The sequence below is a fragment of the Silene latifolia genome, chromosome Y (assembly GCF_048544455.1).
Source record: "Silene latifolia isolate original U9 population chromosome Y, ASM4854445v1, whole genome shotgun sequence".
NCBI classification, from domain to species: domain Eukaryota; kingdom Viridiplantae; phylum Streptophyta; class Magnoliopsida; order Caryophyllales; family Caryophyllaceae; genus Silene; species Silene latifolia.
Window position 1 is genome coordinate 202,511,838 of NC_133538.1, and position 72,089 is coordinate 202,583,926.

General features: G+C 36.1%; 2 protein-coding genes and 1 long non-coding RNA gene across 6 annotated transcripts; 1 reads left to right on the forward strand and 2 right to left on the reverse strand.

Annotated features, from left to right (window-relative positions):
- Positions 1-3,288: 3,288 nt before the first annotated feature.
- On the forward strand, positions 3,289-9,902 carry LOC141633780 (F-box protein SKP2A-like). Of its 4 annotated transcripts, XM_074446188.1 has the most exons (8): positions 3,293-3,784; positions 3,916-4,053; positions 4,218-4,449; positions 5,824-5,921; positions 6,507-6,632; positions 6,773-6,862; positions 8,400-8,748; positions 9,087-9,902. In XM_074446188.1, the coding sequence occupies exons 6-8, from the start codon at positions 6,792-6,794 to the stop codon at positions 9,207-9,209; spliced, it is 543 nt and encodes a 180-aa protein (XP_074302289.1). In that variant the 5' UTR covers positions 3,293-3,784; positions 3,916-4,053; positions 4,218-4,449; positions 5,824-5,921; positions 6,507-6,632; positions 6,773-6,791; the 3' UTR covers positions 9,210-9,902. The 4 variants fall into 4 exon arrangements, with proteins under 4 accessions (XP_074302291.1, XP_074302289.1, XP_074302290.1 ...); XM_074446190.1 differs by having other exon boundaries at positions 3,289-4,053; positions 4,218-4,336; XM_074446189.1 differs by lacking the exon at positions 3,916-4,053 and having other exon boundaries at positions 3,295-3,784.
- LOC141633781 (uncharacterized) lies at positions 7,037-13,063 on the reverse strand. The gene is made up of 3 exons (XR_012538548.1): positions 12,970-13,063; positions 12,662-12,702; positions 7,037-7,217 (listed from the first exon to the last, which is right to left on the reverse strand). It is a non-coding gene; the product is annotated as an uncharacterized LOC141633781 (long non-coding RNA).
- Positions 13,064-41,462: 28,399 nt separating this feature from the next.
- Positions 41,463-58,293, reverse strand: LOC141633291 (protein transport protein SEC23 D-like). The gene is made up of 14 exons (XM_074445787.1): positions 57,758-58,293; positions 56,997-57,062; positions 56,039-56,092; positions 55,793-55,965; positions 55,463-55,649; positions 55,202-55,347; positions 54,974-55,128; positions 54,785-54,866; positions 54,565-54,680; positions 51,818-51,916; positions 49,879-50,002; positions 49,488-49,768; positions 48,567-48,778; positions 41,463-42,058 (listed from the first exon to the last, which is right to left on the reverse strand). Exons 1-14 carry the CDS (start codon positions 58,083-58,085, stop codon positions 41,826-41,828), a joined length of 2,256 nt encoding a protein of 751 aa, XP_074301888.1. The 5' UTR covers positions 58,086-58,293; the 3' UTR covers positions 41,463-41,825.
- Between the last annotated feature and the right edge of the window lie 13,796 nt (positions 58,294-72,089).

A 72,089-nucleotide genomic window follows, 5' to 3' on the forward strand; every position in this document is an offset into this window, starting at 1 on the left:
TTGATGTCAATATGTGGCTACAAATTAATCCCTCCACCTTTTCTCTAATTAACTCATCAATTCAATAAAATAACCTCATTAATCATTCATCGTCTCATTATCACAACTCCTCCTTCTCTCTCTACATCTCACTTTTCTCTCCTCTCTAAAAAAACCCCAAAATCCCAAAAAACCAAAACCCAAATAAATCACCCACTCCTCTCATCTTCATTCACCACCACCCACCACCACCCACCCGACACCAACTAACCACCCACCACCCCGCCGCCGCCACCTCGGGTTTTTTTTTTTTTTCACCTCGATTTTTTTTTTCGTTTGGTGTTAATTTTTATGTTTTGAGTTGTTTTTTCCATTCATTTTTTTGTTGTCTTTTATTTTCTTTTAATTGTCTTTTATTTTGTTAGTTCTCATTTTTTTATTCATTTTCTCAAATCTCTTCTTGTTATACGTTTTTTTTTAAGATTTCGAGTTTTAAATCTCGTTTTTTTTTTGAGATACTTTTTTTTTTCATCTAAGATCTACTAAAATATTTTTCATAAAATTTTTTGTTTTAATCTCAGCTATATAAAAATTCTTATAATTTGTTGATTTTAATCTTATATTTGACATTTTTATATAAAAATGATATAAAATGACTAAAGTTACACAGTTATGGGCAAAAGTTATACGGTTATAGACTAAAGTTATACAAAAATTGACTAAAGTTATACAAAAATTGACTAAAGTTATACAGAAAAGGACTAAAGTTATACAAAACTTGACTAAAATTATACAAATATGGACTAAAGTTATACAAATAAGGACTAAAGTTATACAAAAATGGACTAAAGTTATACAAATATGGACTAAAGTTATACAAATAAGGACTAAAGTTATACAAAAATGGACTAAAGTTATACAAAAATGGACTAAAGTTATACAAATATGGACTAAAGTTATACAAAAATTGGACTAAAGTTATACAAAAAATTGTATAAAGTTATACAAAAATTACACACATTCCTACTGGAGTATAAGTTTAGTCCATATTTGTATAACTTTAGTCCATTTTTGTATAACTTTAGTCCATTTTTGTATAACTTTAGTCAGTTTTTGTATAATTTTAGTCCTTATTTGTATAACTTTAGTCCATATTTGTATAACTTTAGTCCTTATTTGTATAACTTTAATCCTTATTTGTATAACTTCAGTCCTTGTTTGTATAACTTTAATCCTTATTTGTATAACTTCAGTCCAAAATTGTATAACTTTATTACATAAGAGTATAACTTCAATCATTTTTTGTATAATTGTATTCCAAATTTGTATAGCTTTAGTCCAAAATTGTATAACTTTAGTCCTTATTTGTATAACTTTAGTCCTTATTTGTATAACTTCAGTCCAAATTTGTGTAATTTTAGTCCAAAATTGTATAACTTTATTCCATAAGAGTATAACTTCAGTCATTTTTTGTATAACTTTAGTCCAAATTTGTATAAATTTAGGAATATAAATTCAGATTTAAAACCAACACAATATAACTTTAGTCATAATTAGTGCAACTTTCATCACAAGTAGTGTAACTAGTCATGTAGTCCAAGTTCGCGTAACTTTAATGTTTGAAGTGTATAACTTTAGTCGTAAGTAGTGTAACTTTATTAGTAGTTAGTATAACTTTAGTTATATTTACATATAGTTTTGAAAATTCAAAATAAAAAAAGTGAGGAAAATTGAGAAGAAGAAAATTAGATCTGAAAACTAATAATAAAAAAATAACCAAATAACAATAACAAAAAAAAACCATAATAACAAAAACCAAAAAAACCCATAATAACAAAAACCCGTTAATCTAACAAAAAAACTCGTAAATCTAACAAAAATACCAAATATAAAAAAAAAAACAAATAACAATAACAAAAAAAAATAACAAAATCATGATTTATCAAAAAAAAAAATTAACAATGAATTTTTGGTACAACTTTAGTCGTAAGTTGTATAACATTAATGTTTTAAGGGTACAACTTTAGTCGTAAATATTGTAACTTTAATGTTAAAATGGTACAACTTTAGTCGTAAATATTGTAACTTTAATGAAATTCAAAACAACAAAGATCAAAAATTAGAAAATACAATACAATAACAAATAAACAAAAGTAAATATGAAAAAATGACAAAAAAACAAAAGTAAATCTGAAAAAATTTTGAAATATAACAAAAACAAAATCAACAATAAAACTAGAAACCCAACTTGGAAATTTAGAATTTTGACTATCCGATATCTCAGCAATCAACAACAGTTCTGATTCTCACAAAATCAAACAAATTATTCAATAATAAAAAAATCAAATAATAAAAACCAAATAACCAAACAATGAAAAGTGCTGGGATCTGATGGCGTAACTTCAATTCACGGAACCAACATAAACAAAACAACATAAACAAAGACACATAAACACACAAAAAAATGAACGACGACAGCAACGAGGGGAGACGGCGGCTGCGACCAGGGGAAAGGCGGATCTCGTTAGTATGTGGCGGCGGAGAAGAGATCTGATGGTGACGACGATAGGAGGGAGGTCGTGTTGGTTGGGGTGGTGTTGCGGTGGTTGTTGTCAGTCGGGTCGGGGTTGGGCGTTTTTGGTAAGGGTGGAGTAAAGGAGGGAGGACGGTGGTGGTCGGGTGGAGTAAAGAAGGGAGGGCGGTTTTGGTAAGGGCGGAGAGAGGTCAACTTTAGTTTGTTTTTTTTTTTTTTGTGGTGGTGGTGGCTGCGGTGGTGTCGGTTCGAATGGAGGGAGACGGAGGGGGTGCTGGTGGGGTTCGAATGGAGGGAGGTGGCAGTGGAGATCGAATGGAGCGAGGCGGAAGTGGTGGGGGAGGTTGGGTGTTTTTGGGTTTTTTTTTTGGTTTTTTTTTTTTTTGGTTTACTGATGAGAGGAATGAGAGAGAATGAGGGTATGAGAGAAGTATGAAAGAATGAATAATGAGGAAGTGAGTTGGGAGATTAGAATGGTGGAAGAGTTATACAAAATTAGGAGGAGTTATACAGAATTAGGGAGGGAGATTAGGGAGGTTCATTTCATGACCCCTTGAATGAGATGTAATCTCATCCCTCCATTACTTCCATCCTAAGGTCCTTATAAGGACTTAGGACTCATAAGATGTAGAAGCGCTTTATGGTAACCCTTCTATATATATATATATATATATATATATATATATATATATATATATATATATATTAAAGTCGAGTGCATAACTAAAAGACGGTGCGAACCGTACGAACTACTCTATAGCGCCGTCAGATTACATTACGCTGTTATTTTAAATCTTAGCCACACACGTGACACACCCCACTCCTTAAACAATCATCCCTATCTAGAGCACCACCACCACCGTTACCCCCAGAGCACCAACGTACAGATCTCGCCGACGTAGCTCCAAGGCCATCATCGCCGGTGCCATTATTATTCATCTCTCCTTTTCCTTCGTCATAGTCATTATCATTGCCCATATCGAGATAGTCAAAGGTGAAGTTGTTGGTGGTTTTGTTGAGCTTTTCCGATCGATTTAATGGTGGAAAGGGAGTGTGATAATGGTTTTGTGAAGGATGAAGCATTGGTTGTCATTGTTCTATTAAGAACTTCACATCATTGATGTTGATAAAATCGATTTGGTCGAATATTGGTCCGAGACACTGCCTCTGACGATGGGCTGCTCGACGGTGATCGAAGGACTGTAGGGGAGGTGCCGACTAGAGAAGTGCAGGGGTGCGAGCTCGGAGACGGAGACGATGCTGATGTTACTGGTTCATTCTTGTTTTATTTATTAATTATCTAATTTCTGATTTTATTAGCTCGAAAAATTGAAAAGAATGCTCTATTTGCTCAATGTAAATGGTACGATTCTTGTTTTATTTTCTGGTTTTGGATGGGTTAGCTCGTGGATGTCGTCGGCGTCATCTGAGGTGTCTGGTGATAGCTTTTGCGCCATGAGAGTTGTTCACTGATGTCTCTGGTGCCGTCTGACGTGGTCGTTGATATTGTCGGTGGGTGGACACACAAAATTATGCTCCAGGTACACATAATTCCACTCTAAGATACACAAATCGACAAGTGTATCTGAATGTATAATATATGTATCTGGATTAAGTAATATGTGTATCTAGGTAATAGTAAAAATTAATGATTCTGATAACGATCTTTAATATTCTGATAATGATCATTGATTAATATTGATAGTGGCTCGTGCGGTGATTCTCTGTGGCTGTTGGAGCTCGGAGATGGAGGCGAGGCTGCTGCTGGTTCGTTCAATTGAGGCGGGAATGAAATTCAATGCTCGAAGCTGGATCAATGATCATGTGTAGATAGTAATTGAAGATTTTTTCGTCGTGTACCATTGATCACGTGGATAAGCTCTTAAGTTAGCAATATCGTATTTGGTTTATCAAATGTTATTGTTGCTGACTCGCTGGTATGTTTTATCTGACCTTACATTCAGAGTTGTTTCTTATTACACTTATTTTTGTTGGCAATTGGCAATTTGCAATTAAGGCAGCTGTTCTGAATCCTGACTTACCTCAAATGCAGGATACATACATCGTATTGGATGCACATGACGAGAATCTAATACACGAGAGTCTAATATATTTTCAACCCGTCCCTAAAAATGACCCAAATATAAGCGATAAATATGTAATTGGACGTGGCGAATTTTGGTGTAACAAGATTTTGTATAGACCGGAAAACTAAACTTAACTTTGCGGTTAAATCAATTTGCAAAATAAAGTTAAAGGGGTGTATATGTATCTAACAAGTTAAAGGGGTGTATCTAGCTAGCTAAATATACGTATCTAGTAGTTTAAAGGAGTGTATGTAGATAGCTAAAGATATATATCTAGTAACTTAAAGAAGTGTATCTAGCTAGCTAAAGTTATGTATCTAGCAGTTTAATGGAGTGTATCTAGCTATCTAAAGATATGTATCTAACTAGCTAAAGGTATATATCAATTAGGACGGGAAAGGAGTGTGTATCTAGCCACCTAATTTAATCCTTAAGTAGAAGTATGTATCTAGAAACATAAATAAGTGTGTCTAGATACTATAGGTATGTGCTCGAAACTTAAAGAAGTGTATATAGCTAGCTAGAGGTATGTATCTAACAATTTATAAGAGTGTATCTAGCTAGCTAAAGATATTTTATCAATTTAAGGTCACTTATGTGAAGAATTCATCTTCCTTGACAATTGCGTCCAAGCCAAAAATATACAAGTGGTGAGATCATGGGGGCATTTCCATTTCAAATGGGGTCAAATGCTCCATATTCTATGATTTTAGAATATTGATCTTCTGTGGAACTAATGCATTTAGCTGTCTCTTGCATTGTTAAATATCAGATTGTGTTGATGCTTTTACTACACACTTTTCATTACGAGTCATCCAAAAACAGCCTCATAGCACAGGGCTAAGGCTGGTTAATTGCGACACTTCTGTTGGTGGAACAGAGGGTGTACCTAGTAATCGTAGAAATTAGATAATTGTTTGGTGAGTCTCCTAGTGATAAAGAGCCATTTTATTTGTATAAGGTAGTGAAAGTGTAGTGATTCAGGGAATTTGTTTTGATTCTTGAAATTTGTGTTTGCCAGTAGGTGTCTTATGAAAATATTGCTATAGTTGTTGTTACTAACTTGGTGAATGCACACGTGTCCTGTTTTTCTGTGTGGAAATGGTTGATATGTCTACATGTAACCAGTTGGTAATTGTTGTTCATATTTAAATCTAAAGGTTTTTCTTCTTGAATTCACAATTCATATGTTCTTATTTATAATACTTGCTTCAAATTTGACAGACGATGAGCCTGAGCAGCCTAGCAGCTCATCATTGAGAAAGTCCGAGGAGGAGGGAGTAGTTGTAGTGCATGAAACCAAATGCAAGCTGTTTATGAAGGTATTGTCTCACATGGAGCTTGATTTATACTTCTCTTTTTCTTCCAAGATAGTTTCTGAATAATTACATACTTTCATAAGCTCCTCAATTTGCATAAGATCGATCACTAATAATTAAGGCTCCTTGAGAGGTAGATATTAAAAGTCCTCGTTGTTAATAACAATGTTACCTTCCTTTTTTTTGTCCCTTTCCAATTGTTCATTTGGTGATGGACAAAATGAGGATCTTTTTTTATTATTATCCTACTTAAATAGAAGTCGTTACAACTATTTTGGGTAACTGAAATGGAAAGGCGCGTAATCTTTTGTGACTGAGCGGAGTAGTGATTCTGGAATACGTTGAATTGGTTCTTGTTCCTGGACAGTTTATTTGTCTATAATGTTTTTTGCGTTAGAGTTGGACGTACTACTTTTCTTTTTCCGTTTTTTGCTTTTAATTTATGATTGGCCTTAGTGATTGCGCATAAAATGCAGAAAAAAGCTGGGATATTTGGATAATTTGATGACTTGATCAGTTTATCACTTTATTACTGTTATTGGCTAGGTCGCTGTTAATAGTGATCTTAATTTGTGTCTCTTTCTTCAGTCGACTTATCCTGCTGATAAAGAGCCATGGAAGGATAAAGGCATTGGCCAGCTCTTTATAAAATGCGAGGAAGGTGCTAATAAGGGTACAAAAGAATCCAAGCCAAGAGTTCTTGTCCGCAATGATGTATGTTTCTAAAGTGTAGTCTTTTTGCCCCCTCCCTGTTTGGGTTAGATCGATAATTTGAGTTCCACTTTTTGGATATTCTGTCTATATATATCTTTTCTGAGGGCGGCTTTGTGCTTCTTGATTATCTTTTGATATAGGTTGGAAGGATAATGCTTAATGTTTCTTTATACTCTGGTATCAAGACAAATTTGCATAATAATGCGATTGTGGCTATATTTCATCCATTGGTACGCATCTCCTTTCTATAAATACGATAATCTGGTTCAGATTTTACTATCTATGGTATATTGTTGGATTGGTAGAATGGTTTTCTTTCCTGTGAAATGTAAATTGATCAATAGTCGTTTCTGCCAGGCCCTTCCAAATCCCAATGTCACCGTTTGATAAAAGAACGCAGAAAATAATAAATTGAGTGTGTTGATTTTGGAAAACCACCACACACGTATATATATTATATTAATATATTGGGAGGTTCATATCATATCAATGTAATATTATGTTATTGTTGTATTACGAAAACCCACTTTTGATGGCACCCCATCATTTTCTTCAAACAAATTGTTCTTCTTCCATGCTACGCTGCTACATCAGTGAAATGAGATATAACGTAAATAAACATGATCTTGTTAACATATAATTGGGGTTCTTGTTAACTTGTTATGTTGCTGCTACTTTATACTGTATGACACATCGTATTGGATGCACATGACGAGAATCTAATACACGTGAGTCTAATATATTTTCAACCCGTCCCAAAAAATGACCCAAATATAAACGATAAATATGTAATTGGACATGGCGAATTTTGGTGTAACAAGATTTTGTATAGACCGGGAAACTGAACTTAACTTTGCGGTTAAATCAATTTGCAAAATAAAGTTAAAGGGGTGTATATCTATCTAGCAAGTTAAAGGGGTGTATCTAGCTAGCTAAAGATACGTATCTAGTAGTTTAAAGGAGTGTATGTAGATAACTAAAGATATATATACGTATTTAGTAGTTTAAAGGAGTGTATGTAGATAGCTAAAGATATATATCTAGTAACTTAAAGAAGTATATCTAGCTAGCTAAAGTTATGTATCTAGCAGTTTAAAGGAGTGTATCTAGCTATCTAAAGATATGTATCTAGTAACTTAAAGAAATGCATCTAACTAGCTAAAGGTATTTATCAATTAGGACGGGAAAGGAGTGTGTATCTAGCCACCTAATTTAATCCTTAAGTAGAAGTATATATCTAGAAATATAAATAAGTGTGTCTAGATATTATAGGTATGTGCTAGAAACTTAAAGAAGTGTATATAGCTAGCAAGAGTTATGTATCTAACAATTTATAAGAGTGTATCTAGCTAGCTAAATATATGTATCTAGAAACTTAAAAGAGTGTATATAACTAGCTAGTGGTAAGTATCTAGCAACTTATAGGAGTGTATCTAGCTAAATAAAGATATGTATATAGAAACTTAAGGGAGTGTATGCTTCTTAACTTTTCTGAATATCCTGAAAAACTTCTAGTCTAAAGTTTCAGATTAAGTTGCATGTTTCAGATTTGGTTTATATTAAAACATCATGGATCGGTTTCAGGTTGTGGAATTTTGAATTTCGGCTGGGTTTAGTTTTGAATCGGTGATTAAGTAGGAGTTTGGGTTCATTTTTGGGTTATTCTGAGATCGATTTAGAGCAGATCCATGGCCATGTATAGGCCCAATTGTAATTTCTGAGATATTTTTATTCATAATGTTAATTAATGTGTAATATGTTTTCTAGGTGCAAAAACAACATGAATGACTTAGTCCTGACTCTTGCACCTAACTTCACAAGATTGCAAACTTTAATACTTCGTCAAGATAAGGCACAACTCGAGGATAATGTTGTTGAGACTATAGCCAATTTCTGCTATGATCTACGGGAACTTGACTTAAGCAAGAGATTCAAACTAACTGATCGCTCTTTGTATGCGTTGGCACATGGTTGCCCAAATCTCACAAAACTGAACATCAGTGGGTGCACAACGTTCAATGATTCTGGAGTTGCATATCTAACGAGCTTTTGTAAGAAGTTGAAGTCACTAAATCTTTGCGGATGTGGGAGGGCAGCCACTGAGCGAGCATTGCAGGTATATTTTACTCACACTTTGCAAATCTATTTACTGTGGCAAATGGGCTATTCTAGTCGGATTCGGGTCATCTTGAGTGTGTTGTTCTCGTGTTTGGGTACTAGTAAGTTTAGTTTCTTTTTAGGTCAGTACGTACGAGTCAAGCAAATCAATTGGGTTGCTTCAGTTCTCGACTAAACTGACTATTAATGTTTTGCCTCAACTTGGTTAATTTGGCGTATTTTCTTTCATTTGTAGTCAACTCACTCTTGGGTCGGTTCAATTTGGGTTTAAGTCTACTCTTGATTGTTCATTATCTAGATTTGATTTTATTATTCATTGTGGGGTTATGTATTCAGGCCATTGCGTATAATTGCAGCGAATTGCAGACTCTGAATTTAGGGTGGTGTGAAAATGTTGGGGTTTTGGGTGTTACTAGTCGGTACCACAGAAGAGTTTCTGAATTTTATTTGTTCATATGATTATATTCTTCTACATGATCTCTCCTTATGAGTTTAACTCGGATGGAATCAAAATGACAGATGAGAGTGTGATAGCGTTGGCAAATAGATGCCCCCATCTCAGATCTCTGGGTCTATACTATTGCCAGAACATCACTGATAGAGCAATGTACTCTTTGGCCTAGAGAGTAAGAAACAAGCATGCTGTGTGGCAATCTATCAAGACCTGTTATGAAGATGACGGGCTCATGAACCTCAACATAAGTCAATGCACTACCTTGACCCCACCTGCTATTCAGGCAGTCTGCGACTCCTTTCCGTCCCTTCATACTTGTCCTGGAAGACATTCTCTAATTATAAGTGGTTGCTTGAATTTAACGTATGTGGTGTTCATGCTCACCGTGCTGTAATACAACCGCTCACTGAAACACGACCATGGGTCATTCACGCTGACTACGGGTAATTTGGATCAGTCATTTGGGTATGTTCTGCATTACTGTTTGAGTTGGCCGTACTCATACCATGCTTATTTCAGGAGTTTCATCACTTTGAAACACATTTGTACATAGGTACTTAGTTTCCAGTCGAAAGATATGGTAGAATGCTCTTGTTAGTCTTGTATTTCTATTCTTCTTAGAAACTTTAGAACTTGGTAGAACTCAGATCAAAGGACTATTGTAAACAAGGAGGAGATGTTTGTTCTCGTGACACCAACCTTGGAGTATCAATATGTTTTTGTGCCTTAGTCGCCCTATCGTGCATATCTCTGCAAAGTACTCTCTCTCTCACCTGGTGCGGGAAGATGATATTTTAGCCTGTTAGTCGAAACTCGAAAAATGCAGAATTCCTCTGTAAACTTGTTCGAAGGATAGATATGAATCCAACTAAGAGTACCTTAAGATTCAACAAGGAATAGAAGGAATACTCACGATCATGTCAACATTATATACCGGTAAATTTCCGGCAAGACCGTACAACAAGATAGGGTGAACTTTGACGTTTTGGGGTAATGGAAATTGGATGTGGTTACACATCCGAGTCTTTGCTATCCAGGGAATGGGAAAAGGGTTAACCATGTTGCTATAAAAGACAACTTATCGAGTAAAAATATCAAGCATACGTTAAGCTTGTGGTTAAAACAAAGGTATTATAGACACATGTAGTATAGGCGATAGGCTGTAGGTTTGAAACAAAAGAGACTAGTGAAAGATGAAGTACCAACTTATGCTCTTATTTCAGGAGTTTCATTACTTTGAAACACATTTGTACAAAAACTCGTCTTTTTCATTAGTTACTCATTAATTACAACATTGTACAATCAACACTTAGAATTTCAGCAAAGACGAAGATATACAGGACGAGTACATGAAGCATGATTGAAGTTCTGCTAGATTCCATGCTTCATATGGTATACATTCCATCAATATTTGAAGTTCTGTGGGGACAAACTACAAATATGAAATCTGAATCACCCAATATTCGACAGTCACATTTTTTGACTCGAAGTGTTCTAATTAGGACATTATTGAGCATCGTTGGTTACGCCCAGCCATCCCCATGATCACCATCACTCACTCCACCACCACATCACCTTTCTTGCTCTTCCCAACCCTCATTTCTCCACAGCCGATATCACCCCTCATGCTCTTGAAACGACGCCACCGATTACGAGTATGAACTACCAAGATACCCATATTACTACTCTCAGATACACATAGTCTTACTACTAGATACACAAATCGATTTGTGTATCCAACAGTAATATCGTGTGTATCCGGGCTTATTAACAAATGTATCTACAATACATGTGTATCTAGTAGTTATACAAAATGGGTATTTTGTGTATCCACTGCCACCATCGCCACTGCCTCCACCACCGCCGTCGTCCCCATCGCCGCCATCATCACCACCACCATTTGAAACGCTGATCCCAAATAACACCACACCACTACCATCACAAACGGTGCCAAAAAATAAACCGGTAATCGCAGTCTTTTCCAGCGACAACATTGTCATTCCAAACTCGTTGCTTCCTTTCTCCTTTCTTTCATCTGCCGTCGTCATCCCTAACTCACCGAATTTAAAATATTGACATCTTCCTACCCTCGAAAGTCGAAAACCACCAATTCCATCGCCCCCTTCGCCGTCGACTACTCACAGGCTGTTCCACCCCACGCCGACAACTACTTATGTTTCGTTCATATACAAATGGCAGATCTAAAAAAGCAATTGTATCATTCACCTAGTAAGAAAATTCCTATAACCAGATCCACCACACCCCACAACCACTAACCCAACTCAGATTTAGGCGAGGTTCGTGGCCGGAGTAACTCGCCGAAGAAGTGAAGAGGTGAATGGAACGTTGGTATCGAGTGATTCACGAATAGAAAGTAATTAATATAAGTACGGAGAGGAAAAGAGAGACGAGACAGGTGGCCGACGGCGGAGCTGCGTCTAGGTGGATGGCGTCGGAGCTACGTCAAGGTTGCGGCGGCAGAAGGGCTATGGCGGCGATCCAGCGTGGTGGAGATGAGATAGATGAGAAAAGGTAACTCCGATCTGATTTCCGTCTAGGCAAGGTTGAAGAAGTTGTCGAAGGGAGAGATGGCATATGATGGTGGTGTACGACGTCTGTTGGTGGTGGCAGGCGGTGGAGCACTGGTGCCAGCAGCTTGTTGGAGTGCGGGAATATGAGGAGATAAAGAAAGTAGTTGGAATATGAGGTCACCCGCGTGACAGCATCCAGTGTAATTAAGTTGTTAATGTGGACCATATATCTATTTGATTTAAGGGTTATTATTCAGTTCGTAAGTTCGCACCGAACTTTAGGTTCGCACAGGATCCTATATATATATATATATATATATATATATATATATATATATATATATATATATATATATATATATATATATATATATATATATACAACTTTATATCCTACTGGTAAATATTGTGTAATTGCGTATACTTCTCTTATTAAAAATAAGACATATATTCTGTTGCTGATCGGAATCACGATTTGCTTTTCAATTTAAAGATCAAAGTTGAGGTAAAATTCATATATTATCCACTATATTAAAATTTTGATTTTAAACTTAGGTTAGTTGTCCCTTCTACTGATTCCACGAATTTTGCTATTATTGCATGTGTATGTCCCTTCTACCATCTAGTGGCTCCATTCCTAATCAACCTATTGAACTAACATGTTAGTAATATGTAGTATAAATATACAACCTATATATAAGTCATCTTTACTTGCTCAACATCAAAATGATTAATTGTATGCATACAAAGGTTTTCCTTGTACAGTTTAAGAATTTAAGAACATTGGATAACAATTATATTCCTTGTACGGACCTTGGTTTATTTGTTTCTGGCTTCATGTCTCCAAGGGACATATAATTTAAGATGGTGGAAAAATTAGCCTTATATAAACTCTAATAAATTACGAATACGAAAAACTTGCTTACCTCTTGTATGCCAAATTCTCTTGAGTATTGACTATATTACACTGCACAAAAAGAAAAAACAAATCACAATCATAGGGTAACAAGTAAGATCGTAAGAAAGTATATTAATAGATCATATATTTAACTTAGTTTGATTCTTGAGAAAAGAAAATCATAAGAAAAACGGAGAAATTGCAAAAGAACGAATCTCATATTTGTAATCCTGACTGCTAAAATTGATATATATACACACGAATAGTTCGAGTCCTATTATAACTAAAATAAAGCATTAGATAGTCTTTAATTTGAGCTCATAGTGAAAAACGTACATTATAAGATATAAATCTTATCATATTAGATGAGAATTTGTATAAGATAGAATTAAAATCTTATCACAATGGGTTTGCTAGTTGTAATTTTTATTCTTTTTTAAAATTTAGTCTTTTGCGAATGTTGGACTCTCTATAATCGCTCGAAAAAAACTAATAATATAGATAGATAGATAGATAGGTAGGTAGATAGGTAGGTAGGTAGGTAGGTAGGTAGGTAGGTAGGTAGGTAGGTAGGTAGGTAGGTAGGTAGGTAGGTAGGTAGATAGATAGATAGATAGATAGATAGATACTAGTTGGAATGTCCGTGCGATGCACGGGACTCTCATTAGGATCATTTTCAACAATATGCATGATGAACATCCTAAGAATTTTGCACTTTTCTTTAAACAAAACCTATACTTGAGTTTTTGTGGTATGAGAAAATGAATTTTTCATGAGATTTTGGGTAAAGGTCTTAATTTCACCTTTTGCGTAATTTATGGGGTTTAATTGCTTCAATCTAAACCTAAGGGGCGTAATCTCACAATTAGCCAAAGTAATGGGGATCAATGGCCACTTTCGCGCTTTATAATTTGCTTAACGATCATTATTGATTGAACATATGATTTTATAAGGTAAACTAATTGACATTTCGATAACACGTTTTTTTTTCTTTTACATAGTAGTTTTGAGGTTCTATTGATAAAACAAAACAAAAATGACAATTCATTTGTGTTTTAATTAATTTAACACTGCGTGTTTTACATACAATATTTACGTAGTACGCGTCTTCTCTCTTTGCATCTTTCTAACTAAAGTATGATAGTATCTAATATATATGTGGTACATTGTATACCCTTGGACTTCTTAGATCCCTTCTTTTTGGACTTCTCCTCCCCCACCTTAAAAACGTGCTTGACGTCCTCCATTATAGTCAATGGCTCTTAGAACGTTTATGACAATGAGTTTTAACTTGTGCTCCTTCAAAAGTTTCTCATTAGGTCTTTCTTATTCCAAAGAGTTCTCTTACCCTCATTATGACTATAGCAAAACTAAATTGACCCCAAACAAACTTGACCTGAACCCGAATTGAGGACCCAAATATGACCAAAACTTAAATTGGCTTGCTTATTTAACTTGGCCCGAATGTTTATTATCACAAATTGATCATTCTCTCCAAATAATTAACTTGAAAACAAGATACCCGAAAATAACTTAATCGCGAAATGACCCGACTCGACATAGTCCGGCCCGAATTCCGCCAAACCCGAACAACACGAACCTGGCCTGTTTGTTAGTCTACTCACCTTACTCTTCTTTTCTTGCCAGCCTTAAATGGTTGTGTTCTACTCGTACCAGCACCATATTTCTCTTTTCTTGTGTCTTTCTTGGTGGGTTGTACTCCTACATAATGTTATCTTCTCCTCTGGGAGTTTGCATATTTCACCTTCTTGCGGCATATGTCACCATCACTATAAGAGCACCATCCACATAATGTGAGACTTTCCTTCGCTTCACAATGTGTAGGGTTCTTGTGAGCTCTCGTTTACCTTCTACTCCTTTAATTTGACTTTTAACTTAGTCTTTTTCTTCAACACTTCAATCACTCCAACTCGTCTTAATTTACTTTCATATCTTCTCCTTATTTATTTGGTGGCTTTGGTTAGCTTAGTGTTAGACCCATTTGACCCGTAGTGGCTTTATTACTCATTTTCATTGCTCTTCATGATCTCTTGCCAACACTCTTGAAATCCGCCCTTAGACACCTCTCAAACAAATTTATTAAGGCCCTCCTAATTCTCCGTGGCACAAAGTCATTGTAGACGCCTCCTTTTGCACTACTTCTATTTTGGTGGGTATTGGTTAGGTTGCTTGTGATCATTTAAGGCAGTGGTTAGAAGGATGAACTTTCAAGTGTACTCCTTTGGAGCGAACTACTTACCATTCAGGTTGGTCTTCTTTCTTATGTAATCGCATAAGTTGTTTCATTATCAACTCTTCTTTCGTCTTTCTTGCTACGTCCTCCATTCAACTTTTATTGTACTCCTTTTTGTAAAATTTATTCCAAATTAATTATTCCTTTTCTAAATTTGATAAGCTAAAATGGTGGACTACCATTATTCCCCTAGTCTTTTAACTATCAGTCGTTCCATCAAAATGACATTGTACCCATTCTTCCCAAATAAAGGGGTAGAGTAGTAGTTTTACATTTATCTCTTAAACCTTCCTAAAATAGAAAGTAGGACACCAAAGTGGAATGGAGGAAATATTATTCAATTAAGTTACAATGTTTTAAAAATGGTGGGATAAACTTCAATCATAAATAACATAACATGAATTCTTGCAGTGTTCTATGTTTTACAAATGGTGGGTGGGTATAATTAGACATTATCTTAAAAATATTATTGTTATTGTATTTGAGCTGATCTTAATAGTATATTCTATAATAGTAATATTAATATTTGATTATTGGTATTTATGATTGGTATGACCTGTTGTATCGACTTATGCCTTAAACACTAAGAAATTCCACTTTGTACATTTAACATGTATGCTTCTAGGATGGTTTGATGTGAATTATAAAAATCTTAATCAGATTGTCATACCTAGATAATTGTCATTGAAGATCTATAACCTACTTCAAGATCATGAAGTAGCCATTAGTTTCCATAAATTTGGTGAAGTGGTAGTATTATTCAAACAAACGTTCTAAAAACGCAAAATTTAAAGGTGTTGTCAATATTATTAATCATACAAATCCTCCCCATATATCGTTGTCTCCTACAAAAGAAATTCACTCGGAAAACACTATGTCAATATCACAAATAGTCATGGAATATAAAGTACTAAACTGCCTCTCATCTGTTATGAAACATCTTTAACATTTTAGTTCATTTTCGACTGGAATATAAAGTACTAAACTGCCTCGCATCTGTTATGAAATATCTTTAACATTTTAGTTCATTTTCAACTTAAGATAGAATGAGAAATTAAAGTTACCATTACTTATAAATTTATACTCACTAAATTATATACATATGCGTGTGATTTAATAAATTTAATCTACTTCTATTACGATAAAATTAAATAAAATTTGTTTTGTTTTTAAGAAATCTACTTTTATTCGGATAATTTTTTTTTAGAAATCGACTATTGTTAGGATACATTTAACAACATTTTAATTCATTTTCAACTTAAGATAGAATGAGAAGTTAACCTTACAATTACTTGGAAATTTATACTCACTACACTCTCTATATATATATATATATATATATATATATATATATATATATATATATATATATATATATATAGAGAGAGAGAGAGAGAGAGAGAGAGAAGAGATCAACTAAGGCCAATATATCATATTAAGTCCATAAGTCCTAATGTGGGCGGTTGGATCAATCAAACCAATGGCCAAGATTTCATGATCAAACCCCACTAAACTAATATTTTTGATTTACCTCTCTCCTCTTACCCACTAACCCATGCATGCTACACTATTTTGTCTATCAGTCCATCATCATTTCCCTCCTCATTTTCTAGACAATTCAAAACAACTTGCGGGTATATTTCCCTCTATTTCCTGTCATTTCGTCTTCCTTTTCTTTCTTCACATTGCTGATAACTTCATTTTGATCACTACCAATTAAATTCCATCTCAACAGACGCCATCTTCATCACTACCAATTAATTCCAACTCTCCTTCAAACTCGCCTGTGTCCATTTTTTTTATAAGGTATTTTTTCCATTCCTTATTTAGTGATTTGGAATTTTTTCTTTGTTAATTATTGCCTTTGTTAAACTATCGTAAAAAGAGTTCATTTGATTTTTCAATTTTCAATGATGGGTTTGCTGATGTTGATTTGTTCAATTGTTAATTATGGTTGTGTAGATCAAATTCGAGTTCATTTGATAATTAACAATGGTTTTTGCCAAGAAAAATGCGAAGAAAACTTCCAAGAAATCTGAATCAAATGTAAAAAATTTCGTCTTGTTGGTATAAATCTTATAAGAATGATGTATAACTTCAATTAAAGATACGCATAATTTTAATCCCAATTGTTTGTCATCTACAGATGGATGTTGTAGAAAGTATTGACAAGGGACTTGATATCCAGGTTAAAAGTTTTGATTTTTGTTTATACGTTACTAGATGTATAACTCTGGTTGCTAAATGTATAACTTTAGTTATCAATCTGTATAACTCTGGTTACTAGATGTATAACTCTGGTTACTATATGTATAGCTCTTCTGATTCTGGGACCAACTCTTCTTTCATAATGTCAAACTCTAATTGTTATATGTATAACTCTACTTCTAATTAGTTTCTATGCCTAGAGTTGTACAATATATGCCTAGAGTTATACATTTTATACCTGGATTTATACAATATATAGCTAGAGTTATACAGTATATGACTAGAGTTATACAATATATACTTTGGAGTTATACATTAGATGCCTGGAGTTATACCTAGAGTTATACCTGGAGTTATTCCTGGAATTGTAGAAAGTATTGACAAGGGACTTGATATCCAGGTTAAATGTTCTGATTTTTTTTTATACGTTACTAGATGTATTACTCTGGTTACTAAATGTATAACTTTAGTACTCAATATGTATAACTCTGGTTACTAGATGTATAACTCTGGTTACTAGAGGTATAGCTCTTCTGATTCTGTGACCAACTGTTCTTTCATAATGTCAAACTCTAATTGTTATATGTATAACTCTACTTCTAATTAGTTTCTATGCCTAGAGTTATACAATATATGCTTAGAGTTATACATTTTATACCTGGATTTATACAATATATAGCTAGAGTTATACAGTATATGACCAGAGTTATACAATATATACTTTGGAGTTGTACATTAGATGCCTGGAGTTATACCTAGAGTTATACATTTTACGGCCAGAGTTATACATTCTATGGCTTACAGTTATACATTTTATGGCCAGAGTTATACATTCTATGGCTAGGGTTATACATTATATGACTTTAGTTTTCAGAATGTCTAACTTTTTTTAATATATGTATAACTGTACTGTTATTCTGTATAGCTAACTTTCCTGATTATCTCTTCTTTTGAATGTTTAAAAGTACCAAGTACTGACAAGGGAGTGATTCAAGGGTAAAAGTTTGACTTTTGTTATAAGCTGCGATCAATTGTTGTATAACTCGATTTCATGTTGAATAACCTCTTTGTCATAATGTATAACTGGAGTTATACAATATTTCTCTAGAGTTGTACATTATATTCCTGGAGTTATACAATATATGCCTAGAGTTATACGGTATATGCCTAGAGTTATACAGTATATACTTGAAGTTATACATTTTAATAATAGAGTTATACATTATATAACTTTAGTTTCAGATTGTCTAACTTTTGTTATTATATGTATAACTCTACTGTTATTCTGTATAACTCTCCTGGTTATCTCTTCTTTTGAATGGTGAAAAGAATTTTGGATTTTATAGAAATTTGATTTAACAAAATTTTGGTTTTACATATTCTGAATGCCTATTTGTTTGTCAGTTACAGATTGATGATGCACCAAGTACTGAGAAAGGAGCTGATACCCAGGTACAAATTTTTTTCTTTTTTATAACTCTTGTCATTTGTTGTATAACTCTGATTACATTTTGAATAAATTTTGCTGTCAGAATGTATAACTCTTGATATTTTCTGATTAACTCTATTATCAGAATGTATAACTTTACTTATATTTTGTATAACTCTGACTATCTATTGTATAACTTTAATTCACAGTATGTCTATTTCTTTGTTCCAAATATCTCTAATTGCAACTACAGTATGTGTAATTTTGTGTATTGTCCTTGCTTTTTGCCCAGATGGTTGAGGCCAAGCCAAGGGTGAAGAGGGCGCATGAAATCACGGTTTCGTGTCGACCTCAAAGGCTTGTCTCTCTCATTGAAAAGCTTAATGAGGATCAGGTGTCCGTTCTTAAGAAAATTGGGTTTGGTGGCCTTTTGGAGCTCAAGATTAGCAGCCTCCCACTTGCACACGTTCGCCTGTTCTTGGAGTTCTTCTTTGACGGGTCATATGTGTTCAGGGCTTCTCGGAAGAAGGAGTTTATGATCAGTAAGCATGACGTGCATGACTGTTTCTTGATACCTTTCGGACCCAACCCTCTCCCTTTGGTGCCTGTGAGCTCGCAGAAGGGGTCCAACGATCCCGAGAATAAGGAGCTGAAGGACAAATGGCGGCAAGCGTACGGGGTGGCCAAAGCAAATAGTGCAATAAGTTTAGGGAAAGTTCACAAGCAACTTATGGAGTAAGAGGAGGCGGACGATCATTTTTGTCGGCTATTTGTTTTGTTCTGTATGTCTTTATTCCTCGCACCCACCCCAAACAACGGGATAGATTTGAAGCTGTTAAGGGCTGTAGAAGATCCTAAAGCCATTCCGCATTTTGACTGGTGCTCTTATATTTTGGAAATGATGGTAAAAGGGATGATTGTAAAAAGGGGTAACGAAGTTGGGTGGATGTATCCCCTTCCTCATGATAAGATACTTTCAGCGATATGATTACAAGGGTAAGCCTTGCCTCCACGATCTACCTTTGATTAAGCATTGGGATGAAACTTCGCTTGTAGATAGGGTAAAATTTGAGGTGGCTCAAGGGGGATTGGGTACTTTAACTTTGTCTAAGATCAGGTATCCGAGGTGCCTTCAAGATCCCTCTTATATTAAGAGTTCGGACGGTATCAGTCTCAGCGACCCGCGTGAACCAAAACTACTGTTGCTATCAGGCCCCCCAACCCCTCTCTCCTGCTCAACTTCTGAGAAGAAGTTCATTCAGATCGAACTACCGAGTGTCGAGGATGACCGGGAATTGAAAACTAGGGCGGTCGATGTAAGTTGAATAATATTATATATTTTTGCGAGATTGATTGATTGTTTCGGTGAACGTACCCATCTATTACAATATAACTAACTTATTGTACTTCTTCAATGCGTACTCACGAGCTTTATCTAGATGCAAAGGAACGCTATTGTGTTCTATTCATGGTACGCAGATGCAACCGCAAGGATCAAAGCTGTAACTAGTGATCCGACGGGCCTAAATTCTAGTCAGGCCTCTCAAGAATTCTTTGAGGGTGAAAAGATTCAAAAGTACGTCATTTGAAGAGCAGTTGCGAAAAGGTGAAGGTTTCTGTTGGTAACGCTCCTGCATTTGGAGAGGTAGTTACTGAGGCTCCCAAAAAATCTGACGGAATCGATGCATCTACGCGTCAAATAAGTGAAGTTCTGTCTAGTCTCGCCAATGATGGGGGTGGTAGGGGTGGTAACTCTCGTGTTGAGCTACGCCGAGAGTCGGTCAAAGCCGTCACGCCAACGAAATCAGTTGCAGTTTCATGGTCAAAGATTATGGAGGAAGTGGGAGGTGATACAGTAGTTTCTAATCCGTTGTCAGATGCTAGCCCAGGGTTAGAGGATCAAGTTGTGTGCACCCCCGTCCAAACTGTCAGAGAACTGTTATTGGAGGCGAATTACACCGAGGAGGAAATTGACCAAACTTACGGACCGTCAAAGGACGCTGAGGTTCTACCCGGGGTAGGTGATGAGGTGTATGAGCACGTTCATGGGGAGGGATTGAAAGAAAATGTTGAAAATGTTGGAAGATTGTCATACATTGACTATGAAAGAGCAGCAGACATTGTAGGCCAAGCTGACGTACGGTCAGAGGATGCTGAATCTCGGCCCGTGGTAGATGATAAGGTGCATGAGCAAGTTCATGGGGAGGGATTGAAAGAAAATGTTGAAAGATTTTCAGACAATCAACCGTCAGATAAGGAGATGGAAAAATCTACGGTCCAATAATTGCCAATGGAGACACAAGAATTGATGGAGTGTATGTTTTCCACTGCTGAAATCAAGGAAGCTTTATGTGGACTTCCAGCGTACGGGAGTGGTCCTGGTGGCGAGATAAGTTTGTTAATTTGCGCTAAATACTTTTTATACATTCGTTTTTTTTTAATTGGTCGTGTATAACTCTAAGTTGATAAAGTATAACTTTGTTGAAACTTATGATGAGGCCTTGTAACTGTAGTGCCTATTTGTATATCTTTATCTTTCAATCTGTGCAACTGCAGTCATTTGTTGTTCAACTCTGATTATATGTTGAATAACTTCTGCTGTCATAATGTATAACTGGAGTTATACAATATTTCTCTAGAGTTGTACATTATATTCCTGGAGTTATACAATATATGCCTAGAGTTATACAGAATATGCCTAGAGTAATACAGTATATACTTGAAGTTATACATTTTAATAATAGAGTTATACATTCATGGCTAGAGTTACATATTATATAACTTTAGTTTCATATTGTCTAACTTTTGTTATTATATGTATAACTCTACTGTCATTTTTTATAACTCTCCTGATTATCTCTTCTTTTGAATGGTGAAAATAATTTTGGATTTTATAGAAATTTGATTTAACAGAATTTTGGTTATACATAATCTGAATCCCTATTTGTTTGTCAGCTACAGATGGATGCTGCACCAATTATTGAGAAGGGAGCTGATTCCCAGGTTAAAAGTTTGTTGTATAACTCTGATTACATTTTGAATAACTTTTGCTGTCAGAATGTATAACTCTTGATATTTTCTGATTAACTCTTACTTATATTTTGTATAACTCTGACTATCTATTGTATATTTTCTGATTAATTCTATTATCAGAATGTATAACTTTACTTAAACAGCAACGCCGTTTGGTACAACTCCTAACCATATGTGTATAACTCTAACTCAAATTTGTATAACTCTGATAGCATATTTTTAATACTTCACACATGTGTATAACTCTTGCCCTTATATGTATAACTGTAATGCATTGGGTATGTAACTTTGTGACCTCTTTGTATCACTTTCAGAGTTATACCTGTAAATTGTTTGATACAAAAGCATGGTATTTATTTCTATTATTTTTCATTCAGGCCACTGGTCAAAAGGATGTAGTTGAGAATGTTGAACAACATTCCAACAACGGGGGTGAAAACGTAGATGTTGTCGAGGGTGCGGATGTCACCCCGGAGGATCCTTCAACGGAATTGAGTGGAAATCAAATCCCTCTGACTTTCATGAGCACGGCAGATGTGAATGAGGCATTTGCCGGGGTTGAGGAGCGTACAATTGGTGCGCCCAAAGAAGGTGGGGTAGTTGAAATCGCTGGTGCTAGGGTCTAGCCGGTTGCACCAGCCCCGCCGCCTATTTATGTGCCGCGATGTGACATGATCCACCATCCTTTCTTACTGCATTCAACTGCCCCCCTTTCGTGTATGGATTTGCACCCGAGAACCTAGGTTGTTCTCGGGATTGCGGGCACCGAACCCGACAAAGACGTATGCTCTCCTTCCGCGATTTAACAAGGAATGTTTCAGGACGGTGTTCAGGGTGAGGAAGGATGTAATGGATTATGTCTTTGATCAATTCCACGACCATAAGAAAGAGTAAGTAAAAGATAAGTTTTACCTATATTTCAGTACAACAGTGAAACAGGCCATGAATCTTTTCCCTTGCTGCGTGTCTCATTTTGCTAATACTTTGTAGGGAACAATTGGTCACATATGCCTGTCCAAACTGCATAACGCGTAGTGATCTCCAGTCGTTGATGCCCGGGAATCAGATTAAGGCCAATGTCATCGATCACCGGTCTCAGATTACTCAATCAATCGGTGACGACTTAACACCGCACATTGGTGTTGCAAGTTCGCTCTGTTTCTTTGGCCTAGGTCACGCTGTAAGTGTGCTCGAACTACCGCAAGTTATTTTGTGACAAACTGTACATAACTTGTGATACAAGCTTTCAACCCCCGTCTATCATTTTTATAGGACCTAGCAATTGCAATTTGGCAAGGCAGGAAAAAAAACTTGGTTGTTGATCATTCTGAAGGGTTTTGTGCCTCGTGGGACATGTGGCAAGAGTCGTGTTCAAGTCCATTCCAACTGAACTCTGATATGGTGAGCTCAGATATCAATATAGAGACATTTCCATACTGGAATTATACATTATTTCCCAAGAGTTTTACAGTATATGCTTAGAGTTGTACAATATATGTTTTGGAGTTATACATTAGAGGCCTGGAGTTATACTTTTTATGGATAGAGTTATACATTATATAACTTTAGCATTCAGAATGACTAGAGTTATACATTCTATGGCTGAAGTTATACATTATTTGCCTGGAGTTATACATTATATGCTTAGAGTTTTGGTGAGTGGCTAACTTCACTCCATAACTCTAGGCATAGAATGTATAACTTTAACCATAGAATGTATAACTCACTGCACATAATGTACAACTGCAAGCATATAATGTATAACTCTAGAAATTGAATGTACAACTCTAGACATATAATGTATAACTCTAATCAGATAATGTATAATTCCAATTATGCACAATATGTATGCCTCTAATCTGCTAATTATGTTTTATAAATCTTATACTTTACGTGCATGTTTGTAGGTTTTCGTCCCGGTAAGAACTGGCGATCAAGATCATTACTCTTGCATTTGCATAAATTTCCTCTCCGAGCAGATCGAGTACCTGGATAATCGTTATTATGAGGACGATCTTCGGAAATTACCGTACGGAGGGATTGCGCGTATTACTGTAAGTCTTATAAAACTGGTGACTATATTAATTATCAGCTCCATTGTTTTGTTAATTGGTCTTCCAATTTTAAACGCCTTGCCTAACTTCTGCCAGGCTGACGCAATGGGAAAGTATATGGGCTACAAAGGGCTCGACAAAGGGAAGAAAGTTGAAGGGTTTCATTTTGTCAACATTAAATTAAACTGGCGCGGGATCGGGGTATACCGACAATATTTGTGGTCTTTACGTGATGGTTCATATGTTCTTTGCATCGTGGAGAGCCATTCGACCGTACCATAGGGACAAAGGACAGCAATGACCTCATGCGAGCGGAAATTGCTGCCACCCTTATCCTCAGTGACATTAACGTGGACAGGGAAGAGGTGTTATCTAGGGTAACAGCTTTTAAGGAGCTTAAAGACCGTGAAATGGAGGAGTTGCGTGATAAACAGAGGTTAGCTTAAAACACAAGTGGAAGGAAGAGAGGTCTTTGGATTTGCCGGAGAGAACAGATTCGCTAAACGCCCTTGCTCTAAAGTCGGTTCAAGCTATCGACTCCACCTTCCAAAGTAGCCATGGGCCGCACGCCGTCTAGTCGCTCTCTCGGTGTTAATAGCCGCTCCGGGGTAAGGGCGATGGCCTTGGTTGCACCACATATTGCGGGAACCGGACGCCGACCTTATAGTGGTCGCCAAGATCTTTGAAGTTGAACAAGGCATTAATTAGGGATATCCGGTGTATCGCAAACAAGTGGTGATTACGTTTTCCTTGATGACTACAAATTTCCAATCGAGTAAGCTGTCTAAAATCCTAATGTTTTATCATATTAACTTTTATCAATATAGAGACATTTCCATACTGGAATTCTACATTATTTTGCCTAGAGTTTTACAGTATATGCTCAGAGTTGGACAATATATGCTTTGGAGTTATACATTAGAGGCCTGGAGTTATACCTAGAGTAATACCTGGAGTTATATGTGTTCATCACTGAAGTTATATATATCGTTAATGGAGTTACACTTTCCTAAAGCTATGATATCGTTTCATCGGTGAAGTTATGCGAGTCATTTTAATAGCGATTACCTTACCATTTAGTATACGTTATAGCCCACGATTAACACCGGTGTCCGAACTACGATGAACCACTTGTGAGTTATGGCCGGCACGGAATAATTAATAGGTTGCAAATGTTGTCCATGCTCCCTGAGACGCCAATGGATGAAAAAGTGATTGAGTGTTGGTCCTTGTTGCTTAATCGTTTGGAGGTAGAGGATTGCGCGATTTTTCGTTCGTCTTTCTTCGGTATCCGTCATATGGTATGGTCCTAATCAATCCTTTAATATGCTATAAGAGTTTCACAGTGGAAAATAAGTCTAAAGTTATACATACCCTCTATGGAGTTAAACATTTTGTAGTGAGAAGTTATTAACATCCAGTATGAACTTAGGCATTCTTCATTATGCTATAAGAGTTACTGTGCAACTCCAATGCACAACCTCTATAACTCCTCCTGGTATCCTCACACATATACTTCTACTTGATCGGAAACAATCTTGAGCCTTGTACGGAACCTGTCCAACAAACACCAGACACCGAAAGGTTGTACAATATGTGGGACGTCTTCCGAATCGATTGTGGCAAAGATTTCACTTGAAGGCGATTTAATCTTCGTACCCATTAAGATTGAAGCCCATTATGCATGTGCGTGTATCAACTTTAATTTTAGGACGATTGATCTTCTTGACAATAAGTACTACTCAAGTCCGGGCCAATCGGAGATATGCAAAGCGTGTCACGTAATTGTAAGTGGAATTAAATTGTTAATTACGTTCAACTCAAAAGTGTTGTCACCGCTTTTACAATTTCACTTTTTGACGTTCTTGTCTGTGCCAGGCGAGCCTCATGAGCGACTACCTGGAGTCTAGGGACGACGAGAAGAACAGAGGGAAAGACATACCGTCGTTCTGTTCGTCGATCCGTTTGCCTGGCATAAGCAAACGATAAACGACACCGAGTCTGGCTTGTTCGCCATGATGCACATGTTAATGTACGAGGGTGATAGTTTTGGCCACGTTGATCTCGAGAGGAAGGTGAACCGTCGATATTTGGTGATCCAGTTGGCAGCGACGCTTGTCCTAGCTGACATGAACATCATCGGGGGAGGAGTTATGTCCAAGGTCAACGGATTCATTGCCGAGAAATTACAGATCCTGAAGCAAGTAGAAGTCGATTTAAAAGCAACGGCGCGGAGAGCAGATAAAAAACCTGCGAAAAAATAGAATGTATTTCCTTTGATTCTGTATTCTCTTTTTTTGCAACTCTAGTACGTTGTCAAGAAACTCCTTAACAACTTAGACAACTTTTTGGAATAGATTGTTACTATATCATCTTTGTCAGTCGTAATTAAAATCCAAGTTTTCCATATAAGTATTACAGTTATACACTCTGTGAAGTAAAGTTATACAAATTATGTACAGGAGTTATACAACACATGTCTCGATTATGAAAAAAAGGCAAAATTTATGTGACATGACTATGAGTTATACAAAAAATATCATGAGCTATACAAATTGTGTACAAGAGTTGTACAACATATGACCTAGATTATGTAAAAGGCAAATTTTATTAGACAGTTATGAGTTTTACAAACAATAACAAGAGTTATACAAATTGTGTACAAGAGTTATACACTCTGTGAAGTACAGTTATCCATATATGGGTAACAGTTTTACTTAAAGCCACTGAAATTATAATTCGTTCTTTATCAAACTTTTAAATATTGGATATTTTGCCATGAACAGAAGTCATCAAAATTGTGTAAAAGAGTTATACAACATTAGCTTCAAATTTCACACACCATATTACTGAACTTATACAATCTGGAAGGTGCAATCCCCCTTCAAAATAGACAAAAGATAGCTATTAAATACCCCTTCCGTCTCACCAGATTTTTTACCTTTTAAAGAAAAAAAGATTGTAAATAATTTGTTGAGACGGAGGTATTTTTTCTACTGCCTTCTACTACAGCATGTTAAGTTTCTCTATTCTTCTTGTTCGTCTTCTTCTTCTTCTTCTTCTTCTTCTTCTTCTTCCTCTTCTTTTTCTTCTACTCCTTCAGATGCTGGTGAAGACGGTGGATGCTCAGAGAATGGGTTAGGGCAGTTCCGTTTATCGTGGTGTGCCATTTGTTTATAGTTATTACACAAGCGTTTTGGCTTACAAGCCAAGGCAATGGCTTTTGCCTTAGCGGACACCATTCTTTTACCGCTGCCTTTGTTTTTCGGTTGTTTTGGTGGAAGTATTGTTACCTCGTCACTGGCGGGGCAACCAAGGATTTGCTCAAATTCCTGCTGCTTAGTTAAATCTTTCTTGTACGGTAAAAGTTTCTCCTTGAACTCTCTAATTAAGGAGGTTAAGTTCACAACTTCAGTCACACTCGTGCCATGAAGTAAGCCAATAGTTGCATGAACTTCTGACCACAACTTCACCATCGCAATTTCTTTTCCATCAGCGCCACTATTTGAATCCGTTTGTTCACCATCACATTCTGATAATCTGAATTGCAATGCATCTTTTCTCCATCTTGTAGAAACGTAAGCATCTGGAATTGTCTTCTTCCCGTTAGCCGACAAAATCCACACTATATGCCGGCACAGATATCCCATCCTTTCAAACATCATACAGCTGCAACGTGTAGCCAGTGTACCTGTAATCAAGTTAAATTATGCCGTTAGTAGTCTTATACATATAATAATTAGAGTTAAACATTATCAAGGTAGAGTTATATATATGGCAACAAATGATTATACATTCCGAAAGCTAAAGTTATTCAAAATGTAATCAGAGTTATACTACAAATAATCGCAGTTCATTGAAAAAATGAATAACTTCTAATGTTATTCAAAGCACGATTATACATATGGCAACCGTGAGTTATACATAATGAAAGCTAAAGTTATTCAAAATGTAATCAGAGTTATACTACAAATAATCGATTCGGTGAAAAATTGAATTTCTAATGTTATTCTGAAAGCAGAGTTACACATATGGCAAGAAGAGTTATACATTCTGCAAGTAGAGTTATACATATAATAAGAAGAGTTATACATTCAGATAACTTAAGTTATTGAAAATGCTTTCAGATTTATACAACAGAGATAACTTGATTCGGTGAACAATTGTATAACTTCTATGTTCAGACAGTGTAACTTTGGCACTATATCTAGCAACTTCAGTCAACTACCACATCAAGATTATGCCAAAATGTTGTTACCTGGGTTGTACTCTACGTTGAAACTTTTCTCTCTGATTGAATCCTTAACGACAGTCACTTCAACTCCATCGACTTCAACATAGCCCCCGGTCTTACATGTATCGATTGAGCAAAGGACCTCTAGTTGGAATTCCTTGAAAACCTCACGGGTATAAAAATTTGACGCATATTCCTCTATGGGTAAATGCGTCCCCGTTGCTGGTGTTGAGTGTCGGTTTTCATGGTCAAGTCTCTTCTGCGTATGCCGTTGATGGTCCATAGCGCTTTCAAAACGCATCCAAAACTCCACTAACGTACCTGACTTCTGCTCGAACTTCTTAAAAAAACTATTAATGCTCTCTGATCGCTGGGTTGTCCTCATTACACCACCCATGTTCAAGTCCCTGCAATGCGCCATCACCCATTGGCCCCTTTTATCGTACGCTTCTGTAAACCACTCTTCGTTCACAACACCATGCGCTTCCATTATTTCTGCCCACCTACAGTCAAAGTCGTTTGCTTCTATGTTGTCGTCCCATATAATGTTGTTCAATTTCTCAAGTAACTCCTTATAATCCTCCCTTGTCACCCCGAACTTCGATGGCACCTTGTTCATTATATGCCACATGCAAAACCGGTGGCGTGCAGTCTTGAAGGCAAGGGGTACGGCCTTAATAATGCCCGCATCCTGATCTGTGATAATGTACTTGGGTTCCTTTCAACCCATAGCATTCAAAAACCTGTTGAAAACCCACTGGAAGGATTCATGGTCTTCATGGGCAATCAATGCCCCACAGAATGTCACTGATCGCTTATGGTGATTTATGCCAATGAATGGCGTGAAAATCATATCGTACTTGTTTGTTGAGTATGTTGGGTCGTACGACACTGCATCTCCAAAAACGGAGTAGTTCCTTCTAACGGTTCTGTCAGCCCATATTGCCCTTCGAAGGCTGTTATCCTTGTCAACCTCATAATCAAAATAAAACCTCTGTCTATTTTGAGCCATATTCTTGAACCGGTCGATGAACAACTGACCGTCCCGTTTATGGATGAAGCACTTCACATCTCGGTGGAAGTTCTTAAAATCTGTCAAGGATGCACCAATGTTCTCGAACCCGTTTACGAGTTCCTTACACATGTTGTACGTCCTAGTTGCTCCTATCCTCAACTGCAGTGGACAACAAATCCTGATCAGTGATGACTATAATCAAGGATTCCTCAACTATAACTCTTTCACCTTTTTATACAACTTCATGAAACATATGGATAACTCCATTGATTGATTGTGCAACTTCTTATTATTTATAACTCTTACATATGCGAATATGTATAACTCTAACAACGTTCTATTTATCTGTAAGGCTGTTAAGAATTATTTTAGAATTTTAAAAAATATTTACAAGTTGTATAACTCTATAATCTGGGTGTATAACTTTAGAAGTTTGACATTCAATTACTGGAGGTTTGATTAATAGTAAACTAACCGTTGAGTTGTACATTATCAAGTACTTGTGAAAATCTTCTATGTTCCGCGACATCTTCTGAAACTGACGATCCTCACTGGATACAAGCTCGTGATTATGCCCCATGTGGAATCGGTCAATTACTAATACTTCATTCTTCATAAATAGCCTGACATGTGCTTTACACCCTACCCTCTTGACTGTATATTTCCTCTGTTTCGCAGTTCTTATTCCCCATTGCATTTCTTCTTCCCTAGTCCCGGCCTCATTTTTTTTAATTACTGCCTTTCCTTTCGGGACATATGTGAATCCCTCTCTGTTGCAAACCAGCAACTTTGACTTGATTTCACCGTCGCGCCATTTTTTCGTCGAGTACTTCCGAACATCAAACCCCGACGCCAATGCATGAATTTTATAGAATGTCACTGCCTCGTCGATTTCAAAAAATTGTTGCCCTACGCAAGGTGTAAACTCCGCTGCCAAATGCTTACAATACTCAGTTTCCGCTACCTTACGACCATCTGAGCAGAATCAAACATCCATGAAATGATTAATAAATACATAACTCCAAGCTACTTAGCATTTACTTTGTAACTCCAAGGATAGAATGTATAACTCTACGCATACACTGTATAACTTTGTGCACAGAATGTATAACTCTAGTCATACAATGTATAACTCTGGGCATAAACTGTACAATTGTGGGCATATAATGTATAACTCTAGTCAAACTCTGTATAACTCTAGTCATTCAATGTATAACTCTAGTCATTTAATATATAACTCTAGTCACACTGTATAACTCTGGGCACAGAATGTATAACTGTAGGCAGATAATGTATAATTCTTAGCATATACAGACTGTGTTTGGAGTTATACATTATATGTCTAGAGTTATACATTATATGCCTAGAGTTATACATTATATGCTAAGAGTTATACATATGCCTAGAGTTATACATTCTCGGGCAATGATCGTATAATCGTAGGCAGATAATGTATAACTTTGGGCATAAACTGTATAACTCTGGGCATAAACTGTATAACTCTAGGCAGAGACTGTAAGATGTATAAGTCTAGCTACACAATGTATAACTCATAGCATATAATGTATAACTCTAGGCATATAATGTATAACTCTAGGCATACATTATATTCTAAGAGTTATACATTTAATGAAACGACACAATATATGGAATGCGAAGGGTTATAAGATTTGAAGCTGGGATATGGCACAACTTCCTAAACAAAATTCGTATTAATTTAAGCATCAAACCCCAAACATATTAATTAAAAAACAACTCAAATGACACATTACTAATTATAAATTTATTCCACTATCTCAATAACCAGTCCATTATATCCATATTTCCACCCTAAACTCCAAACCCTAAATTTTTAAAACCTAATAAACTCCAAACTTCCTTCAATAATGAATGATACCATTCGTTTAACATGCATTATGACCGAGTACAACAAAAGTTTCATAAGCCGCTTGCAGGAAATCGAGAGGAAGTACAGGCTCTTCCTTGAGGATGCTCGGATCGCCCTCAAGGACGCCAAAAAAAAATGGCTTGTTACAGCCGCAGATAATGCAGCTATATGAAGATATTGCATCTGCGGAACGAAACCTCCAAATAGCAAAGGAGGAGAGGATGAATATCATAGAAGAGAATGCATCCCTATATGAACATCTAAGAATTGTATTTTTAGCAATGCATTAAGTTTATGTATCTATATCAATTAATTAAGTTCATGTACGTTAAATGTGGATTTGTTTTACTATCCTCTCCATCATCTTCTTTGTTTTATTTTATTTAATTTGTTTTACTAATAAACGCAGAAAAACTAAGCGAATAATAATTAGAGAAAAAACAATGACGGAGAAAAACACATGCAAATAAAATGTATAACTCTGGGCACAGACTGTATAACTGCAGGCATTTAATGTATAACTCTAGGCACAATGTATAACTCTTAGCATATAATGTATAACTCTAGGCATATAATGTATAACTCTATGCATATAATGTATAACTCTAGTCACACTCTGTATAACTCTAGTCATACATTGTATAACTCTAGGCACAGACTGTATAACTCTAGGGACAGACTGTATAACTGTAGGTATATATTGTATAACTCTAGTCATACAATGTATAACTCTAGCTATACAATGTACAACTCTAGGCACAGACTGTATAACTCCTTAGCATATTATGTATAACTCTTAGAATATAATGTATAACTCTAGGCATATAATGTATAACTCTTAGAATATAATGTATAACTCTAGGCATATAATGTATAACTCCAAACACAGTCTGTATATGCTAAGAGTTATATATTATATGCCTAGAGTTATACATTTGGAGATCAGATATTCTTGTAGTTTCGTAATGTATAACTCTAGTCATACAATGCATAACTCTTACCCATATATGGATAACTGTACTTCACAGAGTGTATAACTCTTGTACACAATTTGTATAACTCTTGTTATTTTTTGTAAAACTCATAACTGTCTAATAAATTATGCCTTTTTCATAATCTGACCATGTGTTGTATGATCGTTGTACACAATTTGTATAACTCTTGATATTTTTTGTATAACTCATAGCTGTCTAATAAATTTTGCCTTTTTTTAAAACTGCAGTCCTGTGTTGTATAACTCCTGTACAAAATTTGTATAACTGTAATCATACAATGTATAACTCTAGGCATATAATGTATAACTCTATACACAGTCCGTATAACTCTAATCATACAATGTATAACTCTAGACACAGCCTGTATAACTCTAGGCATATAATGTACAACCCTCCATATCCTATAACTTCACTTAATAAATGTATAACTTCAGCTATAACATGAATAACTATATCAAAATTGGTTGTTAGTAAGAGTTTTTACGCACAATTTAGGGTTTGCATTACTCTGTTACCTGAAGCTGCAGGAAACTGTCAAAGAGTTTTACAAAAAACCAGTGGAGTTATAACACGATGAATATAAGAACGCATGAGTACATCGTATTATTGAAGTTATACATATTCGTGTCAGAGTTTTACTAAAACCCACTGAAGTTATAATTCGTTCTTTATCAAGCTTTTGATTTCCGATCATTTTTTGCCATGAACAACAAGCTACCAAAATGAAAGAACAATCTGATGAACACCATGAAAGTGCAACACCATTAAGAATAATGAACACAAATGAAATAACTACAAGCTACAATAATGAACATCAATCCAATATTACATATAGCACTTTATATTTGAACATCAAGCTCCAATAATAACCTAGACACAAATAAGAAAGTAAACAACTCACCATCGACGGCAACTTCAATCTGCATATGATCCACTTCACAAACACCGATTTGTCATTTCCGCTTCTTTCTCTCGATGAACAACGACAATTTATGTTGTCTTCAACAAAGCTAATGAATTTTAACGGATGAACAATGAAGTAGTTTATCTGATAACAATTTCTTTATCTGATGATCAATGAAGTAGTTTTACATTTGGGATGAAATTTCTCTTTTTTTTGATGATTTATATTGTATTTTACAGGATTTAGGATCGTTTTTTTGGTGATTTTTATGGGTTTTGCTTGTTGAGAGATTTTGAATGGTGAATGAAGAGGGAAAGCATGAAAAATGAATTATTTGTGTTTGTTTATTTCTTTTGTCCGCGGGATATGATATGGAGGCAGTACAGAAAGAGTGAAAGTGGTCCCTCTCTCACACCATCGGCATTTCCTTTTTTTTTGCTCTAAAAAACACGCCCTCTCTCCTCATCTCATCCCTTCAATTCCTTCATCCAAGGGCTCTTATAAAGACTTAGGGCCTTATAAGGTATAAAGGCCTTATAAGAACCCTTCTCTCTCTCTCTCTCTCTCTCTCTCTCTCTCTCTCTCTCTCTCTCTCTCTCTCTCTCTCTCTCTCTCTCTCTCTATATATATATATATATATATATATACATATATACACACACACACACAATCTCATTGAAGACGGCGATATCCGTCACAAACTTGTGACGAATACCATTTCCTCTCACAAAATACCCATGAGAGGTGAGTGGGGGAGCACATGGGGGGGTGCCCCACCTTGTCCCCTCTCCCTTTTTGTGAGAGGTGTTTAACTTGTGACGGGATTAGCCCGTCACACGCAAGACGCTTTGATATATATATGAGTGTATTAACAGAGGCGGCTTGGGCCCGGTTCAGGCTGAGCAAAGGAACCGGGCCTCAAGCTTTTTTGGGCCTCAAAAATGTTGTTATACAGTATACATAAAATAAAACTCATGCTTAAATCAACAAACAATGGCTAATGGAGTGGTACCAAATTTGTTTAACAACCAAAAGGCCTGAGTTTGACTCCCACTCTAGTCATTTTATTTAACTTTGTTTTTATTTTAAATGTTCTGAACATATTTTGAGGGCCTCCGTTTTGTTGTTGCACGGGGCCTCCGAATTATTTGAGACGCCCATGGTGTGTAATTTAATAATTTTAATCTACTTATATTAGGATATAAAATTAAATAAAATTTACTTGTTTTTAAAAATCTACTCTTATTAGGTTAATTTTATTAATTGTTTTTTTTTTTAGAAATCTGCTCTTGTTAGGACAATTTATTAAATTTTTCTTTAAATTATAGGATTTCTAAAAAAAGTTGGACTCTCTAATATCGCATTTTTTTAGAAATCTACTATTGTTAGGATACATTTAATAACATTTTTTATTTTAAATGTTCTGAACATATTTTGAGGGCCTCTGTTTTGTTGTTGCACGGGGCCTCCGAATTAATTGAGACTCCCATGGTGTGTAATTTAATAATTTTAATCTACTTATATTAGGATATAAAATTAAATAAAATTTACTTGTTTTTAAAAATCTACTCTTATTAGGTTAATTTTATTAATTTTTTTTTTTTAGAAATCTGCTCTTGTTAGGACAATTTATTAAATTTTTCTTTAAATTATAGGATTTCTAAAAAAGTTGGACTCTCTAATATCGCATTTTTTTAGAAATCTACTATTGTTAGGATACATTTAATAACATTTTAGTTCATTTTCAACTTAAGATAGAATGAGAAGTAGATAGAATGAGAAGTTAAGCTTACAATTACTTGGAAATTTATACTCACTACACTCTATATACATGTGTGTAATTTAATAATTTTAATCTAATTATATTAGGATATAAAATTAAATAAAATTTACTTGTTTTTAAAAATCTACTCTTATTAGGTTAATTTTATTAATTTATTTTAGAAATCTGCTCTTGTTAGGACAAATTATTAAAATTTTCTTTAAATTATAGGATTTCTAAAAAAGTTAGACTCTCTAATATCGCTTGAAAAGTTTCTACTTTATATATATGTATTGATTGAATTTAACAGAGAGTTATTAATAATCAATAAATCAATACATATATATAAAGCAGAAACTTTTCGAGCGATATTAGAGAGTCCAAGTTTTTTGAAATCCTAACAAGGGTAGATTTCGAAAAAATTTTGATAGTCCAACTTTTTTAGAAATCATAACAAGAGTAGATTTCGAAAAAAAATTGATAAATAAAATAAAAAAATTTAATGAATTGAAATCCTAACAAGTGTAGATTTAAAAAAAAACAATTAATAAATAAAATTATCCTAAGAAAAGTAGATTTCTTAATATTGAAAGGATTTTTCTAACATGTGCCCTTAGGGAATAAATTATGAAAAATAGATGTACAAACTCACATTTACCATAATTAGTGAAATATTCTCATCAACTTTCTATAATTAACTTAAGGGCACATGTTAGAAAATCTGATATTGAAAAAAAATCTTAATAAAATTATTTTAATATAAGTAGATTAAAATTATCAAATAAATAATGGACATTAGTAATAGTTCAAGTTATCATTTTTATTTTTGCCCCACTTATGGTATCATACATTTGTAGTTTGTATTCTAACATTAAAATAAATTTAAGAAGCTGGCGGATAAATAATGAATTTATTTGATTAAAGTGTCATGTTAATATGATGTTATGTAATCTTACGTTGTTATACGGAGTATAATTAAACCACGGTTCCATCAAAATATAGTCACTAAATAATCATTTGGGTGTGTATATAAATCGTAAATGTCTCCATATACATTCAAGTGATCAATGGATATAAAACAATGCACCGATCTATATATGTTATTATTTTTGTTTCATCAATTTACTCTCTATAAGAATGTTGAGATTATTAGGTTAAGAAACGAAACCGAAAAGAATTGAAGTAGAATTTGACAGCTTAGACAACTCAAAGCTTTTTGTAACAATGGAGCAACTCATAGTATTATTCATATGATGAGTTGCTGATCATTTCTAAACTCACGCATTAGCCTATTTCAAATAAGAGTAAGTTTAAAAGAGTCTTAATAATTTAGACTACTAATTAGTAAAGGTCTCAAGAGTGAACAAATGTTATGGTCATTAATTAATTACATAAAAAATATGCGCATTATGTTTTAATTTAACAAAATCTTGCTTGTGCACTACGTAGTATTTACTCAACCATGTATCTTTGGGTTTTAGTATTGGTTTTACATACTAAGTAGAATTCTATTTTATACATCAAATTTATATTTACTTAGATTTCTATGTATATAGGGGTAAAATTTGAGATAGATGATCAAAGATTATGAGGCTTTGAAAGTTTTTAAAGTATATTGATTTTTTGAATTTTTGATGTATGTCTATATTTTACTAATTAACTGAAAGGTAGTTGATATTTTGGTAGAACGACATAATAACTACTCCATATTTTAAAATTATAAATAGAAGGGTTAAAAAAATTGGTAGCTTCCTCATATGTTACTCTTATTTTGGTAAATAATTTATCTACCAAATATTTATAAAAAACTAAGATAAATGAAATTTTGGTCAAATAAGCTTAGCTTATTTCTTGGAAACATGGCCTAAATATGAGATTTTTCATGATCTCCGAACCATCCTCATATCAAATTGATTTGTTTTCTATTTTTTATTCTGGCAATCTTTACTTGCTTTTGAGCCTATTGTTAGGAGTTGATCTCAAGTTCTTTTTTTTTTTTAGAATTTTTTAAATTTGATTAATATAATAAATAGCTATTAGTTCAGAATAAATATTAGCAATTAGACATTGTAACGCAAAGTACGTCGTATATATTGTCCATCATCATGTGGAACATAATAATAAGTAATTGGTTCAAAAAAAATTAGTTAAGAATAAAAATAGATAACTTTACCATAATAAAAAGAAAATCTGATAAAAAAGAAATATATCACAAGTGTCCAATTATATCGCATTTGTTTTCGATTAAGCGAATATAAATAAAATTTTAGGCTCAAACTGAATTTTAAATCATGTCAACCATGAGATTTAAACATGGGTACAAATAATATCGGAATTATTTAAGAAAACTATAGAATAAACGAGTATATAACATTTAAATGGAACGAAGCTTTTTTAAGATCACCACAAGTTGTGGCGGTTATGGTTTTGAAAACCTTTCCCGCGACAACTAGGGGCATGTAATTTTTCTACTAAATACGGGTATGAGAAGGTCTACATCCGTCCTGTCCCCTCCTCTGTATGACATTTTTGCTTTTAGGAGTCGTTTTTTTTTTTTTTTTTTTTTTGGCATGTGAGACTTAAGAGAGTATTTTAGTCGGATTATATTTTGGGAGCAAAATTCATTACTTTTAGGAATTGACTAAATGTACTTAATCCTCTTCGCAATGATCGTTTGTATTGCTTTTACACAGTCATCAATGGGTAGTATGACCATGATTTTAGACATATTAATGGTCAAAGTTATTAAGTTTGAACCCTAAGAAGAAAGGTAGAAGATGTTTAAGAAAGGAAGGGAGTATCCAAGATAATTTTTTTAATATAACTCATAATGATTTGTTTAAAAAGCAAGGTGAGTCTTTGAACAAGTGTGGTATGCCAATTATGTTGTTGAGAATTGAGGAACATTAACTATGTAAGATGATTATATAACGGGATCTGTCTTATTATCAATCGTCTTGGAATATTCGTAGTAGAAGGGAAGATAATTACAAGTTTCAAAGTCGGCAAAATGTACTTAACCCGAAGATAGTAATGACTTTTTCAGATGCAAAGATTCCTTTTATTCTTAAGCGGAGATAATACACATTGAGGCTGTTCTACACCATGACAATAAACAAGAGTCTTGGATAGTCACTTAATCATGTAGGAATTTAAGTGCCGAAATCGGCATTTAGTAATGGTCAGCTTTACATAGAAGCGTTAAAAACAACGTCATCCGAGGGATTTAGGTTCTCATTGATGATAGAGACCAAATGTATTAAGGCCACACGAAGAACATTATTTACAAAGAAGTTTTCACAAATTTATAAAATTAGGTGTCGTATTAAATATTTTACATTAAACTTCAAAGGATAAGTAGTCTTAAGTATACATAGTCAAAGACTATTTCGGTAAAAAAATGATGGTGCGTAAAACAATAAGAACGATAACTCTATAGTTCAACTATATCTCTGAATGTTATACAAGTGATGTAGTTAATACCAAATGCTACAACGTTTGTGTTGCGTTTTTGTTATTGTAACTGATGATTAATCGATCCTCATCTAAATCAACCGCCGAAATTTTGTTTGCTCCCATTTCCAGCATGATTTGACTTTTTGTTAAATTTAAAATTTTTCTTTTACTAGACCATGCATGGTAACTTAAACCAACGCTTTCTACGTTGCCATAAAATACTAATTTGGTAACCCAACGATTTTAGTGATGTCATAAACTACTAAATGATGTTGTCAAAGACTCAAAGATGAAACTACTAAGTGCCCCTTGGCCCTTGCATCCTATTTAATAGAATCACAAATATTTTTGATTGTTGTTTAGAGACTACTAATTCAGTTGAAGTTCATTTTGGGTTTGATTTTGCGAAAAATATATAGGGAGAAAATACTCGTAATTGTAAATAGTCAAGGTAATATTAAATGTTATGTTGTAAGAGTTTTAATATTTTCTCTGAACATACTAAATATATATAATTTTGACACCTGTTGTTTTACATGACATTGATATCATTTTTTTTAATTAAAAACAAGTCGTGTCTGTAACAATGAAGAAACTAACAATATACTATAACTATGTCATTTGATATTATACAATTGAATGGCTTTTATGCTAAAAACACTAAAAATTCATCGGTATTCAACTAAACCAACCACGAATTTTTTTTTCATCAATGATTCAACATAGTTGAACTTTTTTTATCAACTTTAGTATATGTTTTTACATATAATCCTATTGGGAGCTCCGTGCATCGCACGGGCTTTCCAACTAGTACATATATATAAAGCAAAAACTTTTCAAGCGATATTAGAGAGTCCAACTTTTTTAGAATTCCTAATAAGAGTAGATTTCAAAACATATTTAATAAAATTAATCCTAATAAAAGTAGATTTCTTAATATTTAAAACAAATTTTAATAAAATTATCCTAATATAAGTAGATCAAACATATTTTAATCAAATTATCATAATAAAAGTAGATTAAAATTATCAAATACTCCCTTCGTCCGTGCATTTGTTTACCATTTTCATTTTAGGTTGTTTCATTCATTTCTTTACTTTTCTATATTGGGGGTGATTTTTATAAGTATTTGATCACCCATATCCACAATGATCCACTTGTCATTTAATAACACTAACCACAATTGGTCCCTTCCCTTTTCCTTAATAATAATTGTGCCAAAATCAAAGATAAACAAATTGTCGGGACGGAGGGATTAGATAATAGGCACTCATAACAGTTAAGTTATCGTTTTTGTTTTTCCCCCTCTTATGGTCTCATATAATTGTAGTTTGCATTCTTGCATCAAATTTCTAGAAGCTGATGGATAAAAAATGAATTTATTAGATTAAAAGTTTATGTTAAGATGATGCATGTAGTGTAATCTTACATGGTTACATGAACTATAAAAACTACGGTTCCATCAAAATATAATCACTAAATAATCATTGGAGTGTGTCTATAAATCATAAATGCCTCCATAGACATTCAAGCGATCAATACATAAAAAACAATTCACCGATCTATATATATGTTACCTATTTTTGTTTCGTTAATTTACTCTCTATAAGAATGTGTAGATCATTTAATTTGGTGGTGTATCGAAACCGAGAAGCACTGAAGTAGAATTTCATTAGTTCATACTAAAATATATCTCAGATTTAATTAGTTCATACTAAAATCGAAAATTTAACTAAAACCTAAAAATGTAGCTTTAAATGTAACTGAAAATTAGGAGCCGATAAGTCAACTGATTAAATAAAAAATGTATGGCAAACTAACCGAAAGGTTACTGTTTTCTTTCGGTAATATGACATAAAAGGACATAATAAGTACTCCATAATTAATATTATAAATTGAAGGATTAAAAAAAAACAAATAACTTATTTCTCACATGCTACTCTTATTTTGGTAAAAAAATTATCTACCAAATACTTATAAAAATTTAAGAAAAATGAAAATTTGGTCAAATAGTCTTAATTGTAAATAGTCAGGATTATTTCGGTTAAAAACTGATAGTGCGTGAGGCAGTAAGAATGGTATCTCTATAATCCGACTATATCTTTGAATGTTATGCAACTGATATTGTTAATACCAAATGCTACAACGTTTTCGTTTAATTTTTGTTATGGGAACTGATGATTAATCAATCCTCATCTAAATCCCCTCTAAATTTTGTTTGCCCCCACTTTCAGCATGGTTTGACTTTCGTTAAATTTAGTAGTTTTCTACCACCAGACCATGGTAATGTAAACCAACGTTATCGGTTAGTAACAAATGATTTTAATAATGTCATAAATTACTAACTAATGTTGTCACATGATACTACTATGTTCCCTATGCATTCTATGTAATAGAATCAGATATATTTTTTATTGTTGTTTAAAGACTAATAATTCTATTGGATTCCGTTTTGATTTGATTTTGCAGGGGGTTTATAAAGAGCTAATACTCTTAATTGTAGATAGTCAAAGTAAAATTATGTTGCAAGAGATCTAGCATTTTATCTGAACACACTAAATATATATAATTATGATGCTAGTTGTTTTGTGTAACATCATTTAGTTTTACGTAGTTGTTGTAGGTTAAATTAATTTGCAAGACTCATAAAAGCATGTTTATGTCATTACGGGTTCATTTTGATGAACTGCATCATGCTTGTTGAGAGAGCGTTTTATATTTAATTAAAAGTCGGTTGTGTCTGTAACAATAAAAAAAAATTACATACTATAACTATGTCACTTTATGTTATACTACTGAATGACAAAAATTTTATGCTAAAAGCACTAATAATTCATCAGTGGTCAACTGCACCAACCACGAATTTTTTTTCCATCAATGATTCAACATAGTTGGACTTTTTTATCAACTTAAGAATATACTCCCTCTCATTCACTATAATGTTCCCTCTTTCCAGAAACAGATTATTCAAGTAATGTTCCCCCTTTTTTTTTTTTTTGTAACTTTTACTCTTATTTTATTCATCCTCATGTCCTATCACCAAACCCCACCCAATAACTCTTTTACTCTTATTTTATTACTTTCTTTAATGTTTTGGCCCCACAATTCTTTATTTAACTTTTAATTATTCATCCCTCTCTCCTATCACCAAACCCCACCCAACCCTTTCCTCATTTTTATATAGTTTTCCTAAAGTATTGTGCCTATATGATATGTGAACATTATAGTGAATGAGAGGGACTATTTTACAGATAATCCTAATAGGTGCCCCGTGCAACGCACGGGCTTTCCAACTAGTTTACTCTAAAATAAAATATATGTTGACACTTGTTGATAACCCAACCGGCCAACCCAATGATGACCTGGCATGAACTATAACCGACTTGGACCCGACACAATGCGGACACAAAATGACCCTAATCGCTTTGACTCGACCCATAACCGACAAAAGTGACCCGGTTGTCACCTCTACAGAATATCAATAGAGTAACCTGTTAATTATCCTCCCTTGCCTGTATAAATGTCGACAACTTTGGAGAATTCAAGCATTATCATCGCTAAAGTTAATGCCATGTGACTTCGTAATAACTTAGATGAGAAATGTAAAACAATAGAAGTAAAACAATTGTAAAATTTTAAACATAATACAATCGTCAAAATACAAGTCGATGTAAACCTCATTTCCAAAAATTCAAATCAAATACACTTCTTTAATTCATTCATTAAACTGGTCTCGTCTAAACTCATAATCTGAGGTGTTCTACAATGTTCTTTCACTATTAACTCTTCCAATATCGGCACAAATCCCCCACAAAATGATCATTCACCGACTTCAAGTCTTGGACTCTAAGCTTCCAACTCAACGACTTTTATGGTACAAGTATCACCCCCCAAGTCTTGGGAAAGAATTCAAGGGTATAATTCTGCTGCTCTCTCTTTACTAAACCTAAAGTGCCAGTCCTACCGCTTATCTTGTTCCAACTCGTTTATATAGTCCCAAACGCTACGATTTATATCTTCTAAAAATGAAACAAATCCCATGACACTAGTGAAGCCACTACCTTCGACATCCTGTTCCTCGATGAGAGAGTTCTCAAATGCTGTGGTGTCATCCTGCCCTTCTCGTATGAATAAGAGTTTCGGGGTGAGACTTCTTGCTTGTTTCAATTTGTTAATAGTTGTCCTTAATAAGCCTGAAAAACATGGATTATAGATTGTTGGTAATTTAAGTGTAATTACCGGTTCATTTTAGCGTATTCGGGTTTGGTTCGTAGATGGGTAAGTCCGTTATAATATAATGTAAGTTCGGGTAGTACGGAGTGTACACTTGCATAATTATTTACGAATTTACGGTATAGTTTTCGTTTAAACGACTATGACAGAGGGGTTCGGGGGCAACGCCCTCGAAAATTTTGGCGCAAATTTAATTACCCAACAGTAATTAAATATGACGGAAATTTATGAAGAGTCGCAACTCTTGAGAAACAAGGGAAAGTTCCATGTTACCCTCTTTTCACTTCTATATAAATAGAAGTGAGATTAAAAGATAAAGACACAGAAAAACAAGATCTTCTACTGCATCAAAGAACATATAACATTCTACACAAAATACTTCTATATTACTTCTCTGATTCTTGTGCCAGATAACAAAGGACACCGTCTTATCTCAATAGAAAATTCGGTATAACCCTGGCACTAAGAATTATTCTATTAGAAAAGCGAAATCGATTCGGTGTGGTTAATTATTGTCAATCCTTATTCGTGCATGCACAAATATCTAACAATCTAATAGAATAATTTCGAAATCTGTCAAGATGACGAATGTCAAGGAATGACAATGAAGGATTCTTAAGAGTATTTACGTTTGTGACAATGTTCATACCCTTCTGTGAATGGACGACACGACACTGATTATGGGTTCAACCTTCAAATGTTTGTTGCTATTTGCATGGGTCTGTACAAAATTTTGGGCGGTTATTTACCTAATTGCCAAGAATGGTTTGGCTGATCAACATTGCAAATACCATGACAGATAAGTAATCATTATATTATGATCTTTAATGCTTTTATATGATGAGTGGTCTTATATATGTTAAATGCATAATGTTAATACCATGTATGGGTGGTTATCTTTATGAGTTTAATAATGAACTTTGTTGTTTTATACCCGTATTAAATAACCCAAGTTATTGAGTAAGAGTATGGAATACCATGATTAATGCACGATTAATGATGGGCTTGTTTCTTTGATGATGATTGCTGCGGTATAAAAGAGGACGTCAAATCTGGTTGTGATGCAATATCATGTACGAAGTATGTTGTTTGATGCATGAAGTTGTTATTTGCTTATTTGGCAAGTATGTAAATGAAAATCATCACCACTAAATTACAGTCTTGATACATGTACGTATTTGATAAGTTGGTGTTCATGACAATAATTAGTTTTTACTGTTAGTAATGGCATTATATTAGATGTATAAGTGCAGTTTGTCAGACACCATGGGTAATCATCATGTGGCTATTTTATGATATTGTCTTATTATTAACTTTAGGGTTTTTTGATAACTGCTACCACAGGTAAACCACTTTTTGAGAACTGCTACCAAGGTAAAAAAAGTTTGAAAACTGCTACCATAATCTTTGGTTCGGTTAAAAATCAGTACCAATTAATCCCGAAGCACATTTTTTCATTTGAAAAGACTAAAATGCCCCTTCTTTAACCTTCCCCCTTTCTTACGCAGTCATAAAACACATTTAATCTAACATTACAACTTAACACTCATACTCACTCTATCAAATTCACCTTCATCACTCAATTTTTTCCATCTTCATCCCTCAAACTCAATCAAATTAATCAACTCATTTGAAGAATTTAATCTAACAAAATTCACCTTCATCACTTACCTTGATTTACCTGGAAAAGCCCTTTGTCGGCATTTTTAACTCATTGTAAGGTTTGCTATACATCCTTATTTACTCTTTATTCTTAATTTACCTTTAATTTAGTAGTAGAAAATTAAGAAAGTTCATTGATTTCCTAAGCATGGCAGTGCCTTCCTCAAACTTCTGATTTTGTTCCAAGTGTGCATTCTCGCACTTAATCATCATAAACTTACAATCTAGTACTTTACCTTCTTCTCCAACATCAAATAATTAATTGTATTTCTTTGTCACTCTATTTGAAGAGTTGAATTTGGTTTTGAAAACTTGCAATTAATAAACCTTCTCCTAGGATTCTCTTGTGTCCATGACTTCAATAAAGCTACTGGAACGCCGCATCCACGCTAAATCCCCCTGTAATTGGACCCAAAATAGGAACCCGAAGACATTGTTGCACGATTCAAATAACCAAAACCCAGATTTCACAACCCTAATTTGAAAACAAATGAGAGATTTAACATAAATTAATGGATTAGAAGGAGAGACAATGAATGAATTGAAGGCAATGTTACCTGACATGATAGACTCAAAGAGAAAGAATGAATGAATAGATTCAAATAGAGAGAATGAATGAAGAGATTTGAAGAGAGATTAATGGAGTAGAAGAGTGTAAGAAATTAGGATGAGAGTAATATTATAAAGATGGGGAAGGGTAAAATGGGAATAGAGATAATGACTTAATCTAAGGATTTAAAATGAATGGCTGAGATTCATTTTAATTGAGCTTTGGGGTTAATTGGTACTGATTTTTAACCTAACCAAGGATTATGGCAGCAGTTTTTAAACTTTTTTTACCTTGGTAGTAGTTCTAAAAAAGTGGTTTACCTGTGGTAGCAATTATCAAAAAACCCTTAACTTTATCATGATGGTCATGATTAATGCAATATGATAAGAGTATGATCATGCCTGAATTTTATTATACTTTCGGTACTTGTCTATTAATTTTGGAGAATTATCTATGACGATAATGACGGCTGTATTCTCATGGCTCCACTCCAATCATGATTTAAATTGGAGTGTTCATGTGGTCTTTAATAGATGTGCTACTGATGATCGGTAATATATTCATTCATATTGATGTTTACTTGTAGTGTTTTCACTATGCTTGTTTGCTAGTAATTATGCTAGTACTGTTTTCATAAATTTTATTATATGGTGTTATATAATGTATGAAAATGAGTCCTATAGAGTGGGAATTAGTGTATTATGTATGTTCTGATCTCTTGAATGTAATACACGGAAATGTGGATATTGGACGGTAACATATGGGTATACATATGTGGCTTGATAGCATGTTGTATCGATATTGGGCGGTACCAAGGACTCGTAAAGGGTACCTTAAGTAGCCTAATTTTCAAGGAGGAGATGAAACTCGCCTATATAGGACATAAAATTTTGAAGTTGTGTTAAATCTCACATTGATTATTTATGTGAAATGAACATGTAAAGAAATATTTATGAAAATATGATGTTTTGTTCAATGGATATTTGATCGGTTATTTAGGTGATGTTTGGCCAAGTTTACCTAAAAGAGTTTTTACTTTTTAAAATGAGTTTTTCCACAAACTACTTCTTGAAAAAGTTGTGACTGTTTGGCTTAACTTTTGTAAAAGTACTTTTTCCAAATTTGATGTGTTTGGCCTAATTGCCTTTATTCGACTTTTTTGATTTTTTTGTTTACTATATAATTTGGGCCTGCATTATACTTGTCAAACTTTTCACCTTTAAGCGTATTTTTTCTAATAAAAATTATGTAATGTCATAGTTATAACCGCAATTTTATATTGTTTAATACTCATAATCATGATATTCATAACCGATGTTATCTCCTCGATTAGAAAGTTGCAATATCAACTTATTATGTTGCAAGATGATGAAACTCATCACATACAAATATAATAGTCAAACTATAAACAAAAGCATTAAGCATTTATATTGGTGGGCAATTTAACTACAAAACAATTACTACGTACTTAGCCAAAGAAAAAATAATTATAAAATAAGACCGTCTTATAGTTTTATACTATGAGATATTACTTTTATAAGTCAAACATTCAATTTTTACATATAAAGGATCGTCTCACACTGAAAGGCGGTCTTATACATTATTAAAAGGGTCGTCTCATACTCTTTTCATCTCAAATCGTAAATTATTTTTCCTTTTTATATAATTAATATTGAGCTTATGTTTAAAAAATACCATAAACCCAAAGTCCCAAATCATAAGCAATATACGGAGTAAATATATAGCAATAATCAATATCCACATGACTTAAAGAACTTACCATTAGAAGCAAATAGGTTAAAAAAAAAAAAGGCAATAATAGGGTGAAAAATATTATAATTATAGACTACAAAAAATAAAAAACCAAAACAATTGTCCATCTAGTAGAGATTGTGAGAAGTAGAAGTAGAAGTAGGTATTTGCAACTTCTGCTTTTAGTGGCTTTTTTATAAGTTTTAACTTTTCAAAAGTTATTTTACACCCATCTAATTTATAGTGTTTGGCCTAGTTTCTATTTTGTCAGTTGTAAAAGCACTTGTAAATCTTGGCCAAACAGCACCTTAGTGTGCTAACTGTTTTGTAATGATTGTTTTAACATGTCAATAACTTGTGTAAAGCTTTTAAAGTTTGATTATTTAATTGTTTTTACCATATAATCTCGGGAATGATGGTTTGTGATAACCATGGTGAGATTATGGAGTCATGGTGGTTTAACCATGTTAGAAGTACATCAATAACATTGAATGTATAGTTATTTGACGAATCCGGTAAAGGAGTAGTCATTTGTTGTAAGATTATTGACAAGTTGGTCTTTGGCAATAGACCAAAGATAATTTACCTTGTAAAAGGTGATTCTGTCATCATGTTCTTCTATGAAGGACATGGGGGAGGTAATATGATCCTTGGTATTAGGATCAAGTGTGAGAATATGATTATTATTCTCCGATTAATACTCAGAAGATTGAGTATGACGGTTTTATCCAATAGTGAAAGTAGAGTCATGGTTCGGGTTTTCACAAGGGCTTAATTATTGTGGTTTGACAAGTTAAGTAAGTATACTAGTATAGCTAGTACTCATCTTTGGCAAGGGATTAAGCAAGTGTGACAATGTATAAAGTAAACCATGAATTATGGTTTGTCCTATGTCATTTTCCTTCAATTTTAGAGGGATAGTATTTTGCAAATTAAAGTAACAAATGTAGAAGGTGATTTTCTACTAGTGGTAGTGTATTTTACTTGGGAAAGTACCATGAGTATATGGATTTCCAAGACCGAATTTGCATTATGAGTTTTACATTGGAGTTAGTATGCGCATAGCCGGTTAAGCCTAAATAGCTAAGGAAATTAATCTACGGTATTACTTAAAGTATTAGACCAATTTCATCCTTGATTTTTGATAGTGAATAACGGTGCACCAAGGTGTTTGCTATAACACGGTTTATGGACTATCATAAATGAGGATGATCTTGGTTGTCTTTTGTGAGATCTCATTTTTTAGTTGATCACTTTGCATAAAGGATCAATTAGGGACTTGGTTATAAAGTCGGTTGACGGGATGAGACTAAAACTCATATAAGATCCTTAGCGATAGGATACCCAATTCCCCTCTAATACAATGTTAGAGGCTGAATTCAATGTGGAAGGCCTATTGTTAAGAGATTGAAGATATCCCGAGGTGTGTGCTTAGACTTGCATGTTGTAAGGCTGATCTTTTGAAAAAGTGTGTTTGCAAGGATACGATGAAAAGAATCAACCTATATGAACATGAAGTACAGCCGCTTCAAAAGAGTTTGGGTTTGACTCCTGATATGTTCATGAATAGATATGGGACACTAGGCTTGTAATTAAGTGTCGGTTTATGTAATTTTTAGAAGTAAATTAGTTTATGTGTGAGTTATCTTCATGTATTCAAAATAGGTAGAAAGGGTTCAATGCTTAGTCACACCCCGATACTCGAATATTTGGAATGTGTAATTTCACTAAGTGGAAATTCAATCTTCGTGACATTTTCATTTATGCATAAATTGGTATGTTTGTTAACTTATTTAAAATCTTGAATTACGCTTAAATGGGGGAGGAATGTTGGTAATTTAAGTGTAATTACCGGTTCATTTTAGCGTATTCGGGTTTGGTGCGTAGATGGGTAAGTCCGTTATAATATAATGTAAGTTCGGGTAGTACGGAGTGTACACTTGCATAATTATTTACGAATTTACGGTATAGTTTCCGTTTTAACGACTATGACAAAGGGGTTCGGGGGCAACGCCCTCGAAAACTTTGGCGCAAATTTAATTACGCAACAGTAATTAAATATGACGGAAATTTATGAAGAGTCGCAACTCTTGAGAAACAAGGGAAAGTTCCCTCTTACCCTCTTTTCACTTCTATATAAATAGAAGTGAGATTAGAAGATAAAGACACAGAAAAACAAGATCTTCTACTGCATCAAAGAACATATAACATTCTACACAAAATACTTCTATATTACTTCTCTGATTCTTGTGCCAGATGATGGAGGACACCGTCTTATCTCAATAGAAAATTCGGTATAACCCTGACACTAATATAGGGTCGAATTATTCTATTAGGAAAGCGAAGTCGATTCGGTGTGGTTAATTATTGTCAATCCTTATTCGTGCATACACAAATATCTAACAGAGATGATCAGAGATTTATTTAGTTTTTTTTTTGTTGAAAGAAGGGTACTGAGTACTGACAGTATAATTCAAAAGCCAAGATATATTTTAGGGACTTACAATCATGGGGAGGCGGGAAGGGCAGTGAAGGGTCAGCTGTTGAGTAAAACACTATAAGAGTAGTAAATGCATCCAAGAGAAATATCGGACTGCCACTAGTGATCAGAGCAGCACGACTTAGAGAATGGCGAGGATATGCTTGTTTCTCGGGAGTTGTATACGATGTCAATACAGGGTATACAGCTCGATGAAGAGAACTTGGCTCCAACGCACTGCATAACATTCACACAGATAAAAGGCAAAAAAGATGAGATGAAGTTGCCAAAGGTAGACAACTGAACAATAGAATCCACTATTCTCATGAGGCTTGCAGCGTAATGGGATAGTTATTCCTTAATTTGGTTAAATGGGTTGATCTCACATCAAATTAATGAGATCATCACTCAAAAGACCAAATGATACAGAGTAGATACAGTTGTGATAGTCGTCAACACTAGCCAAGCTACTCAAGAATATACACTTTCAATACCTACGGACCAGCATTCACACGACTGTCATTGCCATCGGGAATCCAACAAGGGTACAACAACAACATCAGAGCCTTAGTCCAAAATGATTTGGAGTCGGCTGAAATGAATCATCATCTGAAACGGTCTAGGGTCTGTGGTCAAATACCAGGCTGAAGCGCTGAAGACATCCAGTGTATGCTTAAGTCCAATAAACCTATTTGAACTGTTCCTAGTATTGGTGGCTCACAGCCTCACAGTAACAGTGAGACGGCTGCACTTAAGCTTGTTTTTTATTTAAGGAAACTGGGAAGCCGACCATTCACTTGGCCTTGAGTTTGGCAAATCCATCCATGCTACCAGTGAAATGATTTGCATTTAGCATTATTTACTTAGACACCAGTACACCACAATTAACATGTAGAAACACAATATGGATAATTTGAAGGCAGAAAACAAATAAAAACCAATATACCTGAAGAGACATTGCATGAATATACGGTAATCTGGATGAACTCCCTCCTCATGCAGACGAAGAAGGGGGCTTCTAAGGAGGGCAAATATCAGCCGAGGTAGAGGTTGTAATTGGGGGCATTGGGCAAATGCAACATCAATTTGTTGCCCAGCGCCAGAATTTGCAGTCCCATACTGAATAATTTTAAGGGCATTATTGTACTGAGCTGTAAGAATAACTAGCCAGTCATGCAGTAGCAACCTCCCCTCTCGAACTCCTTGCTCCAAAGAAGCTGTAATGACCTAGATAGAACAAGTATAAAGAATGAGACGCTAGAATTAATTGACCAAAAACAACGTACTTCGCGAATCTAAAGACAGGAATAAAGATACAAAAAAGCACCATAAGGTACCTTGTGGACCAGAATTGAAAGAACCACTTCAGAATCAACACTGTCATAAAGCTCGTTAATGTTACGAGCAGTTCCATACTGCAAGGTCCTTATTCTCAGCCTCCCTTTAATTGAAAATTTGGGTCTGCAGACAAACAGTCACAGCAACATTTGCAAGAGTAACAATATTTCAAGAAAGTACAAATGGATACAGATTAAAGGTGTCTCAAAAGAATCACTATCCTACAAAGGGAGAACATAGGTAGCAGACAGATTTATTAAAATAAGGAAAAATGACAAATTACTACCTATTATAGTCAGGAATTTTCAAAATACCACATAATATACTTAATTATTCATAATACTACCAAATAGTTACAACTTTTCTCAAATTGCTACCTAATAAGCTAAAATAGGTCATAATTGAGGTTAAATCATCAAAAAATCAGAAATTAATGTGATATATCCATTATGCCCATCTTTACCCACTTAAACTCACCACCATCTTCTACACCTATACTAGCACCACCAAAAATCAGCCACCGCCATCACCACCACAACATGATCACCTTAGCCCCACCATTTTCGATGTTCATCCCCAACACCTACACCAAACCTTGCCTTCGTTATCACCCCCAATCTAGCCACGCGCACAATCTAACACCTCCTCTATCCTAATCCAACCACCCCCTACACCGCCGCTGCCTTAGAGTCACCAAAACCCCATCTTTAATTATCCCAAAATCACCCTGTTAAAACCACCACCACTGCTGCATCGCACCCAAGTGCCACACAAAAGAAACCCTACATCTGAGGTGATTGGGTATGGTAACAATGGTAGGAGGCAGCTGGGTATGGTGGTATACTGGTATGTGATGTGAGGATGGTGACATGGAGTGGGATGGTGTTGGGTGTTAGAGGAGGTGGATGTTGGTGGTGAATGTTGGGGGGCGATGGTTGGTGGACGTTGATAGTGGTGGTGGGTAGATGTCTAGATGAACATGATGAAAAAGAAAGGATTGAAAGAGGAGCTATGATTATTAATAAGGGTATAATGGGGTAGATATTTAGAATTGAATTAATAGAGGAGAAATTAATGAAAATCATCTTATAATGGTTAATTAAGACCTAATTTAGGTTATTAGGTATCAATTTGGGAAGAGTTGTAACTATATAAGTAGTACTTTGAAGAAAACAACATAATATGTAGTATTTTGAAAAATCTTAACTATAATGGGTAGTAGTATGCAAATCGGCCAAATAATAATATTAAGAACGCTAGTGCCATAAATGAGCCAGAAACTTATCGCGTAAAGCAAACCAAGAACAGTAGAATTAATGCGTACGTATCACAAAAATTACAAATGATCTCTTCTATGGCGGCCACGAAAGCAACGTAAGTCTAAAATCCCTGACGACCAGAACAATCTAGGAATCATTCCATCTCCTTTCACTAATATAAGCAAATAGAATGTCAATGGTGCATATTTTTTTGTTTCAAGCATACAAATTTTCACAAAAAAAAAGAGAAGTCGATAAATTTATCAAATCGTGGAAGCTTGAGGAATAAAGATCTTTATTCATCCATATAAAATGAAGAAATGAAAGACTACTGGAAAACTGTCCCCATACAAAAATAATATTTTGCGCGTTATCATATTAAAAAGTATAATGCATTCCTAACAAAAGGAAGACGACAGTACAGCAAATCAATAAAGAGTTCATGGAAAATTGAACAGGGGAATTCCATGTTATTTTCTCTATTGCTAGAGTTTATTCAACATACCCTTCAGTCGGGGAAGATCTAAGTTAATAATGAAAGAAAATTATAAAACCTCCAGGACGCGACAAAAATATACATACAAATAATCACGATAACAGACAGCATTATTGCACATCAGTACAGAGAATTGAAGTAAAACGCTTGGCAAAAGACAGCTGCTATAGGCAGTAAACATACCTACTTGCAGGGCTCAATCCTGAACTTGACAGCTCCTCGGGTGGTACCACCACACTGTACTGGAAAGCTATTTGCAGCATAGGAGGTTCTGAAGCATGCCTGTCAAAGCGAAAGGAACAGACCATATAAGACGCGATTGCACAATTGATCAAACAAAAACCGATCATTTGCCTTAAGGATGCAACAACAACAACATCACAGCCTTAATCCCAAAATGATTTGGGGTCGGCTGACATGAATCATCCTTTAGAACCTTACATGGGTGAACGCACACCTCAAAATGCGAATAGAAAAGGGAAAATGAAAAACAAAGGGAGAACGAAAATGTAATGCAAAGTCAAGTTAAACTTATAGGTTTAAAAATCGAATTCCGGATTTCTTTTATAAAAACTTAATGTTTAAATCGAGAGAAGAGATTAAAACGATTTTGAAAACCGAAATATAATTAAACGCACACCTCAAAATGCGAATAGAAAAGGGAAAATGAAAAACAAAGGGAGAACGAAAATGTAATGCAAAGTCAAGTTAAACTTATAGGTTTAAAAATCGAATTCCGGATTTCTTTTATAAAAACTTAATGTTTAAATCGAGAGAAGAGATTAAAACGATTTTGAAAACCGAAATATATAATTAAGAATCCAGAATGCCTTAAAAGTAAACCAAGTAAAATATATAAGAAAGTGGTTGGTAAAAAAGTGTAATAAAGGAGAGAAGAAAAATAATTTAATTTTTTTTAAATTAAATAAAAACACTAAATATGTCAGAAAAACAACAAATACTAAAAATCCACATGTATCCTTTCCCTCCATTGTGCCCTCTCCGTCACCATACTCTCCTCAAGCCCCAGAAATCTCATATCGTGCTCTATCACTCTCAACCATGTCTGTCTCGGTCTTCCTCTACCTCTAGGAACCTTTTCTGTTCTCCAAGTCTCCAGCCTCCTAACTGGTGCGTCCATAAGTCTCCTTCTCACATGGCCAAACCATCTTAGTCGTTTTTCCATCATCTTGTCCTCTATTGGCGCCACTTTTACCTTTTCCCTAATCACCTCATTCCTTAATCGATCTTTCCTTGTATGTCCGCACATCCACCTTAACATACGCAACTCCGCCACACTCATCTTTTGAATGTGACAATGTTTCACGGCCCAACACTCGGAACCGTAAAGTAAGGCAGGCCTGATTGCCGTGCGATAAAATTTTCGCTTTAATCTTTGGGGCATATCTTTATCGCATAAAAACCCTGAAGCACTCTTCCATTTCAATCATCCCGCTTTAATTCTGTGAGCCACATCTCCGTCTAACTCCCCATCTTTTTGAATAATAGATCCTAGATATCTGAAGAAATCTGACCCCTCAACCACATTCCCATCGAAAATAATACTCCCCGCATCTGTCGATCTCAACCCCGCCACCTTAGTGAACTGACATCTCAAATACTTAGTCTTACTCCTGCACAGCCCACGAGTCTCCAAAGTCTGCCTCCACAATTCCAACTTTCTCTGCACCCCCTCTTTCGTCTCATCAATCAACACAATATCATCAGCAAACATCATACACCAATGGATGTCGTCCTGAATATCCCTTGTCAACTCATCCATAAAAAGGAGTGAATGCAGAACCTTGATGCACCCCGATAGTAATGGAAAATTCTTCCGTTCTCCCAACATTAGTGCTAACACTTGCACTAGCCCCCTCATACATGTCCTTTATGAGGTCAATATATTTTTGAGACACACCCTTTCTCGCCAAAGCCCACCAAAGTACTTCTCTTGGTACCCTATCATATGCCTTTTCCAAGTCAATAAAAACCATATGCAAGTCCTTGTCCCGATGAAGTTCCATCAACTGTCTCATGATAAAAATCGCATCCATAGTCGATCTCCCGGGCATAAATCCAAATTGGTTATCCGAAATGTCTACACATCTCCTAAGCCTTTGCTCGATTATTCACTCCCATAACTTCATCGTATGACTCATAAGTTTAATTCCCCGATAGTTGGAACACTCTTGAACATCACCTTTGTTCTTGTACAAAGGGACAAGAGTGCTTCTCCTCCAAGCTGATGGCATCTTGTTGCTCCTCCAAATCTTGTTGAAGAGCATGGTTACACATTCGATCCCTTTCTCCCCGAAGCACCTCCAAACTTCTAAGGGTATACCATCCGGTCCCTCTGCTTTCTTTGACCTCATCTTCCTTAACGCCTTTCTAACTTCACTCTTTTGTATTCTACGCACAAATTCCCGATTTGCCTTAAGGATGCGGGGGAAAAAAACTGAAATACTCATAAAAGCTCAAGGCAATTTGATATCCTATAGTCTCATGTGAACATATGATAAAAACATTAATGGTCAACTAATAAAACAACAAAGCACTAGTCCAAACGGTTTAGGGTCAGCTGTCAGCTAACATGGAATGGAGCCGTCTGCTAACATGGAGCTGTCAGATTGTCATATGGAATAAACATACAAAAATCTGATGCAAGTAATAATCAGATCACCCTATCCAAATTTTGACGTTTATTAGAATTAACGTACATGGACAACAGGTATATCATCGTCTTTCCCTTCAAGACTCGCTGAATATTTTTGACGCGGCATATGTAGAAGAATTTTTAGGACAAAAATCCAAAGAAGTTAAAACAGTATACACAAAGATATTCTTCAGGCGTAAACCCACATGAGATGAATTCAGTAGCAAAGCAAGACCAACTATCTATCATTACATCTGGCTACAAATTACAGTACCTGGAAAATCCTTCAACTTTGGCAAATTCAAAATCGTAGGCATAGGTCGCATAAGAGTCACAACATATGATGTGCTGAACATTCTCATATTGAGGATCAGGGAAAAAGTGACCATACTGCAAAACGGAACCATTTGAGTATACAACAGTTAGGAGCTCCATATCGACCATATGATAGTTGATTACTCAGATGACTAGAAGAAAACAAAGTAACAACTCACAGAGTGACCAATTCTGAATTCGGAAGATGTTCTCAATCGTAATACACAATTAAAGGCATATGGGCGACTCAACATGCGGTACCTGCAGAATGCAACTAAAGTGACTGGTCGAAAAATACACTCAAGTAGGCTAGTGACATCTATTAAAATAAAACTAAAACTTCCTCGCTAGATAAATTTTCCACTCACATGTCCTGAGGAAGTGTAGAATCATCAGTGCTTTGATAAAAGAACAAGGAACCCCCACTTTCAATGCTAAGAAACTTCAGGGATGCCAAATCTGTGTACTCATTTGTAACAGCAAAAATGTCCACACAAACACCTGCTTGAACGGCGACAGCAGCCTGTGAAAATATACATCAATGCTATTTTCAAGTTGTACATGGATGCAAAGGGTTACACACTGAACAAACTTACCAGATCCTTGTAGAATGAGGTCTGCTCAGGAAGTAGAGCAAGGTCTGCATCCTCTCCTTTACTGGCATATTGCTCCCCGTACCTTCTTGTATCAAGTTGCCCAGCTCCATAATCAGGAGCACCAGATAAGAAAGCAAATACCCTCGCTGTAGTATAATTATAAAGAAATCTGTGAGTCTCTAAAATCCCATAGTCAATCTATGTTTCACTTAGCTTTGAAAGCAGCATGCAATCAGTCACTAAACTATAAAGCATCAATACCTAATGCAAAAGTGGTTCCATATTCTGATCCAAGATAACTAAAAAGAGCTTCCATTGCCGCGCCAAAACCTCTCCCGCCAAGTAATACACCATCTAATGCTTGATCAGCAGCTGCCGATCTCTCCCACGTGGTCATTGGTTTAAGAGTTTCAATGGCAGATGCAATTCGATCCTTACATGTCTCTACCTAGGCAATGACACAAAATCCCATTATGTAAGGTACTCTCAACACAAGGAGCTTACCGACTTAAAACAGGTAAAAAAAAAAAGGTTCTCCTATTGCAATCAACAAAGAAAATAACAATTAAACAAGATTCAATGGTGACATACTGGTGCCAAGAATGAAAACAAAGGTACAGCATCTTCAAGCTCCATTTGAATGGTCCCATCTGATTCAGAAGGTATAAAAACATTCTTTACGACTGGAACAGGCCCTTGCACATCATACAGCCCTAATTTAAGGCTAAAAGTAGCAAGCCCAAATAGTGCTCCCGTTGGAAGTGCTGCAAGGTATATTTAAACCAGATCAGCAAAAATCAAGAGAAAAAAGAAGCACACAATGATTTCCACACTAACCTTCCAAAGCTGCCAATAATGCACTCTTGATAAGATCTATAAACTCTTCAGAAGCTGCAAGAAGAGACTTAGGTCAGTGATCAGTCATAAGAATTTACAAGAAAAACACACAGCACATCCAAATAGCTACATTAGCAACTGTCTAAGGTATGATCATCAAACTCTCCCAGCTAATATAATGATGCTACGATAAATCCAAGGATACTCCATTATTCACAATATCGAGATGTGAGAACAAACAATGTCTCGGCTATATACCTTCAATGTTGATAAATGATAAAGGCAGTATTCCTGATAACTTTACCCAAGGTAAAAGTACAACCCCACCCCCAGTCCCCCAGCCACTGAGCTACTTATTAACCTAGAACTGGGATAGGATAAATGCCAAGAAAGTCAAAAGCCACGACAGCTGAAACCTATGTTACTAGTTACTTTGACATTTTTAATTCAATTGTGTGTCATGTGTCGACAATGCACCTACATTCTTTCAGTCAAGTGCACCATAGATTCAAGACTTCAAGCTCCATCTACAGAAACAGCTATCATATCATTTCTAAGAAAACCATTACATACAGAACAGATAGTCTTTTGATACCCTTCACAATGACAGATCTTCAAGCACTATGATCACAGAATTTGATTACCACTCACTGATAAGGACAACGCACTTAGAACCATACCGTATCGACCTCTTTCTTTCAGTAAAAAAGAAATGTCTGCTATTAATATCTCAAAAAGGTCCAATGCTTTGAAGAGGCACCGGGTAGCAGCCATTCACAGACTATAAAATCAAACAAAAATAACCATACGCTTCCACACAAAACACCTCTCCCGGTTCAGCAAATGATCACTTCACCCAACTAAAGATGCATACATTACAATTCTTCAAGACAACATGATTCAAGCCACGGTAACAAGGCTGAATCACATAAAAAGGGATAAAGAAACCGAAACTTACACGACAAATCCACAGCTGCAACATAGACCGGACGAGCCTGCATTGATTCTCCATCACTTCCTTCCACTAAAATCACCACAATTCAATCAAATAATATTCCATCAGTTATTAGAGTCCATATACTAATTCAACAAAATGTTCAAAACATAAGTCCATATGCACCCACACAAATCACATTTCCTAAATTCTTAAAACAATTTGTCAAAAAACAAGAAATGAAAACGCAAAAAAACAAAAATTCAACAATTCAATACTAAGCTACTTTAAACAAATCAGATTCTCCAATTATTCTCGAGCAATAGGACATTAACATGCAAAACTCTCCAATAATTCACTAAAAATTAGAACAGAAATTCACTCAAACAAATCAGATTTCCCAAAACCTCTCAACCAATCCATCAAAACCACGCAAAAATCGACAAAAAACCTACTAATCAAATCACACAACACAATTCTCCAACAATTCACCAAAATCAAAACCACAAATCTTCGCAACAATTCAAAACTAAGCTCCTTCAAACAATTCAAATCGAACAATTGACCAGAAACATGCAAAACATGAAATCTCCTCCAACAATTCATCAAAACAAAAACACAAATTCACTCAAACAAATCACATTTCCCAAAAACTCTTAACCAATTCATCAAAAACACGCAAAAATCAACAAAAATCTACTGATCAAAACACAAAACACTAAATTCTGCAACAATTCACAAAACCACAAATCCGCGCAACAAAGGATCAAATTCTCGAAACATACAAGGAAGTTCGAGATCGACGAAAGATGAAGACATCTCAGGGCAAGGCTGAGGATGAGAATACTTTGCAATACAATGAGTCGAAAGACCGTTAAGGGTCCCACAAAGGGAACAAGTCCACGCCCATTGATCCAATTCACAGTAAGTATTGAAGTACGCCCAACAATTTTCGCAACGCGGTAATGATTCGCCATCGATTCCAATAGCTGGCGGATTTCCGTTCTCATCTCTGCCGGAAAATGGCGTCAGTGTTACTCCCCATGGTATTCCGGCAGATTCTTGTTCGTCTTGATCGATCGGAAAGCGGTTCGCCGTCGCGCGCACCGCCATGGTAAGGCGACGGAAGGTGAGGTGGAGGGGAGAGATGGGATAACGATTCGAGAGAACCCACGCTTTCTACAAGAAGATATAGTCAAAAATTTGATGAGGAATGAGCAATTCTTATATTCTACACCCATGATACTACCCCACTCCCACTCATCCTCAACTTCCCCCCTTTTTTTTTCTTATTTTCTTTTTTTGCTTTTTTTTTCCTCATAAAATTTTAAAACAAAAAATTAACTTCCACTTTTAAGAAAAAGTTATCACCGTCATATTCAATTTAAGTGTTACGTAGCGTTATATTCACGATATGAAACTACTATATTAATTTAAAGTTTAGTGAATATGACAATATTGTTTAATGAATACGTGCGTTAAAGTGCGATATTCACAATAGGACACTATCGTATTCACTTTCAGTTTTGTGAATATGACGGTATAGTTTGATGAATATGTATTATGTGATGTGATATTCATCCCGTAGTTCTATTATATTCACTTACACTTGAGTGAATATGACATTTATAGTTTAGTGAATATGACTTTATTGGTTCAAATATATTGAACAATAATCATAAACGTTTAATTTCATACCAAAACCGCATAATACAAAATAAGTAAAGGAAAAAAATTATGTGATATAATATGAATATGTCAATTACGTTATGTGAATATGTGAGAAAAAATAAAATAAATAACAAAATATATCAAATATGATCTCTATTTGTAGAGGAATAAAAATTACGAATAAAAATATATTTTTTTATTATTTTCTAATTTATTAAATTTATGATTTATTTATTATAAGAAAAAAAATTAAGAAAAGGGAGTACCATGCACCATACTCCTGGGTGCATGGTATAATTTACCAGGAATGAGGGAGATGGAGTGGTGTGATTGGCGGTTAATGAGACGAGACAGCTCGCGAGCAACTCGAGCTCGGCTCGATCAAAGCTCGGCTCGTGTGAGCTCGGATCGGGATTGGGCTCGGCTCGAGAGCTTAACGAGTCAAACCGAGCAAACTTTGGTTTGGCTCGAAAAGCTCGTGAGCGGCTCGAACTTGTGTAATTAGATGAGATATTACTCATATTTTATAAAAAAAATACTCCCTCCAATTCACAATAAACCTCCCTATTTCCTTTTTCGGTTATTCACAATAACCTCCCTATTTCCTTTTTTGGTAAGTGTTTGTGTGGTCCAAATTTAATTATATGGTGGGGTAGTGTATTTGTGTGGTCCAAATTTAATTATATGGTGGGGTAGTGTATTTGTGTGGTCCAAATTTAATTATATGGTGGGGTAGTGTGTTTCCTTAATTTTTGTGCCAAAATAAAATGGGAGGTTTATTGTGAATTGGAGGGGGTATTTTGTGATGAATATATATTTGTATCACACATATCAAAAATGTCTTATTGATTTTTCAATATTTGTATATAAAACTTTCGAGCCTTGTTATTGAACATATCGAGAGAGAAAAAACGACAATTCAACAATTATATATAGGCTCGAGTTGAGCTCGAGTTTGGCTCGAGCTCCCATTAAAGCTCTCAAGCTTGATAACGAGCACATTTTTTTCAAACTCGGGTAGGCTCGAGATCGGCTCGAACTCGAGTTTTACTTTATGAGCACAAGCCGAACAAGGTTAAGCTCGGGCTCGGCTCGGCTCGTTAACACCCTAGAGTTTGATGAGGAATGAGGGAGGTGTGTGCTGAGTTGGGTCAAGTGGTCAACGAGTAGTTCGTGTTAGTAGTCTTTAGTTTACTCGCAAGTAGAGTGTATGACTAATGAGTTTAATAGAGATGCCAAGTGACAATGGATTGGATTTGGTTTCGACTTGATCTTTTTTTTTTTTTTTTTGATAAGGTAAGAAAACTAGATTGATCCTCTAGGGTAGGATCAACCTATCTCATCCTTTCGAATGAGGGAGGTAAGTTGAAGCCACCGGCTATCAAACCACCTCGAAAGAGTTGGACATGAATGTCCAACAGAAGCCATGAAGTCAGCAACCTTGTTGGCTTCACGAAAGCAATGTTTAATTATCACTTCATCGAAAAAATGAAGGTCTAATTTCACATCCTTGATAATACTAGAAATTTCCCACGGAATTTGCCAAGTACCTCGAATCGAGTTAATAACACATAAGTTATCACCCTCCACAATTAACTTTGAGATTCCTAAGTATTTAGCTGCTAAAATACCTTCTTTTAAAGCAATTGCTTCCGCAACAAGGATACTATTGGATCCGCACTTTTTGCTCCCAACAAAACGACTTTACCATTGTGATATCTTATAGAATATCCTAAGGCAGCTTTATTACCTTCTATTCTCGATCCGTCAAAATTTAGCTTCAGGAATCCGTTACTAGGTTTATCCCACCAAATTTCTTTCTTACTAGAATTGTTTCTAGCCGACTCTTCTATTTCGGGATTGTTGAGATCCTTACATCTAGTCACATTTCAGGTCTTAGTGCTATTATTACATAAAGTAATAAGTTTGTTGATGCTTAAATTAACATTATTAAAGATAATATCATTCTATGAAACCATGCATTCCACCAAATAAAAATAATCTTAATGAAATTGTAATACCCGCCATTTTAGAGACCCTTTGACCAGCGTTGACTGACCTTGGGAGCGGGAATAGTCTTAGAAGTGCGTGCCAAAACTATCTTGGGTTACGTGTTAAGAGTGGTACTCGATAGAATAGAGGCTAATCGATCGAGTAGCTAGGTTACTCGATCGAGTGTGTGTGGTACTCGATCGAGTATCGAGTTTTCAGCGAAGGTTTTTAATTGCGTTTTGTTAAATCCGCAAGTCATTTCCGCCTCATTCCTTCTATCCTCTAGTCACCCCTTTCCCTTCCCTTCACCATAAAACCTCCATGGAAGCCCCTTGAAGGTCCTTGTGCCTTAGGAGAGCGTAGCTTGAGTCGGGTAGCGATCTTTCGCCGGGTTTCTCTTTATAGGTATGTCATCATCATCATCCGTACCTTTGTCTTTACAGTTAGGGTTTGCTTGATAGTAATAGGTGATTGTGTTGTGCTTATAGGCTTTGCTTGGTTGCTGGATATGTCATATGTTGGCATGGATTGGTTGCAGTTGCTTAAAGGTAGGTTCGCCTACTCAGTTTTTGTAGATGGTCTAGTGTGTCGGTTGTTGTGGTTGTATTGCGGTTGTTGTGTCTTGTTGATAGATTCAGACGGTTTTTGATATTGTGATTGTGGTTGTTTGTCCATGGTTCTCGAGATGCGTTCTCGGCTGAGTGGAGTCACTTGCGGGAGTGGCTTCACGCCCTAGTTTCGCCCTTCGTGGAACTCGCCACGGAAGGAGATGTGCACATTAATGGGACAGGGTTATCGCTCGGTATGATGAGCGGGGATTTGGTGGGTACGGCTGTGGTCCCCCACTGGCAGGGCTGGTTCAGTGGTCAGTCGGTGACGGAGATTGATCGGTGTGGGTGTACTTGGGTGTGGCTGATTGTGTTACATTGAGTTGTTAGTTGTTGTTGGCTTCGTTGTGTTTTATCTCAGTACTGACCCTGTGTGGTTGTCTTCTTGTTTTATGTGTCTGCCGTGATCCCTTATGGTGAGCAGTCTGTCTTAGCAGGTGTTGATGTCGTTGATAGCTGGAGTCCGGGCTGGGATGAGTCTTCACGGATTTGATAGTTATAGCGAGTAGTATTTGGGTTGTATCGTTTGTATCATCAGTTGGTTTTAAATCAGTTGTAATATAACAAAATAGTTCTTTTATCGACATTTGATTATTACTGTCCTCGGGCAACCAAGATGGTAATGCCCGTATATGCTAAGTAAGGCCTAGTTAAGGCTCCTCTGGATATGGGGGTGTTGCAAAGTGGTATCAGAGCGACAATTTTGGAACCTGTAACAAAAAGAAAATAATGAACGTAGTGAGTCTAATAAAATGAACCTGGTGTATGTGAAATGGGAGCCCCGCTGATGCTAGATTTTGGGTGAGTAGGCGCCCTCATTTCAAAATCTTGGCCCCATGATACTTAAGCCAGTCACATGGTGTGGGAATGTGGAATCCGTGTGTATATGTATGATGTATATGTTAATAGTGTCGGAATTATCTGAGGTCGAGTCTTTGCTAACATAGAGATGGTATAATGGTTGCGTTTGGATGATGCTTAGTGAAGTTTTGGCTTGGTTAACGAGCTTGTATGATGATTCCGGGATACGTGACAAAAGTTTATTTGATAGTAATGCGTGGAAACGTGGTAGTGTATGCTATAATAGGAGAATGAACATGTTGGAGTTTGCTATAAGTTGATGATAACGGTAGTTATATACGAGTTTGTAAACTCTACCGTAATTACAATGATTGTAGTGACGGAATTGTTGAGTTATAATGTGAAACGTAGCATATAGTAATGCGCATATGCCTTGTTTATTGGTTGAAATTTTTCCGCTGCGTGACAATCGATTTGTGTAAGATGATTTGCTTATGATTGAATTTGAAACATGATAGATTCATTTGTTATGGAGAGTATGCATTTATATAATATATGAAAGAATGAATTAATGTTAATTATACACTTCAAGTTGAAGTGAACACGAGTTTGGTAGTAATGTGTAAAGTAAGTTTAAGTGTAATATGATGACGTGATTATGTTTATGAATGATTCGGTAGAAGGTAAACCGAGTTGGGTAATTTGTGTAGCGTAAGGTGGAATAAACCTTATTTGTTTGACGATATGGTATGTTTTAGTAATAATAGTAATGCGAGAATGAGCGTGATAATTAGTGCCGAATTCCGAACTTAGTTTGGAATCGACACGTGATGTTGTTTTTGCAGGAATCTTCGGTTTACTTCATACTTCTGACCGAGTACTTAACTATACTTGACCGAGTGCGAGTGTTTACTAGACCGAGTAGACCTCACTCGATCTAGTTAGGAAGCTATGACGTCGGGATGTGGAAAAATTTCTGCAGATACTCGATGAAATAGCACCTACTCGATCGAGTAGGGTGGTACTCGATCGAGTACCCAAGACACTCGATCGAGTAGGTTACTGTACAGTGAATCTTACGGGTTTCTTAAAACCCCTATTCTTCCTATTTCCTCTCATTCTTCTTCTATATTTCGAAACCTAAACCTAATTCCTCTCAAAAGCTTTCCTCATTTTGTGTTGGTTGTGATTCTTGGGGTTGATTTCTTTGTTTGATTTCGTTTCTTTACTTTGCTACATAATCAAGGTATGCTTTTCTTCCTAATTTACATGATTTATTGATTTGAATGTGTTAGAATAGTGATACAATCTGAAATTTTCGATTCATATGGATAGATTATTGCTTTCAATTGTTGCAATATGATTCACATGCTTCCCTTGTATGAATGTTGGTGATTAATTGCTGTAAAATAGGCTAGAAATTGCCAATATTGAAGCCGAAATTTCTAGGGTTACAAAAATTGAAATTGATTTTTGATTGATTTACATTGATTAGATGATGGAATTGAGTATTATACATTGTTTATATCATGTTGAAGGATGGATTTTGATGATTTTCACCTTAGAAAGTTGCCTTAAAACTCCGTCTTAAAAGTGCCTCAAATGAAAATTCGTGATTTATATTTGGAATTTGGTGTTGTATATGACTGTTTAAATAAAGGTTGAACTTCAATATGATAGTAGTGATGATAAATGATGAAAATATGTCAAAATAATTACAGCTGTAGAAACCGTCTGACAAGTTTAACTAAGTTATTTGTTTCTAAAATTGAAGATGACGATCATCTGTTCTAAATTACTTTCCATGAGCTTGTTCAAGTGCTTCACATGTTGTTAAGTGTGTATATAGAGTAACATGAGAATCATGCTAGGATGTTAGAATTTGTTGAGCATGTGTATTCACTATAATAAATCTTTCACAACTATGGTTAGGAGTAGCTATAAACTGAGTTTATATGTCAAATTGAGGAAACTGTTGGTGAATGTGTGTACCTAGCTGAGTATTCAAAGTTTAATGGCATGAATTATGTGCTTCACATGTCGAACTTGTTGATGAATTTGGTGTACTTGGCTGAGTGTGTAAAATTCAAACTACGTGAAGTATGTGCTTTACATGTTTATGCAAGTTTGTTTAAATTATATGCTGAAACAGATGCCGAGACCGAACGTAGGGACCCGTCAGAGTAAACGGGGGAGGGTTACCCAACCTGAGATGGGGGATGGGAGTGGACCCGTGGTACCCGCAGTTCCGGAGTACCCTTCTGTTGTGTTTGTAGACTTCAAACAGAGAGAGCGTTTTGTAGTTTTGCAAAAACGCAAAATGAGGCCGACGAGGTGTATAGATACTACACTTTTGGAGGAGTTGGGAATAGAGATGGATGTCCGTCACATATTCGAGACTTTGGGTTTTACGGGGTTGTATAGGCTGAGGAAACACTCCTACCCTTTTCTGACCTTGGAGTTTATGAGCTCCTTTATCTATGACCCAGTTTGCCCCAGGCACCGTTGAGTTTCGGTTGATGAACACTAGTTTCTTGCTTTCTATGGACCAATTTGCTTCTCACCTTGGGTTGGCCAAGCCTCCCAAGGACTCCATCACGATATCCCCGCCGAGTGCGGTGTCGCGCCTAATGCCTGTCTCGACCGGAAACGGCTCCCACCTCAAGTAACATGCCGATTAATGATGTTCAGCATGTCACATTGAGGATCTTTCTTCATTCCCTCTCGAACCTCCTTTATGATCGACCGGATATCAGTAAGCTGAACAACCATGAGGTGTTACTTATGATGTCTTACTTGAACCCGGAGCGGGCCAGGAAAGTGGTCTTTAATGCTCCTTCCATCGTCTGTGCTTTGCCCCTTGACTTGATGGCTCGCCTCTTCCCGCACCGAGTTGTGGCGCTATCGCCACTCGGTTATCTGAAAAGCTAACCTCCTTTGAGGCTTCTCCGGAGTACGTGCCTCTGGCTACCCCAGTGCCTACTATGGACTGTGACTACTATCTCGACGTGAAGTGGTTGAGAACTTTGGTTGACGGTAGCCTAGCTTGGAGGGTATGGGGCGTGAGTTGGATGGGGATTCCGGCTCCTGAGCACCTTCCACTGATCGAGCCGTTAGAGCCGGTGGTGACAGTTGTTGACTCCAACAAGGAGGAGGAGGATGATGATGTGCCCCGTCAGTTGCAGACCTACCTCATCGATGATGCGATCCTAGAGGTGATGCCCAAGCCAAAATAGGGGGAGAACGCGACGGTCATGGAGGAGAGACCCAGGTTAGGGAGAGGACCCCGCCGAGTGAGGGAGAGGACCTCGGAGACTAGGCCACGACCGGTAGCGCCACAGCAGCAGCAAGATCCTTTCCCGTGCTACCCTTACCTCGACACCCCGGAGACGCGATCTAGCTACTTGGCAGAGAGAGTGTCATCTACTTTGACACTCAGGAATATGCATGAGATGGCGTACACTCAGGGGATTGGGACCGAGGGACCGCATCCGGTTTGGTGGAGTGATGTTGGGGACTATGGTGGGGTTTTTCACACCTACGGGGTGGATCAGTCGACGTGGGGGACACCTCAGTCCTTTCCCTACGGTGGTTTGACCCCATGACATGTCGGCCCGGGAGTGGGAACGGGGGTTGATGCGGGCATTGGGACATCGGGAGCGGGTACGTCTGGAGGTGGTGGTGGTGATGATGAGGTGATGGTTGAGCAGCAGCAGCAGCGCAGCAACAGGAAGAGGAGTGATACTCCTCGTTTCTATCTTTGTTTATGGATGTTGGCTTTAGATGTCGGTAGTGTTGTTAGATGTTGGTAGTTGTTTTCGTTGAAACTTGGTTTATGGATTGTATTGTTAGCCATAAGGCCGGATTTGATAGTTGACCTTGTTGCAGGATGTTGGGAGTCGGGGAGTCATCCTGACTCAAGTTACGAGACGGTTATGTATATATGTGTTAGCTTATGATAGGTTTTATAAGGCATTTGACTTGTAGGTACTCGACAGAGTACCCCTATACTCGATCGAGTAGCTACATGTATGGCAGGTTTGATGCATTCTGATCTCGGGCTACTCGATCGAGTAGCCAAGACACTCGATCGAGTAGCATGGCACTCGATCGAGTACCCTTACATACTCGATCGAGTAACACTGTTACAGGAGGTTTTCGAAAATTAAAAGTGTTCAATTGTTTTATAATTACAAGTATGATGTTTAACGTGGTTATTAGTGCGTAGTAACACCTTTGAACCGTTAATTTCATATGTTAGAAGTCGTGCTTGAGTTTTATATACATTTTCATCACAAATAGTGAAGTGGTGATGGTTTCTTGTTGCTTTAATGCCATATTATGATCTATTCATCGGAGTTCCATCTTTCATACGCTTGTGCATACGATATTAACGTGTTTTATCGACGGCGGCTAGTTATTCCGGTGGTTTATGTATGATTTCTAATTTAGCGGGTATAGGCTTAGTGAGTAATGTCCATAGTAAATAATATGGGTCTAATTTATGCTGTGATACAAGTAATAGGTTATATGTGTGGTAATTTTGGTGGTGAACTTCGGGGACGAAGTTTCTTTTAGAAGGGAAGAGTAACGTCGCAAAATAAAAAGGTTGATTTTGAAATTATGTTGTTGTTCGTTTATAGTGTTTTGTTGTTCAATTACAAAATTTTCTAGTACTTTGATCACATTGCTTATATGAAGTGTAAGTGGTTACTTTAGTTCATTGAAGTGAATATGATAGTATGTCATAAAGAGATAATTGTGGTGCAATGTGTCGTAATAGAATCGCGTTGTCGAGTAACGTGGTGGTATTGGTTGTACAATATGAAGTTGTTATGGGATATGTTTCGGGTCGATAGTTGTCACCATATGATGGGTGATCGTCGTTTGTGCTGGTTCGCATTGCGAGGTTGATGTTTTATATATGATAGTTTGTAAGGGTGGATGTAGACATATAGAGTGACAATTGATAATGATGATGTTTATATGATAGCTGTAAGAATCGATATGAATAGAGCATTAGATAATGATGATATGATGACATGGGGAATGGTGTTTCAGGGAAGTAGGTGATTTGTGCCGAAAGAATAGTGATGTCGTGTCTTCCCATGTCTTGTGCGTTGAGTTAGGTGAGTTGAACTTCGGGGACGAAGTTCTTTTTAAGGGGGGAAGACTGTAATACCCGCCCTTTTAGAGACCCTTTGACCAACGTTGACTGACCTTGGGAGCGGGAATAGTCTTAGAAGTGCATGCCAAAACTATCTTGGGTTACGTGTTAAGAGTGGTACTCGATAGAGTAGAGGCTACTCGATCGAGTAGCTAGGTTACTCGATCGAGTAGGGGGCCACTCGATCGAGTGTGTGTGGTACTCGATCGAGTATCGAGTTTTCAGCAAGGGTTTTTAATCGCGTTTTGTTAAATTCGCAAGTCATTTCCGCCTCATTCCTTCTATCCTCTAGTCGCCCCTTTCCCTTCCCTTCACCATAAAACCTCCATGGAAGCCCCTTGAAGGTCCTTGTGCCTTAGGAGAGCGTAGCTTGAGTCGGGTAGCGATCTTTCGCCGGGTTTCTCTTTATAGGTATGTCATCATCATCATCCGTACCTTTGTCTTCTGATTAGGGTTTGCTTGATAGTAATAGGTGATTGTGTTATGCTTATAGGCTTTGCTTGGTTGCTGGATATGTCATATGTTGGCATGGATTGGTTGCAGTTGCTTAAAGGTAGGTTCGCCTACTCAGTTTCTGTAGATGGTCTAGTGTGTCGGTTGTTGTGGTTATATTGCGGTTGTTGTGTCTTGTTGATAGATTCAGACGGTTGTTGATATTGTGATTGTGGTTGTTTGTCCATGGTTCTCGAGATGCGTTCTCGGCTGAGTGGAGTCACTTGCGGGAGTGGCTTCACGCCCTAGTTTCGCCCTTCGTGGAACCCGCCACGGAAGGGGATGTGCACATTAATGGGACAGGGTTATCGCTCGATATGATGAGCGGGGATTTGGTGGGTACTTTGTGGTCCCCCACGTGGGGTCCAGTGGACAGTCGGTGACGGAGATTGATCGGTGTGGGTGTACTTGGGTGTGGCTGATTGTGTTACATTGAGTTGTTAGTTGTTGTTGGCTTCGTTGTGTTTTATCTCAGTACTGTCCCTGTGTGGTTGTCTTCTTGTTTTATGTGTCTGCCGTGATCCCTTATGGTGAGCAGTCTGTCTTAGTAGGTGTTGATGTCGTTGATAGCTGGAGTCCGGGCTGGGATGAGTCTTCACGGATTTGATAGTTATAGCGAGTAGTCTTTGGGTTGTATCGTTTGTATCATCAGTTGGTTTTAAATCAGTTGGAATATAACAAAATAGTTCTTTTATCGACATTTGATTATGAATTAGATCATAATTGCAATTGGTCTTGTTTTGTTCAATCGAATTCACGAGGGTTTTATTGTTTCAGAACTGTTTTAAAACCCTAACTGTTCGATCGAGAAGTCCTCGTACTCGATCGAACAAGATAAAATAAAGTCCTCGATCGACCACGAGATTAGTCGATCGAGCACTTTCTGTTTGTCAAACCTCTCGATCGACTTGCAGCATCAGTCGATCGAGCCTTTTTGTTCTTCGATCGAGGACTTTAGTGTCTCGATCGAGGAAATGAGTTGTGGCAGCGTTGAAAAATCATTTTTCATTTTTCATGTTTTAATTTTTCTTTTGGCCATAATATGTACATAATACGGATTTTGTACACTCGCTTGATAGTGAAACGGTTCACTCACGTACCATTTGGTTATTTTAAAGCGATTTAAAGTAACGGATTATCATGAATTAAAATTAAGTTGATAGAAGCTGTTTTGTCACATAATTTTAATTGTTAAAAGGTGGTTTAGATAAATTTAACATAATTACGGAATTATGTCACGAATAAATTTATTTTAGTTGATGCATTTTTATTTATCGTTATTTTGAATGCATTGAATGTTTTTAATTACGTATTTAATTTTACAAACGGTTGTAACTTAGTGTGGCCTTAGTAGAACGTGTTACCGTAATGATGGAACACGGTCTTGGTTGTATTTTGAGATCTTGTATCTCCGTTTTGGTTTTTCCTTGTAATTACAGTTTTATTTAGAATGTAAATAGGTTTATATTTTGTAATTTTAAATTGTAATTTTGAGAAGACCAAAGATGGAGAATCGGATGCTCACTCCCACTACATGGATCAAGATGGAACACCAAGACAAGCTTCTCGGGTCCAACGGTGGATTCCAAAGTTGTATTATGTTCTTTTTACTAGGATAGGCCACACTAGGACTTTTATTTACGTATTGCTTTTTTATTTATGTTTTCATCGTAGCGATAGTTTGCATCATATTCCGCCTAAAAACCAAACCACCTAATAATTGCATGAAAACTGACTCATATAGAGGTCACGCGTTAGTTTTCTTTGACATTCTTATGTCACACGATCAAATTTAAGCCATCATCTAAATTAATTCATTCACGCAGTTGCTAGTTATTCGTTCACTTAAAATGAATTGAAACTTAGTTGATGGGATCTTCCTCGTATAAACAAAAATTGAGAACGGTCTTTATAGGTCAAACTCCAATGAATCCCTTCTTCGTCGGTAGGCATAATATGACCCCTTCTACGTCGGGTAAGTTGGAACTGATTGACCTATTTTATCTCAACACTATGGTCACTAAATGCGATCCTATGATTATGGTGGACTATAGATAGGATTTACGGAAATCTATCGACCAAGAGTTCTAACGATAGAACTAGCTAAACAGTTGGCTTATCAATTTACGGAAATTGAGTCTTGGGATCACTTGTATTATTCTTGAGGTAGATCAATTATGCAAGTGCAATGAGTCTACACGATTAAAATGAATTTTAAATAGACTTAAATCACCTCGATGAGTTGCTTATTTCGTTTTGTTTTTCCTTTCTTTTTCAGTGTAGATCACGATCACTTAAATCGCTAATAACAAAATGATCGGCCGTCTTGACGACCCAATGCCAAGTGCCACATTGGATGTGAGTCCGGCCGGATCTTCATGAATCGGATGAATCGATCTACTCGATTGAAGAATGATGGATCAAACTTCGCGGACTGGGAGGCGGCATTACGGAATCTGCGCCGCTCGACGGAAGCTCAAATATCCGTGAGCCCATCCCGTCAAACCAGGCCCCACGGTGAAGCTAACGAGATCGCCAAGTATAACGATTTCGTCATGGAAGCGGGTGCGATTAAAAACGTACTCATTTTTGCAATGGAATCCAATTTGCATAAACGCTTCATAGCCCAAGGTGAAAACAATAATTTCACCACGCTCACTAAGGAATTCTCGAAAGCACCGAGAATCGTGACCTATGAGCATACCACTCGCTTCTTTGATGCGAGACTCCAGAAGGGCCAACCGGTTAGCCCACACATTCTCAGCATGATTGAGAATGTCGAGAGATTGGAGGCGCTTGATTGTAAAATTAGCGAGAACATCGTGATTGACCGCATGCTTCATTCACTCCACGATGGTTTTGCGCTCTTTAGAGCGAATTACTATATGAATGATTTGAAGAAAAGTCCTCATGAACTACACTCCCTACTCGTACAGACCGAGAAGGATATGAAGTTTAGTGGGAGCTTGAAACAGGATGTTCTCGTTGTGTCAAACAAGGGCAAGGGTAAGGGCAAAGCTCAGGCAGACCTAACGGTAGGCAAACCGAAGTTTAAGAAGTCGGGATCAGGTAAGAGTGGGCCTGGTGAGTCGAGCACCTCATCAGGCACGACAAAGAGCAAGACCGAAAACATGGAATGTCATCATTGCCACAAGACTGGGCATTGGAGGCGTACATGTCCTGTTTACCATGAGGACATAAAAGCAGGTCGCGTTAAACCTGTTGGTATGTCTTCTTCCTCTTCTACTTTTATTCATATGATTGAGATTAACCACGCAAGTTACGGAACTTGGGTACTAGATACTGGTTGTGGTTCTCATCTGTGTAATCATGTGCAGGGGCTCCGAAACATCGAATCCCTCGTAAAGGGTGAGGTGGACCTGCGTGTCGGGAATGGAGCACGAGTGGCTGCCGTCTCGAGGGGAACATATGTGATCCAGCTTCCTAGCGGATTTGAGTTATTTTTATATAACTGCTATTATGTACCCAGTCTTTCTAAAAACATTATTTCAGTTTCTACACTTGACAAACTTGGTTTTTCATTTGTAATAGAGAATAATAGCTGCATTTTCTCATTACACGATATGATTTATGGCAAGACAGTCTCCATGAGCGGAATTTATGTTTTAGATCAGACCACCGAAATATTGCACATAATGAATAAGAAGTTAAAGGTTGGTGACAAAGATCAAACGTATCTATGGCATTGCCGTATGGGACACATTAATGAGAAATGCGTTAAACAGCTCATACAGAATGGAGCTATCTCGGCCTTTGATTTTCAATCATTTGGCACGTGTGAATCATGTCTCATCGGCAAGATGACTCGAATTTTCTTCAAAGGTGTTGGAATGCGCGCTGCTGACCTATTAGGACTCGTACATACGGATGTGTGTGGACCTATGTCAATCACCGCACGAGAAGGCTATAGGTATTTCATCACTTTCACGGACGATTTAAGTAGATATGGCTATGTCTACTTAATGAAGCACAAAAGTGAGTCCTTTGAGAAATTCAAAGAATACGAGAATCGGGCTGAGAACCAACGGGTAGAAAGATTAAAACACTACGATCGGGGACCGTGGTGGCGAGTATCTTTCTCACGAGTTTGATCAACACCTTAAGGATTGTGGGATTGCCCTACGCTTAACTCCACCTGGAACACCTCAATTGAATGGTGTGTCCGAACGGAGAAATCGAACACTACTTGATATGGTTCGATCCATGATGAGTCACACCGTGTTGCCCGACTCATTGTGGGGTTATGCTCTTTGTCATCATCACCGCTCTAATACTTAACCGAAGTCCGTCTAAAGCTGTTGACAAGACTCCATATGAACTATGGAAGGGAACGGTCCATAATTTGTCCTTTATACGGGTTTGGGG

Excerpts from the sequence above, each read along its gene's own strand:
- LOC141633780 (XM_074446190.1), top strand. The coding sequence starts at position 6,792 with ATGTTTCTTTATACTCTGGTATCAAGACAAATTTGCATAATAATGCGA. Across the intron at positions 6,863-8,399 it reads TGGCTATATTTCATCCATTG|GTGCAAAAACAACATGAATG; the intron begins GTACGCATCTCC and ends TATGTTTTCTAG. Across the intron at positions 8,749-9,086 it reads CCACTGAGCGAGCATTGCAG|GCCATTGCGTATAATTGCAG; the intron begins GTATATTTTACT and ends TTATGTATTCAG.
- LOC141633291 (XM_074445787.1), bottom strand. The coding sequence starts at position 58,085 with ATGGCGGTGCGCGCGACGGCGAACCGCTTTCCGATCGATCAAGACGAA. Across the intron at positions 55,966-56,038 it reads ATTATTGGCAGCTTTGGAAG|CACTTCCAACGGGAGCACTA; the intron begins GTTAGTGTGGAA and ends TATACCTTGCAG. Across the intron at positions 54,681-54,784 it reads AATTCAGAATTGGTCACTCT|TATGGTCACTTTTTCCCTGA; the intron begins GTGAGTTGTTAC and ends TCCGTTTTGCAG.